Source organism: Arachis hypogaea, chromosome 20 (assembly GCF_003086295.3).
Source record: "Arachis hypogaea cultivar Tifrunner chromosome 20, arahy.Tifrunner.gnm2.J5K5, whole genome shotgun sequence".
NCBI classification, from domain to species: domain Eukaryota; kingdom Viridiplantae; phylum Streptophyta; class Magnoliopsida; order Fabales; family Fabaceae; genus Arachis; species Arachis hypogaea.
In genome coordinates this window covers 135,867,554-135,939,642 of record NC_092055.1, presented here as the reverse complement: position 1 = coordinate 135,939,642, position 72,089 = coordinate 135,867,554, and the positions used below count along the sequence as shown (strand labels likewise).

The 72,089-nt window shown below is 34.3% G+C and overlaps 6 protein-coding genes and 1 long non-coding RNA gene across 7 annotated transcripts in view; all 7 read left to right on the top strand.

Annotated features, from left to right (window-relative positions):
* LOC112784386 (tRNA threonylcarbamoyladenosine dehydratase 2) overlaps positions 1–4,820 on the top strand; it is a 6,108-nt gene extending 1,288 nt beyond the window's left edge. The window contains exons 3-11 of the mRNA XM_025827564.3: positions 1–23; positions 665–812; positions 1,239–1,451; positions 1,826–1,960; positions 2,421–2,555; positions 2,888–3,103; positions 3,508–3,632; positions 4,042–4,099; positions 4,567–4,820. The exon at positions 1–23 is cut by the window's left edge and continues 71 nt beyond it. Coding sequence (XP_025683349.1) covers positions 1–23; positions 665–812; positions 1,239–1,451; positions 1,826–1,960; positions 2,421–2,555; positions 2,888–3,103; positions 3,508–3,632; positions 4,042–4,099; positions 4,567–4,683 — 1,170 coding nt within the window. The 3' untranslated portion in view covers positions 4,684–4,820. The remainder of the gene's footprint in view (positions 24–664; positions 813–1,238; positions 1,452–1,825; positions 1,961–2,420; positions 2,556–2,887; positions 3,104–3,507; positions 3,633–4,041; positions 4,100–4,566) is intronic.
* A 4,043-nt stretch (positions 4,821–8,863) lies between these two features.
* Positions 8,864–9,612, top strand: LOC140182751 (uncharacterized). Its single transcript, XR_011878846.1, has 2 exons — positions 8,864–8,994; positions 9,450–9,612. It is a non-coding gene; the product is annotated as an uncharacterized lncRNA (long non-coding RNA).
* Positions 9,613–19,153: 9,541 nt separating this feature from the next.
* On the top strand, positions 19,154–20,899 carry LOC140183251 (uncharacterized). The gene is made up of 3 exons (XM_072231279.1): positions 19,154–19,259; positions 19,560–19,956; positions 20,194–20,899. Exons 1-3 carry the CDS (start codon positions 19,154–19,156, stop codon positions 20,897–20,899), a joined length of 1,209 nt encoding a protein of 402 aa, XP_072087380.1.
* A 6-nt stretch (positions 20,900–20,905) lies between these two features.
* LOC140183250 (uncharacterized) lies at positions 20,906–22,143 on the top strand. The gene is made up of 2 exons (XM_072231278.1): positions 20,906–21,113; positions 21,350–22,143. The coding sequence occupies exons 1-2, from the start codon at positions 20,906–20,908 to the stop codon at positions 22,141–22,143; spliced, it is 1,002 nt and encodes a 333-aa protein (XP_072087379.1).
* A 491-nt stretch (positions 22,144–22,634) lies between these two features.
* On the top strand, positions 22,635–24,196 carry LOC112786447 (uncharacterized). The gene is made up of 2 exons (XM_025829823.1): positions 22,635–23,489; positions 23,546–24,196. The coding sequence occupies exons 1-2, from the start codon at positions 22,635–22,637 to the stop codon at positions 24,194–24,196; spliced, it is 1,506 nt and encodes a 501-aa protein (XP_025685608.1).
* Positions 24,197–29,928: 5,732 nt separating this feature from the next.
* LOC112786446 (uncharacterized) lies at positions 29,929–32,017 on the top strand. Its single transcript, XM_072231277.1, has 8 exons — positions 29,929–30,078; positions 30,269–30,536; positions 30,640–30,736; positions 30,868–30,989; positions 31,102–31,186; positions 31,296–31,428; positions 31,560–31,714; positions 31,861–32,017. Exons 1-8 carry the CDS (start codon positions 29,929–29,931, stop codon positions 32,015–32,017), a joined length of 1,167 nt encoding a protein of 388 aa, XP_072087378.1.
* Positions 32,018–48,593: 16,576 nt separating this feature from the next.
* On the top strand, positions 48,594–52,585 carry LOC112786445 (protein FAR1-RELATED SEQUENCE 5-like). Its single transcript, XM_025829821.1, has 6 exons — positions 48,594–48,788; positions 49,803–49,862; positions 49,959–50,695; positions 50,792–50,958; positions 51,414–52,375; positions 52,472–52,585. Exons 1-6 carry the CDS (start codon positions 48,594–48,596, stop codon positions 52,583–52,585), a joined length of 2,235 nt encoding a protein of 744 aa, XP_025685606.1.
* Positions 52,586–72,089: the final 19,504 nt, after the last annotated feature.

The window sequence follows — 72,089 nt, the reverse complement described above, 5'->3', positions numbered from 1 at the left end:
ATTGTTTCTGAACATCTAACTAGGTATTTCATGTTATTGGCAATTGCTTTTTTTCTTTCTTTGCTGAATAATTAATTGGTAAGACATGCATGATGCACTTTTTTTAAGACTATTTAGTTTGAGACACATTAGCACTTGTCCATCAATATACTTGGTCTTCATCCTTTCTTACAGCTAATTATGATAGTGTGAATGTCTTGGGCGCTTGGCTGTTAATTCTAGAATGAATGGGGCATGAAATATCCTCCCTGTATATTATGAATGTCTACAATTTAAATGGTGCATCACTAGATTGTATAGTCAATGAAATGTTATCACCTTAATACAATTTAGAAGAATGAACTTTTAGCTTAGGGATCATTGGTTAATGCATATATTTGTGGCATGTTTAGGGAACAAGAAGACAAGGCAAAAATAAACTTTTAACTTTAGGGATCATTGGTTAATGCATATATAATTGGTTAATGTAATTGGTTGTTGGAGCTTTTGCAAAGTTTTCTTGCGAGAACTACCACCAGCACATTACCCACTATGTCTAAAACCATTTTTGTATGATTTATTTTTCATATAAACCTTTTATTAATTGGATGTATAAGGGGAATTCATTTTCTTCAATTTCAACTAATCAGTTTTTATCTGGGGTGGAATTTCGTTCTGTTATTAGGAACATTCAGTTTTTTGGCTTTGAGTCTCAGCAGAAAGTGAGTGCATCATATGTTGTGGTCATTGGTCTTGGAGGGGTTGGCAGTCATGCTGCATCTATGCTCTTGAGATCAGGGGTCGGCAAGCTTCTTCTTGTGGACTTTGATCAGGTATTTTCTGTGATTGATTCTCCGCTTGCCCATGTTTGATTGTTAAGTCTGAGTTGTGTTCTCTACTTCTTTTTGTGATTCCTTCTTTCTTGGTCTGATTGGTACTGCCGTACTGTACTATCACGTCTTAACCTACCTATTCTTGTCCAAAATTCTCCCAAATTCCCAATGGTTATCACAATTTAAAAATGGAACTCCTAAATATGAATCATTGAAGATTTTGACATCTGTAACTAGCAGCAAGATTCCAAATGTGTTACATTGTGAATGCTATTATCGTTGCAATATTAATAAGCAGGGTTTGGTTTAAAACAAAGTAATAAGAAGATAAAGTGGTTATGCAATCAATGTTAAAAGTTTGCCTGGTTTTAGAACTTCATAGATTTTCCATACAATATTTATACTTATTTATTTATTAATGAGAAGGTTTCTCTTTCATCATTAAATCGACACGCTGTTGCAACAAGAGCAGATGTTGGCATCCCAAAAGCGCAGTGCCTTAAGGAGCATTTCTCATCTATCTTTCCTGAGTGCCAAGTAGATGCAAAAGTACTGCTATATGATTCATCTACCGAAGAAGAAATTTTGTCAGGCCACCCTGACTTTGTCTTGGATTGTATTGATAACATTGATACTAAGGTATCTCCTAAAGATTACTCCCTGTTAAATTTTATTGATGTAGGTTCATACTGCCTCTTATTATTTCTTTCCCATGTATGTACATACCGCACAGACCCTAGATACGAGGCCTGGTTTGCTATACTGCTCGACGTTCTTAGTCATCAGTTTCCTGTTACTTATGTTGCAACTCTTTTAGATTCTAAGCTGCAAAAGTTAATAAAATTTGAGATGTATTTATTAATTTCACTTGCTCAGTCATTTATATCTGTATTTTTGTTGATACAAAAAATTATGTATTTTGCCTAAGCTGTTATCATTGGAAATCTTTCCTTTTAAGATATCTTGGTTTTGAATTTTACCTTTCAGTTGCCTAATTTGTTCAAGTGTAATAGGTGGCACTTCTTGCTGCTTGTGTACGGAGGGGCCTGAAGGTGTTATCTGCCACTGGGGCTGGTGCTAGAGCCGATCCAACTAGAATACGCATTGCTGATTTAAGAGAGTCAACTAATGATCCATTGTCTCGATCTGTAATGTTCCCATTTATGTTTCTTTTCAATGTTTTTCCTAGAAATTCAGAATATAGACTTATATATGTTAATTTTTGTTACAATTGAACATTATTTTTCACTCTGTCTAGTAGATTACACCCTAAAATCCCAATTATCATAAAAGTAAACTAATTATTGCCCTTCCATTTCATATGCTAGTTACTACTTACGATTATGAAAAATATATGTACATTGCTTATGAAAAGGTGCACTTGTGTGCTTAAAGATTGACAAATATGATTTTTATGTCCATCAATTCCAGCTAGATGTCAATTGTCCAAAACAGATTTCATTTGTCTGTTAGTCTTGATTTTCTTTGTTTGTAATTCCTTTTTGTTTTTCTTTTGGGGTAAAAAAACAGGTATACTGTAATTAATTATTATTATTATTATTATTATTAGCACAAGTTATACAACTCACTCATGGAAATTTTATATAGGTGAGACACCGTTTGAGGAAAGATCATGGCATTGAAGGTGGCATCCCTGTTGTATTTTCTTTAGAAAAACCCAAAGCTAAGTTGCTTCCATTTAAGGGTCCAAATGGTGAAGAGGAAAATCCTTCAGACTACCAGGTGAGGTTATTTATTTAATCAGTTTTAGTCACTAGTAGATTCTGCCACTGTCCAACTTGTGATTCTTTAATAGCATGGTTAATAAACATTCTTTCATGGTTATCATATTTAGATCAACATCAGCTCATCTCGGTGGCTTCTTTGTATGCTTGCTGTAGTAAGATGCCTGATGTGACTTTGCAATAAACTATGTATTTTTAACATATAGAATATTTTACCTTTTAGTTATCATATTCATAAAGGTTCATTGTTTTGTAGGTACTTCTCATTGATTGTCACAATATTTAGTGGCATTGGCCATATCCATTCTAATTTGTTGGTCCTCTTGTCAGATAGTACCAGGCTTCAGGGTCCGTATCATACCGGTGTTAGGCACAATCCCTGCAATATTTGGACAAGTTATGGCATCCTATGTTGTGACGGAATTAGCAGGATTTCAAGTTCAAACAGAACCGATAGTCAATTTTGATACCGATCATTACCATACTCTCCATCAACGCCTTATTGAGCATGAGGAGTTAGTATATGGAACATCACAGCAAGTGCAGGTAAAACTCTACCCCTTTAACCTTTTGTTTCATTTCAACTTCCTTATCCATAAACTGTGATATCTTGACTTTTCAAGAGCCTGAGACTCTAATGCTCAGAAACTTGTTTCTTTCATTTTCTACATTTCCTACGCTGTTTTCTCCTTTTTCAATGCTTGATTTCGCACTGATGTTAGTCTTGGGAGAATTTTGGGCTGTGGCCTTGCTTTATTCACCAATATCCCAATTCTTCCTTTATCTTCTCTATTTTCTGTCGTTTCCCACATCATAATTTAAAGGACCATACAAAGGCATGCCTGTAAGAAAAATTTTATGAAGAAGTTTTCTGTGATATTTTGACATATATATGAAATATTGAAAATGCATATTTTCTTCTACTTATTGTGTTTATTTCTCTTCTACAGGTAGATATTGAAGAAGTGATGTATATTGTAAAAGAATTATGGCATGGAAGAAGTGCTAGAGACCAGCTTGTGAAAGAAGTTGGACGAGGAATGTGGCGATCAGTTAATGAATTAATGCTTGTAAGGTATACAGTTAGCTTTTTTGTCTCCATTATCATTTACTTAGTTCTCATTATCAAGCTATTTCTTGGTTACATTCGACCATTTAAATTTAACATTTGATTGTTCCAATGTATATTGGTGCGCCCCTCCTCAAGTTCTTCAAATTTTATTTATTTGTTAATAATAATTTGAAACTGGCTTTTGTTGCCCTGTGCTTAATTCAGTAGTAGAAGTTTCACAAAACTAGAGAGGTTCACAAAACTGGCACTTAGGACTAAAGAGAGTTTTACTGAAATGTGTTTTCATCTGATGTTGCTTTTTTTTCTTTCTCTAATGAATTAAATGACATTGATTAGAATATGTCAACATAATCTTTCTTTCTCTCATTGAAAAATTTCTCACTTGGTTCTTCTATGCATTTCTTTTGTTTAGGTGGGATTGCGAAAAGCCGGCTTCTATATCAAATTTAATTCTTTTGAAATTCAAAGAGGTAAGCTAGCTTCTCCATTATATTAGACAAAAGCTTTTTGTCTCAAGAATTCTATTTATTTTATGTATATCGATAACTAATGACACAAGACTAACAAAAGGCATAAAAAGAAACATCCATAACCAGATAATTCTTTAATTTTTTTTTTAAATGTTTTATTTTTCAGTCAGCATATTTTCTACTTTTGTTTTTGCCTGTAAAATCATTGATGACAGTAACCTGTGAAATCATAAGTTTTCCTAACTCTCCTTTTAATCAAGACAACTCAATACCTTAACAACTAATAAAAATCAGCAACATGTAACTTTGATATGGTAATTGAATGAGAATAATTCCCTTACTCTCAGATTCATTGGTATTGGAATGAATATAATTCGTTTGTCCTTGTTATGCTCCACTACTATAAAATTTTAGTTTATTTTAGTAAAGTTTCCATTGTAAGATAATATAATTCTTTGTTAATTCAGGTTGATGAGCATGAATCTAGAACATTGGATGATATAAAGGAAAAGGAACCTGAATTCTACAACAGTGTAAATGCAGTGTTAAAACGAGCTGAAATTGACTTTGGCTACGCACATTAATACTGCTTTTCTTGTTACTTTAATTTAATCAAGAGAGGGAACTTGTTACATGTTGCTCTAAGAATAGAAGTATGTAACAAGATCAACAATGTAATATTAAAAATCTTGTAATTGTTATTTCTCCTTTACTTTATCAACCTTATTATGGCTTCTTTTTCTGTTCGTTTTAGTTAGAATACACATTTAGGACAAAAAATACATTTGATATCTATCAAACAATAGATAGCCGTGGTTTCATCTCCGAGCTGGAGACCACTCCGCGTTTCACGCCGGTTCCAGTCCCAGGTGGAGCCTCTCCTCCACGGTGGCTTCTCCTCCAGCGTGGCTTCTCATCTTAATGTCTGCATGTGCTCCTCTGTCACTCTGCCGTCACCCATCCCTTTCATCTCCTCGCTTACGCAACCTAACTTCCCTTTCATTGAATCGTTCACGCAACCTGTATTCTTCATGTTTTTGTTTGAACAGGTAATGATTAGTTGGAACCCTAGGAGCTTTGCTTTCTTCTCCTTACTTTCTCGTCCTCGGCCCTACCAAACTCTGTGCACGAGTCTTTCTTGGGAGTTTGCTTCGTCGCCGTTCATCCAGGTTAGCGTTTTTTCAATGGAGACTCAAATCCAGGATCTCCGATCAATCAATCAGGTGCATCCAAACCTATTTTACTCTTCATCGTTTTTCTTTTCCTTCATTGTGTACATCCTTGTGATCAATCTTGGTTATTGTTCCAGGGTTAACCCAGATTTAATTGTCTAGGGTTTGTAAAATTCCTAATTGTGCAAATTGCGATCATTTTTTGTATCTGTTCCATGGTTAAGCGAGATTCTATTGTCTAGGGTTTGTGAAATTTCTAATTGTTCAATTGTGATAATGTTTGGTATCTGTTTCATGGTTAGGGGAGATTTTATTGTTTAGGTTTTGTGAAATTCCTAATTTTTGCATATTGTGATCGTTTTTGGTATCTGTTCCATGGTTATCCCTGGTCTTATTGTGTATGGTTTGTGACATTTGTAATTTGAAAATTGTCTATGTGATTTGATTTGTTTGTGGGTTCATGTTCTTCGTTAGATTCTTTTCAAGTTGCTGTTAATTTTGAGTATGGTCTATGAATCTGTTTCATCTTCTTGATTTCGTTATTTAGAATTTGATGTGATTGTCATTTCTTCTTTTGCTATCTCTTAAATTGTTTGTTGCATGTGGTTTGTCTATTTCATCAATTTTTGGGATTTTATAATCATTATAAAGATTGTCTTCTTAATTACCTTTTCTTATATTTATGAATGATGGGTTTGTTTTTGTGAACGATTGTCTAGGTATGGGGTTTTTACTTAATCTACTTTCTCCATGATGATGTGATTGACAGGGTTCTTTCAGGAAATACAGAGTATAGACCCAGCTTCTCCTATTCAACTTTTGGATTTCCAATTTCATTCTCTCCTATTCAACTTTTGCATTCCGATTTCCATTTTGATTCAGTAATCTCTTTGGATTGTTTGGGCTGAATCTAGCAATTTTTAATTTTATTCTGCATTCAGAATCAAAATTTATAGACCCAGCTTCTCCTATTCAACTTTTGGATTCCCAATTTGATGTTACTAGGGAATTCTCTTCTAGGTAGTCTATTTGATGAGTGGTGATGTGATTGATAGGAATTGATTGATAGCTTCTTGGTGATTTATTTGCATTTTGATGAAAGCTTTTGTTAATCAACTCACTTGCATTTGAATTCTTTATTGGTTATGCAAAGAGTGCTGTATATTTCGCCTGTTGCATAGAAGTAGAGCTGATTGTCATAAATTTTTGTGCTTCTTTGATAAAGGAATATGCTTTTGCCACTTCCAATTCCATTCTCTCTTGTTTAAGTCTTGCATTCCCATTTCAATTCTGATTCAATGATCCCATTGATGGATCTTTCCCCTTTTTTTTTATGCTATGTCCATCAAATCCATTAAGTTTACCTAAAATGAATTGCTGGTTGCATGTGGGTTGTGAGAATCATTATCAAAGAATTGGTTTTGTAGCTAATGTATTCTATCGGTGGTTATGTGATTGACAAATTTTTATTAATGTTTCTGTATACTTTTTTTTCCTCATTCATTTGCTGTTTCCAATGTATGCCTACTTAAGACATTTACCAACTCTCATTGCCATGAGTACAATGATTGTTTGAGGTAGTTGATGACTACCTTCCCTATGGTGTAATGACATGTAGGTGCACTGAAGCAGGTATAGTTTGATATCTCATTTTTTGGTTCCTATTTCTTGATTTCTTGAAAGTTTTACTTGTTTTTGCTGTTTTTGTGTTGGTTCAGGTTTTGCCCCTCTCATTAGTTGTCTCTATGGCATTGAATGGAGATGGATTTGGACTCATATTTTGTTTTTCCTCCATTTTCATATTCAATTTGAATTAAAAAAGGTGAGCCTCTTTCATACAAGTAGAGCTAATTGTGATGCATTTGTGTGCTTCATTTAATTATATCCAAAGTAGAGTCATTAAATTCTATATATCAACTGATGAATCTATTTTTAATTTTTTACTTTGTATATATTCAACAAATTCATTTATGTTTGATTTCAAATTTTATGAAGCACTCTCATAATTATATTGAGAGTAGACCCATTGAATGCAATATTAAAATTTTATGAATCTATTTTTATTTTTTTATTTTCTGTATATTCAACAAATCCATAAAGTTTAGATCAAGTGAATTGGTGGTTGCATGTGAGTTATGTGAATCATGATGAGGGAATGGGTTTTGTACCTAATCTGTTCTATTGGTAGTGATGTGATTGACAGAAATTGATGTATAGCTTGCTGGTTGTTTATTTATATGTTTTGATTTTAGGTCAATTTCATTCCATTTTTTTATTCTTTATATAAAAGTACTTTTTGTCTAATTAGGAATTCCCTCCTCCAAAAACATATATCTTCCGTTGAAGATCTCTTCTGCACCGATAATGATGTTCTGCCATACATTCTTCATTGAAAATGTGGGCATCCCTATCAAGGTATGGGGTTTCTATCTATTTAGTCAGTGGTGATGTGATTGATAGGAATGAAGTGGCTTTCTCACAATCAGATGGCATCACTCCACTGTTTGTGTTACTAGAAAATTCTCTTCTAGATAGTCTATTTGATGAGTGGTGATGTGATTGATAGGAATTGGTTGATAGCTTCTTGGTGATTTATTTGCATTTTGATGAAACATTTTCTTAGTCAACTCACTTGCATTTGAATTCTTTATTGGTTATGCAAAGAGTGCTCTAGATTTCGCCTGTTGCATAGAAGTAGAGCTGATTGTCATGAATTTTTGTGCTTCTTTGATAAAGGAATATGCTTTTGCCACTCCCATTCAAGTTTTTCCCTCCCAATTCCATTCTCTCATGTTCAAGTCTTGTATTCCCATTTCAATTTTGATTCAATAATCCCATTGATGAATCTTTTTTTTTTTTAAGCTATGTCCATCAAATCCATTAAGTTTACCTAAAATGAATTGCTGGTTGCATGTGGGTTGTGAGAATCATTATCAAAAAATTGGTTTTGTAGCTAATGTATTCTATCGGTGGTTATGTGATTGACAGAAATTGATGTATAGCCTGGTCATTTATTTATTTTTTAAGTTCAACTGAATTTCATTACATTTTTTTGTCCTTTGTGTAAAAATTATTTTATATATCAGCTGTTGGATGGACATATAGCTCTTTGGCCTGAACTTAAGAGGTTCATTGAGAAAAGAATGGCCTTCTGCACGTAAAATGGCTTCATGGTATTGTTTATCTAACTAGCACATCTCTTTATTGAAAGAAAAATCTATTCAGCAGCTGCTCTTCCCATGAAAATGTCTTCTGCACACATAATAAGGTTGTGCTATATATTCTTCATTGGAAATTTGGCAATCATTATCAAGGTATGAGGTTTCAATCTCACCCATTTCCTGAATGTTGATGTGATTGACAGATTTTTATTGATGTTTTTGTATACTTTTTTTTCCCATTCATTTGTTGTTTCCAATGTATCCCTACCTAAGACATTTACCAACTCTCATTGCCATGAGTACAATGATTGTTTGGGGTAGTTCATGACTGCCTTCCCTATGGTGTAATGACATCTAGGTGCACTGTAGCAGGTATGGTGTGATATCTCATTTTTTGGTCCCTATTTCTTGATTTTTTGAAAGTTTCACTTGTTTTTGCTATTTTTGTGTTGGTTCAGGTTTTGCCCCTCTCATTAGTTGTCTCTATGGCATTGAATGGAGATGCATATGAACTCATGTTTTGTTTTCCCTCCTTTTCCATATTCAATTTGAATTCAAAAAGGTGAGCCTAAAGCCCTTGATTTTTTCTATAAAAGGATGGTTGGTGATCTACATTCAATGCACAAACATTCTGCTGTGTTCTATTTCCTCCTAAGCTCTGTCAACATCAGAATTTTTCTGTTTACATTTGATCTATTTCATCAACTCTATTTACCTCCTTTGTTTCTTTCTTTTTTTTTTTTTTTTTCTGCAATGCCTCCTTCATTTGATATGATTTCTAAGATGCATCCTCCTAGAGAGGCTTGGAGGCTGAAAGTTAGGGTTCTAAGGCTTTGGGTTGTACCCTCTTTTGGGAATCATGATGTTCCTAATTCAATGGAGATGATTCTCTTTGATGAGCATGTTAGCCCTTATTAGCTTCTCTTTTAAATATGGTGTTACTTGTTGTTTTTTAAGTTTTCAATTTTAAATGATGTGTTTCACTAATCTGATTTTGTTCTTTTGTTGGATTTTCAGTGTGGAAAAATTCAAGCTACAGTTAAGAAACCACTCCTTAATAGGTTTAGGGATCATATAGTTGAAGGTCAAGTTTATAGAATGGCATACTTTACTGTTGTGTCAAATCATGGTAGTTATAGAGCAACTTCTCATGAATTCAAATTGGTTTTCCTTCACCGAACCACTTGAAGTGTCTGAATATTATGTATATTCAAATGTACAGGAAATCATCTCTTTATAAAGGAATTACAGAAATAGAAATAACTAGAAAATGAGAAATATACTAGCCTAAAATTAGGAAAGATTTCTAATAATAAAATCCCTAAAAATAAGCTAAACTAAAACTGGAAAGGATATTATAATTAATTCTATTTACAGAAAAGATTCATGAAATAAATTAGGGATCTGATTTTGATTTGATCTAGTCAATACTCCCCCTCAAGCTGGCTTGAAGATATCCTTCATTGACAGCTTACTTATTATGCTATCAAAGGTCTTCTTGGGTAATCCTTTAGTTAGAACATCTGCCAATTGTTTCGTGGTCAGAACATATGGGATACAAATCTGTCCTCTCTCAATCTTTTCCTTTATAAAATGCTTGTCAACTTCAACATGTTTAGTTCTATCATGCAGAACTGGATTATGGGCAATAGAAATTGCAGATTTGTTGTCACAATACAATCTTATTGGTGGAGAAATGGGAACCTTTAGTTCTTGTAGGATTTTCTCTACCCATAGTGCTTCACATATTCCATGAGCCACTGCTCTAAACTCAGCTTCTGCACTATTTCGTGCCACAACACTCTGCTTTTTACTCCTCCAACTAACTAGGTTTCCTCCAACAAAGGTGCAATACCCAGATGTTGACCTTATATCCATGACATTTCCAGCCCAATCTGCATCTGTATAGGTTTCTACTTGAAGATGTCCATAGTTTTTGTAGAGTAACCCTTTCCCAGGCGACCCCTTCAAGTACCTTAGGATTCTAAAGACAGCATCCATGTGTTCTCGGCCAGGTGAATGCATAAACTGGCTTACCATGCTCACAGTAAAGGCTATATCCGGGCGTGTATGAGATAAATAGATTAGCCTCCCCACTAAGCGCTGATATCTCCCTTTGTCCATTACATTTTCTGGTTCAGCTGGCTTCAATTTTAAGTTAGGCTCTATAGGTGTTTCAGCAGCTTTACAACCAAGTAATCCTGTCTCTTTTAAAAGATCTAGGATGTATTTTCGTTGGTTCATAAAAATGCCTTCCTTAGACCTTGCAAATTTAATTCCAAGGAAGTATTTTAATGAGCCAAGTTCTTTGATTTCAAAAGCTTTGGCAAGCTTTACTTTCAAGTCTTTTAGCTCCAAGCTATCATCACCTGTTAGAATAATGTCATCCACATATACAATTAAGATGGCAATTTTATTAACTGCTGAATGTTTATAGAAAAGTCTATGGTCAGCTTGGCTTTGAGTATAACCAAGTCCCTTCACCACCATTCCAAGTCGTTCAAACCAAGCTCTTGGAGATTGTTTCAATCCATAGAGAGATTTCTTTAGTTTGCACATTTTATTCCTCCCTAGTTCAGCCTCAAATCCAGGTGGAAGTTTCATGAACACCTCTTCCTCTAGCTCCCCATTCAAGAAAGCATTCTTTACATCCAATTGATGTAAAGGCCAATTGTAATTCGCAACAAGAGATAAGAGAATCCGCACAGAGTTGAGTTTAGCAACTGGGGCAAATGTCTCTCGATAATCTACTCCATAGGTTTGTGTAAATACCCTAGCTACTAACCTAGCCTTATACCTCTCTATGCTTCCATCAGCATTGCACTTGATGTTGAAAACCCACCTGTAGCCAACCAATTTTGTATTCTGTGGAAGATCTACAATCTCCCAAGTTTCATTCTTCTTGAGTGCATGCCACTCTTCCATCACTGCTAATTTCTAATTGGGATCATCTAGTGCTTCCTCTATATTCCTAGGCTCAAACAGATTTGTAATTTTAGAAGTAAAAGCTCGATGTTTTTGAGAGAGATTTTGGTAAGAGACATAATTGGAAATAGGATGGTTGGTGCTGGTTTTGAGTACCTTTTTGGTGCAGGTTCTGGTTTCTTTCCTAAGGGCTATTGGCAAATTATTATTAGCAGTAGCAATATCAGATTTACCTGGAAGATCCCTAGGTACTATAGTTGGACCGTCTTCTGGGTTTTCAGATTGGGTTGGTGCAGAGATGATGGACTGGTCTCTATTCTTCTTGGGATATTTTCGAACATAACATCGAAGCTCCTTTTCTGATTGTGGTATTTCTTTTTCTGTTTGTGTTCCAACTAATTCTGGCAAAATTTCAGAATTGATTTTCACATCTTTTTTGGTAATTATTTTAGAATTTGTTTGATCAGTGAAAGTTGTATCCTCAATATGTAAGATAGGAGTGGGTAAAGGTTCATGCAAAAAATTTCCTTCACTTAAACTCTCCCCCTGAAGAAATTTTTTCTGAAAAAATGTTTCATGTTCCAAAAAAGTAACATCCATGCTTACATGACATTTCTTTGTGTGTGGATTGAAACATTTATAACCCTTTTGACTTGGGGAATAGCCAATAAAAATGCATTTTTCTGCCCTTGGATCAAGTTTACTTCAAGGGAAGGTGTATGCAAAAATACAGTACAACTAAATACTTTTAAAGGTAAATCAGAATGCAATCTACATGCTGAAAAAATCTTTTTGAAAATATCCAACGGTGTGCAGTAATTTAACACACGCGTAGGCATTCGATTTATGAGATAGGCTGCTGTTAGGACAGCATCTCCCCATAAATACTTTGGAACATTACCCTCAAACATAATGGCACGTGCTACTTCAAGAAGATGTTTATTCTTCCTTTCAGCAATGCCATTTTGTTGGGGTGTATTGGGGCATGTAGATTGATGTTGAATACCTTTTTTTTTAAGAAATTCACCAAGATTTTTGTTAAAGAATTCAGTACCATTATCACTTCTTAATATTGAAATTTTTGTGTCAAATTGAGTTTCTACCATTTTTGAAAAATACTGAAAAATTTTAGAAACCTCAGATTTTTCATGCATGAGATAGATCCAACATAGTCGTGTGTGGTCATCGATAAAAGTCACAAACCATTTCTTTCCAAATTGAGTTGTTATTTTCGATGGACCCCATACATCACTATGAATCAATTGGAAAGGTTTAGATGCATGATAAGGTTGAGAGTAATAAAGAACTCTATGACTCTTTGCACGAATACAACTTTCACATTTAAGTAAGGAAGAATCAATATTCTTAAACAAACTTGGAAACAAATGTTTGAGATATGGAAAATTAGGGTGTCCTAGTCTATTGTGCCAGAGCATTATTTGGTCCTTTATATGCATAGAACTAATACCACTAAATCCTTGAGCTACTTTATCTTCCGAAATATCCTCAAAATGATAGAGCCCGTCCATCATTTTAGCACTGCCAATCATCTTCCCCAAGGTCCGGTCCTGAAAAATACCATGAGTGTCAAAGAATGTCACAGCACAATTAGAATCCTTGCAGATTTTACTAATAGAGAGAAGATTACAGGAAAGCTTTGGTACATGTAGGACATTTCTTAGGTCAATGTTTTTGGACAACTTAATGGTACCTTTTCCAGCAATGGATGAAAAACTACCATCAGCAACTCTAATTTTCTCATTTTCAAAAGAAGGAGAATAAGTTTTAAATAAAGGAGAGAGGTTGGTCATATGGTCAGATGCACCTGAATCGACAATCCATGGTGCATTCAAGTTTGAGGTGCAGTTAAGGGACATAGGAATACTAAAATTACCTATTTGAGCCAAAGAACCACTAGGAGTACTAGATAAAGAACTGGAATTTAACAGCCTTATGAGCTGCTCAACCTGTTCCTTACTCAAGGATGATTTTTCAGCCTCATGAGCAGTTGGGGTAGCACGTAATTTGGGACCAGATTTGCTGCCTTTAAAATGTGCTGGTTTCCCATGAATCTTCCAGCAGGTTTCTCGGGTGTGACGAGATTTATTGCAGTGGTCACACCAAAGATTGGAGGGATGCTTCTGATTTGATGAACTTTTAAGTGCAGCAGGTGCCACTAAGAGTGCATTAGACTCCAAAGTCTGTTCAGTCTTGCCTTTTCTCATCATCACAGCTCTACGAGTTTCCTCTCTTCTAACCTCAGCAAAAACTTCTCCAATTGAGGGTAGGATTGCTCTTCCAATAATTCTGTCACGAACTTCATCTAACTCCACATTGAGGCCTGCAAGAAATTGAAATATCCTCCCTTCTTTCACTGTTTGTTGGTGGTGTTTGGCATCAGCGGCTGAAATCCACTTGTAGTTATTGAAGTGGTCAAGGTCCTGCCACACCCGCTTCAATGTGTGGAAATATTTGGTGACGTTGTCACTCCCAAGATCAGAGTACATCTCCTTGACACTATCCCACAATTCTTTGGTAGTGGTATAGTACATATAGTTACTACTGATATCCTCCTCCATTGAGTTCACCAGCCATGTCATCACCATGGAATTTTCGGTATCCCACACATTATATTGTGTGTCAGTGACGTTAGGCTGGCTTCGCTCACCGGTGAGATATCCAATTTTCCCTCTTCCACGAATGTACATCTGAACTGATTGAGACCACCTAAGGTAGTTTGACCCATTGAGTCGAAATATGGTGATTTGAACTGAATGGGAGTCACCACTAACTAGTACCCGCTGCTCAGATTTTAAATATGATGGAGTAGGAGTGGTGTTCTCCTTTTGTTCATGATTAATGACTGAGGAACTGTCAGCCATATCTATAAATCAGAGGCACAGTGTAGAGATTCTGCTCTGATACCAACTTGAAGTGTCTGAATATTATGTATATTCAAATGTACAGGAAATCATCTCTTTATAGAGGAATTACAGAAATAGAAATAACTAGAAAATGGAAAATATACTAGCCTAAAATTAGGAAAGATTTCTAATCATAAAATCCCTAAAAATAAGCTAAACTAAAACTGGAAAGGATATTATAATTAATTCTATTTACAGAAAAGATTCATGAAATAAATTAGGGATCTGATTTTGATTTGATCTAGTCAACAGAACCACTGTTGTAGCTGTTGATGAAGATGTTATCCCTAAGACTTGTTTCAACATGTTTCCTTTTTCTGAGCTGCTGAACATGACTCAAGATTATGATTTTTTAGTTAGTGTGTCTATCTTCTTGGTTTGCTGTTATTCAAGTTTTTTTAACAAATGCTTTCAATATTTAATAGGTTGTGTTTATTTGGAATAGATGTCATTGGCCTTTTAACTTCAGTGGGGGAAGAGAAAGAATATGCAAAAGAGGAGAAAATTGTGAAAATGATTGTGCTTGAATTAACTTCAAAAGAGTATGTTGATTGAGTCATTTCTCTTGGTTTCTCTTTATGTTCTAATCATCTTTTTTCCTTGTTTTCTGTTTGATCCTTTGTCATGTTTTGAGTTTCAGTCTTACAGTGCGATGTGCATTGTTTGGGGACTATGTTAATCAAGTAAATCATTTCCTTGCCTTTGGCTATGTGGAACAGCCTGTTATGGTGATTCAACTTGCTAAAGTCAAGTTCTTTAGGGGTAAATTGTTTGTTTTCTGTACATCTCATTGCTACTCTAGGTGTTGTCTCCAATAAACTTTGCTATACTATTTCTGTGTTGCTGTGTAGGTCAAGTAGGCCTTCAAAATGTGATGTATGCCACTTAAATGTTATTTAATCCTGATCTTCTTGAAGTTGTTGAATTCAGACAGAGGTTAGGATGTTTTATTTTGTTGATTTTTATTGTATTCTTTATTTACAACCAATCTGGAATAACAAGTACAAGTATTTGCATAATTTTTTTTTTAGTATGGTTGAGCAAGATGTCAATGGTACCCAACCACTGTTTATTGCAAATGAGGGTAAAGTTGTCTCCTTGGGAGATGATTTCATGCGTTTAACTAGAAAATACACTATTGAAGAGCTTCAAGATAACAATGAGGTTGTCTTCTTTTGAGTTAGTTGTGTTTATGTTTATTTTATACACAAATGAATTGAAAAGGAAAATGAAAGAACAATTTCCAGATCTGTTTTTTCATTTATATTGTTAACAAATGTTGAAATGCCGATTGCATAGGAGGGTTCTTTTATCATTTTTGGTACAATCCAAGGTATTGTTGAGGATGGAGGTTGGTGGTATTCTGCTTGTGTGTGTGGAAAGGGTATCTATCCTCAAAATGGTGTATATTACTGTGATTTTTGTTTGAAGCACATAACTAATGTGACTCCAAGGTCAGAAATTTTGTTCAAAATGTCTTTTCATTTTGTCTTGTGGATTGTTTATAAAAATAATGTTTCTTGGTATTATTTATTCCGAATCATTGTGTTCCTTTTTTTTCTCCGCAGATTTAAAATTAAAATAACAGTTGAAGATCATAGTGGGGAGGGTATTTTCCTTCTCTTTGATCATGAGGCATCTTATTTGCTTAAGAAATCATGTGCTGACTTGTTTACCGAGGTTCAAAGAGATGCAAGTGTATGTTCTTAATTTTTTTTTGTGTATTGTTCACTTTATGGGATGTGATATGTGTTATTTAAACTCTGTATTTCTTATGTATTATTTTCAAAATAGCTTGTATGTGGGGATACTTATCCTCCCATATTCCAAGGGCTCATTGGAAAGAAGTTACTGCTGAAGGTTGATACCAAAGGTGTGCCACATGATACATTTTATGGCACTTTCTGAGTTAGGAGAATATATGATGATCCCACCATTATTTCCATGTTTGAGCTTCCCGATTATGATGCTGATGATGAGTCTACTCCAAAAAAGGTTAGATATACATATAATTATTTTTACATTGTGTAAATTCATGTTTTGTTCCTTTTTTTTATTGTGCTGTGGTGAATTTTTCTTACGGTCTTATGTATTTTTAAACTCTTGTGGCATATGAATAGGAGCCTGATTTACAAATATCTGTTCCCTGTGGAGAAGGGGATATTGGTATTAAGAAGGAGTCATCAAAGACTTTTATCAAAAGTGAGAAAGTTGTTGGTGAGTCTTCTGGGATTTTATCTAAATCCCCAGTTCTTATAGATTTTCTGGCTGGAAAACAGTCTGCTGTTTTCGGAGGGACTGAGTTTGCTTCCTTAATTAATGGTGAACATAGAAAAGATGAGAAAACACCCAGCAATGATACTGTTAGTGATACTGTTAGTGATGATCTTTCTGCTGAACTGGATATATTGCTTAGCTCACCGGAAAAAGAAACTCAAGTGCTATTATATAATATTTTTTTCCTTCTTCCTATGTGTGTTGTTTCTAAATGGATTTTGCATTTCTTGAGTGACTTTCATAGCTTTTGTTAATTTCTTTGTGATAGGAGGTGTTGTCCCACGTTATTGATGCACCTTCCCAATATGGAGAAGCTTATTCATAAAAATCATGTTGTCACCTCCAAGGGCAAGAGGAATCTAAATCCCCAATTTGAAGAGGCGGCTGCTGATGCAGATGGGCGTGGGTTCAAGATTGCCAAGGTTAATGGAGTTTGATTTAAGGTGTGGAATTGAGCTGCTGTGTCTAGGTGTAGGTAGTTTATATAGTATATCTCCAAGTGTTTAAGAAGGCTTGTGATTCCAAATACATCGAAATGTAATCATGCTGGCTGGATGGTATTTTGATTTGACCTTTTTGGATTGTGTCGAACAAATAGGATTGTCAGATATAGGGGTTTTCTTTTTGTGTTGGCTCGGGTCATCTGTCAACTAGGTCTATTCTCAACTCCTTCTTTTGTAATAGTGACTTTGCTAGGGATTGGACACATTTTCAATGTTGTACCCTCTTTAGGTTACATACTAGGATATGTAATCATATGTTGGGATCCTCCTTATCATAGGAGAGATGGCCATATGTAATTGTGTATATCACTATCAGTATTTTAATGAAATGCGGCAGTTCTTATTTTTATTTCTTTATTGTTGTACAACTTTATCTTTTCATGTCAATTAGTTATTGGTGTTGATTATAATACTTTATTTTTTTTTATGTTTTGCGTTATCAAAGGTGTGCATGGTTATATAAGTTCTTTGTTGGTGTGTTTCACAAGTTCTCTTCACAGCCACCTCCCCTTTTTTTTACCTCTTGCTTATAGGAACTTAACAATGTGGATGTCTTTTGGGCAATGAATTAGGGGTAGTTCTTGCGATTTATGTTTCAACCTCTTGTTTTCTTTAGTATGAGTAACAAAAATGTCTCATAATTCTGTTCATGCTAGAGAATATACGCGAAATTCTTTGAAAAGAAAACGAACACAAAGTCACCATCGAAATGCAAGAGGTCAGTATTGAATTGACCTTCGTGATATTTTTAGTGTTTTATGTTCCATTTTTCCGTGATTTCATGTCTATGGGAGTCTTTTGTAATTTATTTTCGTTTTTTAATGTTTTTGAGGTCCTCGATTCCTCGATGCTTGCTCTCTTTGAATGATTATATGTGTAATTTTTATTGCTCTACCTATATTTTTTTAGTTAATCTTTGTGTTTCTAAAAATTTATCTGTTTATTTTATATGTTTTCAATGTTTTTGTTTATTTTTATTTTTTAGAAAATTTAGTTGAAGTGTCCCAGAATGTTAATCAGAGTTCAAATCTTATCTTGTCATGTATAATAATATCTTTAAGTATTTTATTCCTGTCCAATTTTATTTTTGTTAAATTATATTTTAAGTTCTTTGGATTTATATCTAATAATAGATTGGTTTGTTAATTTATTATTGTTTTTTTACATTGTTATAAAATTCTTTATGGAATCATTTAGATCAGTATATAGGTTTAATTTATATTGTTGTTTCAAACATACACAAGTACTAGAGGTTAATAAATTGTTTAATTAGTGTTTATTCTTGTCTTAGACAATATGAAAAGTTTTTTTGTTATGTGATTGGATTCACGTAATTAGTTAATTAATTAACTTTTCTAGCTAAATAATAGACGAGGGGTATTTCTTGAAACTTTCTTAATTTGATGTCATAATCAATAGTTGTATATTAAAGAAAAGTTTAATTATTCTGTCGGTTCCTCTAATTTTTTGAAATCTTTTGTTAGTTCCATATAAATATTTTTTCTTTTAGTTCTGTCTGTGAAATTTTTTTTTTTTTTAGTTTTTTCAATTATGCCTCTATTGATAGTGATTAGGTCAATTGTATAATGAGATGTTTACAACAAAGAATATGGTGCATGGATTCAATTAAAAGAAAAAGGAAGCCTTTGCAGCCAATTAAGAAAAAAATTTGTGCAATGACTCAGTTAAAGTTAAAAAAAATATATGCACTTGGTTAAAAATTTTACAAGATTCTATGGACCAATAGAGTCATTAAAGTCTAAAAAAATACAAAATGATTCTCATAGTGATTTAGCTTATTTAATTGCAACCTAGACAATTAGTATGAGTGATTAAAATAATGAAACAAAGTCTATTCTAACGTTAAAAAAAATCAAACTGTTCTTGAATGTGCATTAAGCTTTATTTATATTTAGTTATTTAATAAATCAATGTTAATTCAAATTGGTTTTCGTAGTTTATTACATTTTTAATGTTCAATTTGTACGCTGATTATTAAATAATTAATTGATTTCTTATTTCATCATTATTTTTTTTTTATGTTTGGTTGTCAAATATATATTTACATAAATTTGTGTTATTTTAAATTAAAATGGATGATATAGACCAATCAGAAATATATGATCCTTCGATAAATTCATTCAGTCAAGTTGGTTCTCTTATTGATCATCCTCTGTTCTTGCAAAGTGAGATACAAGGTACGCTCTCTTTCTTAAATCATCAATTATTCAAGAATAGTAAAATAGAAATCTTATTTACTTAGTTCTAAAAGATTCTATTGTGCTTCTGTGATGAGATATTATTCAGGCAGTATAAAATAGAAGTAATGTTTTGTGATATATTTTTTTGACAAAATTTAAATGAGTCAAGTATTTGTTATATATTATATCTGTAAGCTAATGGTTTATTCATTTTATGTTGAATCTATTTCATGCCATATAATTGAGATAAAAAAAATTTATTGTTATGCATGTTTTTTTCCGCTTTATCTTTACCAGGTTGTCTTGATGTTGGTGATCCTAACTATGAATGTTCAATCTGTGGGGCGTGTTTCTGGTTATCAGAACGTGTTGAAAGAGACTCTACAGTTAATCGTCCTGTTTTTACTGTTTGTTGCTCAAAAGGAAAAATTCAGTTACCTTATCTCCGAAAGCCCCCAGATCTGCTATATAATTTGATTAACGGACATGATAGTATCTTTGCCTTCACGTCTCTTGGTGGTAAGGTTCTGGATTCAGTGAATGATGGGAGTGGTCCACCGCAGTTTATAATAACTGGTCAAAATTATCATCGGATTGGAAGTTTGCTCCCGGATCCTGGTCAGAAGCCTAAATTTGCTCAATTATATATATACGACACTCAGCATGAGATAATGCATAGGCAGGGAATCTTTCGGTATGTGTGTTTGAAGTTTTGTTGTTAAGTTTTTTTATTTTATTTCCCTGATGTTTTAATGTTATTTGCACTGAAAAATAGGTTTATATCTGTCATTGCATAGTTATATTGTGTTTTATTCCTGTTATAATGCGTTATTAATCATTTCTGACTAATAATGATGTATTAAAACATATGATAATTGTATTCTGTGTAGTTTTTAAATATATTTTTGTGGTTAATGTATATTTGTTTTAGGCAAACATCTGAGATAGATAAAGAATTGATAACTGAGTTGTTGCAAATGATCGATACTCATAATGTGATAGCACAGTTATTTCGAAGAGTCAGAGAATTCTATCAGTGTCATCCATCCGAGATCTTCTCTTTGAAGTTGTATTCGCATAGGAAGGTTGATCGAAGAACTTACAATACTCCCTCTTGTGACGAAGTTGCTGCTCTGATTGTTGGAGATTTTGATTCGTCGGATCATGGTCGTGACATTATTGTTCGATCTACTACTGGTCAGTTGCAACGTATCTATAAAACTCATGCTCTGTATTGGCCTTTACAGTATTCGTTGTTGTTTCCATATGGCGAGGATGGTTACCAGTTGAATATTCCTTATCGAGGTCAACAGGAGGGATATGTCCCTGGAAGGAGAACAAGGGTTTCTCTCAGGGAATTCATATGTTTTCGTCTGCAGATTAGGGAGCAAGAAGATGGAATTATTCACAAGTGTAGGCGATTATTTCAACAATTTGTTGTTGACTGTTTCACCATGATTGAGTCCCAGAGGTTGTATGAGATTAGAATGAAGCAAAGTGCAATTAGAGGAGAAGTGCTTCAAGGAATAGAAGAGGCTATGTGTCGTGGTGATGACGAAGCTTCTTCAATTGGGACACGAGTCATCTTGCCTTCTTCTTTCACTGGTGGTAGACGTTATATGTTTAATCGTTGTTAGGATGCGATGGCAATCTGTAAACATTTTGGCTATCCAGATTTATTCCTTACTATTACGTGTAATCCAAATTGGCCTGAATTTCAGCGATTCACAGAGCGAGAGCGAATTTCCATCGCCGATCGTCCTGATATCTCTTGCCGTGTCTTTCATGCTAAGTTGAAATGCCTTCTAAGCGATCTCAAGGAAGGTGTGTTTTTTGGTCCACTTAGTGCAGGTATGTTATTTCTCGCTTGGCATTTCAATTTTTGTCTGTTGTCCTCGGACATGTAGTTGTCTGGCTTCTTAATGATATTTTTGTATTTTTTAGGTATCATACTATTGAGTTCCAAAAAAGAGGTCTACCATATGCACACATGTTACTATGGCTTAACGGGGAAATCAACTTACAAAGTTTTGAAATTGTTGATGAATTCATCTGTGCCGAGCTACCCAATCCCCTCAAATTTCCAGCTCTTTATAATGTCCTCACCAAGTACATGATCCATGGTCCCTGCGGTCGACTTAGACCGAGTTCTCCTTGCATGAAAGATGGTAAATGCTCAAAATTTTATCCGAAAAGATTCGTTGACCAAACGAGCTTTGATGAAGATGGCTATCCGATATATAGACGTCGTAATATGGGTGTGGCAGTGAAGATCAACGACGTTGATATTGACAACAGATTTGTTGTGCCTTATAATCCACTGCTGCTAATGAAATATCAAGCTCACATAAATCTTGAGTTCTGTAACAAGTCAAACGTCATCAAGTATCTTTTTAAGTATATCAATAAGGATCCGGATCGGGTGACTGCAACTGTTGGAGAAACATATCATGTTAGTGAATCTTCTCAGGTGGTTGATGAGATCAAGCAGTATTACGATTGTCGTTATTTATCACCGTCTGAATCCATGTGGAGAATTTTTGCTTATGATATTCATCATAGATGGCCGTCAGTACAGAGGTTGACTTTTCACTTGCCGAACCAACAACATGTTGTATTCGATGATGCTGATATCACTACTCATGTTTATTTGCGCAACAAAGATTTGCTGACGATATTTACGGGTTGGATGATAGCCAACAGGCGGTTCCTGGATGGGCGGTCTTTAACATATGTTGAATATCCAGGCAAATTTGTCTATTGTTCGAACAGTAGGGAGTGGAAGCCGAGACAGAGGGGATTCTCAATTGGAAGATTGAGTTTTGCTCATCCTTCGTCTGGTGAACTTTTTTATATGCGGATGCTTTTGAACGTGCAGTGATGTTGTACCCGTTTTCAAAGTATAAGAACCGTGAATGGTGTTACTTATGATACATTTCAGGAGGCATGTTCTGCCATGGGATTCTTGATAGATGATAAGGAGTATGTTTCTGCTATTAAGGAAGTCGCCGAGGTAGCATCCGCTGCACAGCTAAGGAGGCTTTTTGTGATGTTGTTGCTATCTGGTTCCATGGGAAGGCCTCTGTCAGTTTGGGAACAAACTTGGACTTATTTGTCTGATGATATTCTTTATCGCAGAAGGCATGAGCTGCAATATCCCGGTAAGAATTTTGTTCATGATGAATTTATTATATGACAAGCAGGCACACACGGACACAGACAATGTAGAAATGATATTATCGTGCTAATATTTATTAATTATCGTTAAACGTAGATCTAACGATGAGTCAGGACGAGTTGCAAACATTTTGTTTGTTGGAAATTGAGAAACTATTGCAGAGTAATGGAAAATAATTGAGAAATTATGCTGGCATGCCGGTTCCTAATAACTCTTTAGTCTCTCAATTTAGCAACTTGATGTTGTTGCGTGAGTTGCAGTATGATACTATTTCTTTGACTCGTGAGCATGATGCAAATGTCTTAAAGTTAAATGAAGAACAGAGGGTGGTCTATGATAAAATTATTGATTGCGTTTCGAATAAGAGGCACGGATTCTTTTTTGTGTACGGGTTTGGTGGTACTGGAAAAACTTTTTTATACAGGGTTTTGTCGGCTAGATTGCGATCTGAGAAAAAGATTGTTATAAACGTTGCTTCTAGTGGTATTACCTCTCTGTTGTTACCTGGTGGTAAGACGGCGTATTCTATGTTCAATATTCCTATTGAGCTGACTAAAGATACTGTTTGTCGGATTAAGAAGGATAGTGCAAAAGCTGAGGTAGTCCGATTGGCCGATTTGATTATTTGGGATGAGGCACCGATGACTAACAAATTAGCATTTGAAGCGCTCGATAGGACGTTACGTGATATAATGGTTTCGGTCTCTGATAGGAATAAAGATTTACCTTTTGGTGGGAAGGTGGTCGTTCTTGGTGGTGATTTCAGGCAGGTCTTGCCAGTTATTCCGAAAGGTTCTCGTGCTGAGATTGTCATGGCTTCGATAAATTCTTCTATCCTCTGGAAATATTGCAAAGTTTTGCGTCTGACAAAAAATATGAGGTTAACAATGGGATTGGAACAATCAACTCCTCAGGAGTTAAGGTCATTTTCAGATTGGATACTTCAAATCGGTGAAGGTCGATGTGGAACAGTGGTCAGTGATAAAATTTTTGTTGATATTCCTTCTGATCTAATCATTCCTGTCTTGGAAAATCCAGTGGAAGATATTGTAAATACAATCTATCTGAATTTGGTTCAGAATTTTCGTGATCCAAGTTTTTTCAGGATAGGGCGATTCTGGCTCCGACTGTCGACAATGTTGAAGAGATAAACAATTATATAGTTGACTTGTTGCCCGGTGAGGAGAAAAATTATCTCAGTACTGATTCGATATGTGGTAGTGATGTCTATTATGATGTTGATGTTGATTGGATAAATGTTGAATTCTTGAATCAGATTAGGTGTTCTGGTCTACCTAATCATTCGTTGAAGTTGAAAATAGGCGTGCCTATTATTTTGTTGAGGAATATTGATCCACCTGGGGGTTTGTGTAATGGGACCCGACTTGTTGTGCGAGATCTAGGGAGAAATGTGATCAGTGCGGATATTGTTTCTGGTAGCAATGTTGGGGATAAAGTTTTTATCACCAGAATGAATATGATTCCCAGTGATACGGTTATACCGTTTAAATTCCAATGCCGTCAGTTCCCGATTTCTCTGTCGTTTGCGATGACAATAAACAAAAGCCAGGGTCAGACATTATCAACAGTCGGTTTGTTCTTGCATCGTCCTATGTTTTGTCACGGTCAACTTTATGTAGCTCTTTCCCGAGTTAGGAATAGAAATGGTCTTAAGATTTTACTTTGTGATGATGGATTAGTTGATCCTATCAGGACTGAAAACGTTGTATTTACAGAAGTTTTTGATAAGATATAATGTAGTTTCTTCTTATACCTTCCAATCTTATCTGTGTAATTTATAGTTTTGTTTTGGTGTATGTTTTCTTTAGAGAGGGACAGTTTCTTTGGGGTATGTCTAAAATCATCTCAACCATTTTGTGTGCACTAGATGCACCATTTTTTATGAACCGTTAGATTCTATTAAATGAAAATCAAAGGATGGTATGAAAGAAGAGTATTCATACGATTTATAAATATAGAATATATTAGTATATATTAGCATACGCGTGGTTTCATCTCTGATGTGGAGAGCTATCCGCGTTTCAGGCCTGCAAACATCCAAGCTGGATGTTCTTCTCCAGCATGGCTTCTCCTCAGGAATGGTCCATGTGCTCCACTCTGCTTTCGTCGTCAGCTGTCTTTTGTCGCGATTCCTTCACGCAAGCTCCCTTTTTCGCGGATTTAGTTGATCAGGTAATCATCAAATTGAACCCTAGCCCCTTTGTTTTCATCTCCTGATCTGCTTTCCTCTGCCCTACCAAACGTTGTCTACAGCCTCTGTTTCTTGGGACTTTGGTTCCCTGTCATTCATTGCAGGTTAGAGATTTTTCCATAGAGTCTCAAATTGAAGATCTACAATCAATCAATCAGGTACACTCTTCTGGTCCCTTTACTTCCAAACCTGTTTTCCTGTTCATCGTTTTTCTTTTTCTTCATTGTGTATATCCTTGTGATCAAATTTCGTATCTCTTACACTGTTAATCCAGGTTTTACTGTCTAGGGTTTGTGAATCTGCTAATTTACAAATTGTCTATCTGGCTTCGTATGTTTCTGGGTTCATGTTCTTTTTTACATTCTTTGGAAGTTGCTGTTAATTTGAATATGGTCTATCAATTGGATTCATCTTCTTCATTTCATTGTTTGCAATTTAGTGTTAATTTGATTATCATTTCTCCTTTTGTCAGCTGTTGAATTTTTTTTGTATGTGGTTTGTCTATTTTATCAATTTTTTGGTTTTTATAATGATTAGAAAGATGAAATTTCTACTTATGTTTTCTTATATTTATGGATCATGGTTTGGTTTTGTGAATCATTGTCTAGGTATGGGGTTTCTACCTAATCTACTTCCTCAGTGGTGATGTGATTGGCAGAGTTTTTTCAACAAAGTGAGTTTATAGATCCACCCTCTCTTATTCGAGTTTTGCATTCCAATTTTTGTTCTTATTCAATAATCCATTTGAATTATTTGTTATATTATTTAATTTTATTTTTGTATTTTTTTAATAAAAACTATTTTATATTTCATCTCTTGCATTTCATAGACATAAAGTTGTTTGCGCTGAATTTAATAGCTTCATTGAGAAAGGAATGGGTGTTGTGACACCAAGTTGGCATCACGGTCCTGTGTTATCTTTCCTTAAAAATGTCTTCTGCACATATAATGATGTTCTACCATATATTATGTATCTTTTTGAATAACATAATGTAAGAAATTAAATTATTTTATATTACTTGAAAATAATTAAATTATTTTATTTTATTAGAAAATGTTTATCAATAGTTAACTTTGTAAAAAATATGTTATTGTATAATGTAATTTTTTATTTAAATATTTGTAAACATACATTTTATTCAAAATAGTATATATAATATTAATTTAATAAAATTAATTATTATACAATATTTGAAAAAACGTATAATATTTTGTTGTGCAATTAAAGATAACTGCTTGAAGGAGTAACGTTTAAAACCAAGCAATTTTGTTTGGTTAGCCATGTTTTATATTATGGAAGGAGAATTTTATTTTAATCATGAAATACATAAAAAGAATCTTATTTACGATAATTTAATAAGAATATCACTTGTCACTCATTTGCCATAATATAAATAAATAAAAAATAAATATTTATCTTTTTATAAAAAAGAAAGTTAGATGATACTAATGCAAATTTACTTTTAATCTGTCATAAAAAAATTTTATTTTAATCTGAATTAGACTCTATCCATACAATTTTATTTTATTTTATGTTCTTTCTAAAAAATTTGTTTAAGTAATATATATTATTAGTAGTAACTTTTTTATAATGTCATAGATCAATTTTCCTTGGCACTTGTTTGCATAATTTGTAAGAAATAAGGAAATAGAAGTTAGAATATACCTTTTTACTTTAATTTTTAATAGTTGAACACGTAAAAATTTATTAAAAAATACTTTAATAATTACCCGTTAAAAAAATATCATCAATCATAATTATTTTAAAATGATCATCCAGGTTTTATGTATCAATTTTTCTTGGTGCCTTCCCGTCTTTTATTTTTTATTATTATTTTGGTTTTAATATTTAGGCCAAATTCTAATTTTATGTCTAATATTTTAAATATTTTATTTTAGTTCAAAATAATTTTAGACGAGTTTAATATTATTTCACTATTAAATTTGATACAAATTCTTTGTATTAGAAAAGCATAATAACCAAAAATTTTTTGCAATGAATTTTTTTACAAATATCTCAAACAACTAACAATCAATCATCAGTACTCCAAAATCAACTAAATTGTGAGTACTCTGGACAACTTGATTGTTCATGGAATATGATGTGGTTTCATATTCGGTGTGGAGAGCTCTCCGCGTTTTAGGTCCGCATACATCCAAGGTGGATGTTATCCTCCAGCATGGCTTCTCCTCAGGAGGGGTGCAAGTCGTTCGGAGAAATCATCATCTCTGACATCAAATCCGTGAAAAAAGGGAGCTTGCATGACCGAATTGCGAGAAGAGACAGCTGAGCGGCGGAGTCAGAGGGAAGCACATGCGCCGTTGAAGTGGGCTTGCCACGTTGGAGGAGAGCCTCCACCTGGAAATTGAAGCCTGCCTGAAATGCAGGGAGGTCAAAATTGATGGTTTATATTTTTATATTTTTATATTTTGTTTTAATTTCTTTTTTTCGTTTAAAAAGCCATTTTTTAAATACAGCTATTTTATCTAATATCAAAAAATTACTTGACTATGTCTTTTTGAAAATGTTAAATTTTATTAAAAAATTTATTTATTTTTTTAAATTTGATATTGTTTTTTCCAAAAGAAAAGAACGAAAATATATCGTTAATATATTAATAAAAATAAAATATGACTATTTTATTAATAAAAAATAATTATTTATCTTTTTATAGAAAGAAAAGTCAGATGATACCAATACAAATTTGATTTTAATCTGTCAAAAAAAATTAATTTTAATCTGGATTAGACTCTATCGATACAATTTTATTTTATTTTTATTATTTCTAAAATATATATTTAAGTAATACATATTATTAGTACTAACTTTTTTATAATGTCATATATCAATTCTCCTTGGCACCTGTTTACATAATTTGTAAGAAATAAGAAAATACAAGTTAGAATATACCTTTTTCATTTAATTTTTAATAGTTGAACACGTAAAAATTTATTCAAAAATAATTTAATAATTTCCCATTAAGAAAAATATCATCAATCATAATTATTTTAAAATGATCATCCAGGTTGTATGTATCAATTTTTCTTGGTGCCTTCCGTCTTCTATTTTTTTATTATTTTGGTTTTAATATTTAGGCCAAATTTTAATTTGATGTCTAATATTTTAAATATTTTATTTTAGTCTAAAATAATTTTGGACGAGTTTAATATTATTTCACTTTTAAATTTGATACAAATTCTTTGTATTAGAAAAGTATAATAACCAAAAGCTTTTTGTAATGCTTTTTTTTCTCTATACAAGATATCTCAAACAACTAACCATTAATCATTAGTACTCCAAAATCAACTAAATTTTGAGTACTCTGGGCAACCTGATAGTTCTTGGAATATGATGTGGTTTCATATTCGGTATAGAGAGCTCTCTGCATTTCAGGCCTGCACACATCCAAGGTGTACATTCTCCTCGAGCGTGACTTCTCCTCAGGAAGGGTGCAGCTGCTCCTCTCTGCTTTCGCCGTCAGCTGTGTTTTCTTGCTATTCGTTCATGCAAGCTCTCTTTTTCATATATTTTGTTTTTATGTATTTCATATTTAATTGTTTCAAAATAAAAGATTCTATTACTATTTAAATTTTTTGTATTATAGTATTGTTATTTAAAGTACTTAATTATGCACTAAAATATTATGTATTTATTAGAGTCTATCAATGTTCTTATTTTATATTAACCTTTGATTTCTATGTAATATAATCTAATGGTCTACACAAATATGGCATACTCTATAAGTACATAATTATTGTTCTCATTTAAGATATACCTTCTTCTTTAATGAATAGAATTGATTGTTCATATTTTACTTTGATTTCTTTTTTTCGTTTAAAAAAGTCAATTTTTAAATACAGTTATTTTATCGAGTATCAAAAAGTTAATTGACTATATCTTTTTGAAAATATTAAATTTTATTAAAAAATTTGATTATTTACTTTTTTAATCTGATATTATTTTTTTCAAATAAAATATATTGTTACTATTTTATATTTTATTTTTGTGAATTTATCCAGATCTCAATTTATTTTGTTTTTTTTTTGTTAGTTAAAATGTATCTCTTTTAACAGATGAACCAGATTTTTATTTAAAAAAAATCAATTTAAATTATTTTTTTTAATACATTGAATTTGCATAAAATTAAAAAATTAAATATCTAAAATTATTGATATTTTTTTTACTACGAGTCTAAACACACTTGGTTGCAGGAATTTGTTTTTATTAATATAATCATCTCAATTAAACCATAAACTTAATTAAAGTGAGGTTATTCTAATTTTTTTTCACCAAATTCATCACTTTTAGTTGATTAGGGATCCTAAAAGACGTTACTACCTCACCCCATCTCCTCTATCCCTAACCCAATCTCCATCCGTCGCACCATATCCGTACCCTCATCCTCGACTGAGGTTTCGGCTTCTCTTCTCGGTTCTGGCCACATGCAGAGAAGCTATGGGTATCTCTGCGATTCCATTCGATCCCACCATGAGGGTGTTGTTCTCTTCGTTGCGTCTGTTCCTTCTCCCTAGGGTTCCTCTGTCTCTCTCTGTCGAGCATACCTCATTCTCCATCTCGATTTTTCGGTTTTGGATAGCAGACGTTGCCACCGCGGTTCAAGAGGTATATGTGGGCTATGGTTCCATTCTCCTCCTTTTCAATCTCTTTCTGGATTCCTTCTCCAGTTTCAATTTCTTTTTGTGTTAATTGTTACTGTTTTCTAGATCTATCGTTTAATGTTGAGTTGTTTGGTTTCTGATTTAATCATGGTGATTGTTACTTGTTTTTGTAAATCAATGGTTCTCTCCTATGTATGTGCTCTTGGTGTTTCTATGAAATAATTTTCTTCTTGGGGGGTTTGCTCATTATAAATTATATAATTTTCTTTCTGCTATTGGACTGAAGTTAACTGTAGTGTTAGGTATAGTTGACTGATAAAATTCTGTTTTTGCTTTATTGTGAATTGTCAAATCAACTATATGTGGTAGGTATTTGGTAATTTGTAACAGGCCTCTTCTCATATTGTTTTTGCTCTTTTTCCATGAGTATTTGGTTACTTGTGATATCTTCCTAAATGATGTGTGTAGCCATATCAATCTATATATGCCTATTAGTCTATCTCTATCCCATATGTGAAGCTTACATTGTAAGCTTTAGTGTTTCTTAACTTTGGGAGTTTATAACTCCAACTCATGTGTTTATCTTCTCATCTTAGTTCTGAATTTTTCTCTGTATATTTTCTCCTTTTGGTGTTCTTATCCTACATATGTTGGGAATGAATAACCGTGTTGATCTGGTGGAGAAAATCACTCTGTGGAGAGAATCATGGAAAGTGCATGTTAAAATTGTGAAGTTGTGGTACCACAAGAATCCTACTTTGGATCCTTCTCAAAATCTGTTGCATATGGTCTTAATGGATGAGAAGGTCAGTTTTATTTTATGTTAGCATTTCCTTAGGTTGTTGCAAGTTTTCATCTTTTTTTAATATGCAGAAGGGAAGGTTGGAAACTGATATGTTTTTGTTGTTTTATTTTTTTAATCAAGTGTTTTTATGCTGTTTGGATACCTAAATAAGTTAATAAATTCAAAATATGAAGCATTTTTTTCAATTGCAGTTACACAAGATCCAGGCAACCATTAGAGATCAGCTTACATCAAATTTTGCGGTGTCTCTAAATGAAGGGAATGTGTACTTGATGACCCATTTTACAGTTGTATCGAATACTGGTTTGAACAAAGTGACAAAACATCGGTTCAGACTTTTGTTCCAATACAAGATCTCTGTTGTTTCTGTGGTATCTCCAAGGATACCTCATTCGGGTTTGTGTTTTGTATCAATAGATGAAATTGATCAAATGACAAAGGATGATAATTTTCTCATTGGTTCGTACAAGTTTCTTGCTCTTCCCTTTTGGAATCATAGTATTATGTTTTAAAAAGTGTGGTTTCTGATTCAAATTTGTATATGTTTCAATCTAATTATTAGACTTTGTTGGGATCATTACTGGTGTTCGAAAAGAAAGAGATGTAGCATCATATGGGAAGCTTATCAAAGCAGTGGTGCTAGAAGTCTTTACTGATGGGTAATATCTCTCTGACTTTCTCCCATATCAGTAGTTATCTTCTATTAATTCTATTTTTTTTCCAGTCTTTATGTTTATAACAATAAATATATAGTTAGATCCTTTTGATCTTTTGAAACTTATCTGTTCAGCAAAAGGGTACAATGCAATGTGTTTGGAAATGCTTGTGATCTGTTGGAATATGATAACTTACAAAAATATCCAAGATCTCTGCTGATTGTCCTCGAGTCTTTTAAAATCAAAGCAATTGAAGGTTAGTTTCAGGCATATTCAATGAATTTTTACTCTAATATTTACTTTTCTATTTTTTGACCTTTTAATTTAAATATGGTTTGAGACTAATAGAATAGGATTCTTGCATGCAGGTGGGGTAATCCTACAGAATGTGATAAATGTCTCTAGGTTATTCATTAATCCTAACATTTCTGAGTTTGTTGAGTTCCTAAGCAGGTTAGTTGTGATAAAAATATTGAAAACCTACAACCTGATATGCTTATTTTGTTGGTATTCATGTATATGTTTTGTGTTATGAAGATTAGTTATTGTATCTTGTGTGTAGATTTAGTGTAGCCAGTTATGGATTCTCAAGACTTGTGACCAATGACCCTGGATACTTAGTTTCTAAAGTTGATGGTGATTATTTCAATCCCAAAGATATCAGTAATATTCAAGATCTTCATTCAGATAATGGGGTACTATTTTATATTGGCAAACTCTCCATTTAATACTTAAAGTTGAATTTATTAAACATGTGTCTTGGGTTTTGTAATCTGGTTTGTTAATCATTATTGTATAGTATATCATTATTTTTAAAATTTTACAGGATTCTCATTACTTTGTTATTGGGACAATTAAGGAAGTTATGGATGAACCAGATTGGTGGTACTACTCATGTGTGTGTGGTCATGCCGTTGTTGAGCATGAGGATCTCTACCTTTGTGATGCTTGTGGTTCATGTGTTGAACATGTTATGGTCAAGTGAGCTTCATATGTAACTTTATTATGGAATAGATTAATTAATAATCTTTTGGATTTTTTGTTAGTTCTTTGTTATGCGCCACTGTATGTGTTGTTAAGCAGATTTCTTGGTTTTAGTTATCATTCTTGGTTGTTAATTGTGTTAGATATGGGATTCGGGTAAAGATTCAGCATGGTGGGTGTGCTGTTTTGTTTGTTCTGCTTGATAATGCAGCAACAAAACTATTTGGAAAAATCTGTTCTGAAGCATTTCTCAGGATAGAAGAAGAATTTCCTGTTGATCCTAGTGTGCTTGCAGTATGAACTCTTTCATAGCGAATCTCATTTAATCTTTATTATTTATTTTTTGTGTTCAAGTTTATTGATTCTTTTATAGGGGTGTAATCGGTTCGGTTTGGTTTGGTTTTGGACCGAAAACCAACCGAACCGACCTGATCGGTTGTACGTTGATACCAACCATTCGGTTGGCTACTTTCTGGACAACCGAACCGAACCGAACCGAACCAACAACGATTTGGTTCGGTCAGTTTTTTCGGTTTTTTTATACCTAATAAACAGAATTTAAAATATCATAAAATGAAGTTTAAAACCTTCAATAAAATAGAATAACAAGAGTATCACATCCAAATCCAATACAAATTCAACTTAATTAAATATAAAATAAAGGCAATTAAAAATGTCTAGCAAAACAATAAAAATAAATACACTTTAAACCGCAACAGTCACTTTAAAACAAATAAAAACCAAACAGCCAGTCAACCACCATGCTTAATCTGAATCCACACCAGACTCATCCTCATCTTCTCCGGTTGGTGCAATTTCTACAAAAATAAAACAAGAAAATCAATATAGATTATAAATTATAAACATAAAGTGACATATCAGTTTATTTTCTATTTTGTTGAGTGTTTCTGATATATGCAATGAAAAAATCCAACTGCATTGCAATTACTTGTTTTGACATGCCAAATGATAATGGAATAAATTCCAATCCTAGTGTACTCTAGTTCCATATTATGCTTTATGACTGAACTTGTTGAGATAGGAATCTGTTGGACAATTTGTTGGTCTATCTACCCATATTATGTGTTCTCCAAAGAGAATAGTAATCATATTAGCATCCATAACTGCTTGTTCAGAATCTTTAGTTACAAATTTTCCCTGTTCTTTCAGAGAGATAATACACCATGGTTGAGCTTAGGAATGGAAGTGCCCAAGCTGCCAATGGAAAATCTAGCGCTGCTGGATCTACTTTTCATCCAAGAAAAAAATGAAAATAAAAAAAATAAAGCGATGCATTATCCAGCCAATTCTATTTTATATATGCCTTGTTAGTTGTTATGTATATGACATTATTATTACAGAAAATTACTCTACACAAATTATTCTGATGATTCAGCCATTGCACAAAATCTTCACATTAAAGGATCTTGGTTCCTTATCATATTTTCTTGGAATTGAAGTTCATACTTCATAGAACAGATTCTGTGCAGTTTGTCCCAAACAAAATATATAATAGACCTTCTATCAAAATTGGGAATGAGTGAAGCTAGTCCAATGCCTATCTCAATGATTTCATCCCTAAAATTACTATCAACTGAAAGCGATGCATGATCCTATGAGTTCTTGATGCAGCCAATACAAACAGAATTTCTAAAAACAGAATTTCTAAAAAACATAACCACAAAGGCACAAACAGAATTTCTAAAAAACATAACCACAAACAATTGTTCAGGTTAAATCAAGCACAAATGCACAATATCACATTATCACTAAACAAAATCTCTAAAAACAATTGTTCAGAATTTCTAACCTCCGAAGAAGACATTGTGGAGTTGCTTTTTGCAGAAGATGGCTTGGTGACAGACTGACAGGAGTGCTTTATGCTTATCGTCGCTCGAGTTGGACTGCGACGGCCACTGGAGTCTTGTTGGCGACTGGACTGCTGCTCCGTGACAGGACTGCTGCTCGGTGAATGGAATGCTCCTCGGCGACGGCGACCCAGCGACGGCTACCCTGCGGCGGCGATGACTGAACGCCTTCGAGCAAGGAGTGGCGACTTCCTTCACGGTGGACACCGGACAGCACTCTCTGGCTCCCTCATGGTCTCCTTCTCTCGAGCATGGAGGAATCACCGAATCGGAAGTGGAACCGTGGAAGAGAAGAAGAGAGCTCGGGACTAGGGTTAACAGAATCGCCGTTCGCGTAAAAGGGAAGAAGAAAGCTAGGGTTCTGTGTGATAGGGCTCTTTTATACCTAGGTTAAAGGGCAATTTTGTAAAACCACACCATTGAACCCTCATTCTTCGGTTCGGTTCGGTTCGATTTCTGCCGAGCCAACCGAAAACCGAACCGAACCGATCGGTTTACTTCGAAAAAAACAAAAAAAAAACCAATTTTTTCGGTTTTCTAATCGGTTGTTGTAAGATTCGGTTCGGTTCTGCGATAATTTTCGGTCCGGTTCGGTAACTACACCCGGTATTTTAATTACTAGGTTGGTCATATTCTCCAATGTTGATGATGTTGGAGAGAAACTTTCAAGGTTGAAATTCATTCTGCAGTTGATCTAGATTACTCCAGGTGCTTTAAAATTGTAAATGTCTTTAGTCATAATCCGGAACCAGCTGCAACCGATGATTATATCAATGTATGATTCCTCACTCTATGTTACAACATGTTCATGCAATTTGTTTTTCTCAATCAATGCATTCGATACTTATTCTAACCAAATTATCCCAGGCAATGCTTCACGGTCCCATTTTTCCACCAATCTATGACACCTACTTGCAGTATGCAACTGGAGAAGATTACAAGACTCAAGTAGTGTGTGATAATTCTATTCAATCAGAAACTATTGAAGATATTATTACTGATCTTATTTCACCCAATCGCTGCTATTCTGATGCTGAGAACGTATATTTTTTTCCTCATTTGCAATAAAATCTCTTAGATCATTCATTTTTGTTATTCTTGTTATATCATACCCTGAAAAGTTAATAAATGATAGTTTTGTAAATTATTTGAAATTTGAAATGCTGTAATCATTTTTTCTTTGCTGGTAAGGTGGTTTCGTTTTTATTCTGGAAACTATATCATCTATTTTGAAGAATCATAAGTGGTGGTTCTCAACTTATTTATGTGGTTCTCTTGTGTCAACTAATAAAAATATTTTATCATGTGATTTATGTCAGCTTCAATGCATTGATGCTGTCCCAAGGTGTTTTGTTCTTTAATTTTATTCTGTTTTGGTAACTAATTATTATTTCAATGTTAACTCAAATTTTCCTTGTTTTCTCATGGTTTGGAAGGTTCTGCTTGAAGGTTGTAGTGTCTCATTCAAATGGGAACAATATATTTGTTCTTAAAGATCGTGAAGTCGTCCAAATAATAAAGACAAGATGCTTGTGCTTTTTGGATAATCACCCAGAGTTGAATCAGGTTGTCATCCAATTGTGGTTTTAATTAGTATATAGATATAGATATAGTTAGTTTGTTTCTTTTGAAATTCCTAGAGAAAACATAAATTATTATTATGCTATTTGTTAAGTATTTTGTTTTGTTTTGTTTTGTTTTTTTTAGGGATCTTATTGCAAAGTTGTTCCATTGAAACTCATTTCAATTCTTTTGCACAAAAAAGTTGTATTCATGGTTGATGCTAGGCCTGTGGGTTATGAGATGAATCGATCTGTGTATATTGTTCAACAAATCTGGGATGATGCCTCTGTTATTAATGTTTTTGAGGCTGCTGCTGAGATGATTGAGCATAAGGTCTGCTGTATATTTTTTATAATTTGTTCAATTATTAGTGTTTAAAAATATCAATAACTGAGAGGATTTCAATTTTCTCCAGATTCATGTTCTGGTTGATTCTATACCTGAAGTTGAAGATGCTTTCAGCCAATGTGGAAGCGATCATGAGGCTGTAGAGATCTGCATGCTTTTTAGCTTAATGTGTTCACATACTACTTTAAATTGTTGTTTGATTTGTGATACTTAGTGTCTTTTGAATTCTAATATGGATATAATTGTGATCTTTATGTATTTAATGAAATTTCTTTTTAATTACAACAAAAGAAAATATTCATTTATTTGATCAGTTTCAAATGAACTGATTCAATAAAACAATAGATTATTACTCTGTTGATAAAAACAACAAAAAATGATAATCGGCCAAAAAGATATAGATGCTGGTTAATAAAATGGTTTACATTTACATTTTTAAATGTATTTAAGCTAAGGTTAAATTTAATTGTTATTAAAAAATATATATCTTGTCTTCATTTAAAAATTTATAACATTTGAAATTGAAATATAAATATGAAAGCCGTTGCTGGTTGGCTAACTCCAAATACAGAATTGATTCTGTAGAAGAATTCCGGTCTTCATGAAAGCGCCATAATTCTTAGATGACAACACAGTCAAAACACAAAATATATCGTAGTTACAACAAGTCTATTATCTTTTATTTCAAATTATCCTCAACGTGTACGTAATAACATGAAAAATTAAAATACAATTATATTTAAAGAATTATTTGTATTACTTTTTTGTTAATTTATTAAAAAAATAATTAAACTTTAAACTTATTGGCATATTATTTTCATGCTCACCTAAAAGATCTTATATAATATTTATTGAATTGTGGCGTAAAATTTTTTTTCATAGTATTTGAACAAAAAAAAAAATCTTATTTTAAGAAAAAATTGATAATATATCTTTAAAACAAAATAATAAATTTTAAATATTCTTTAATAATAATATATAAATCTAATTAATATAAATATATATACAATTTTAGTTAGCTTGCTTAGCGAGGTGAACGTCGTATCATTATCATAAGGTGGCGGTGGCGGTGGCGTGGTGGTGACGGTAGGGTGTTGTACCGTCAGCCGTCTCATCAATCACTAAAACTATAATACAAAATAATATATATTTTTAATATTTTTTTATATAACACAAAAGCTTCTATTATTGTATTTATATTTAGTATTATAATTTTGTTTTAAAAAACAAAATTTATTTAAATTTTCATATTATATATGTAATATATATTTAATATTAATTTTTTTTAAGATTCTAATATATCTTTTTTTCGTAATTTAGTACATAGATTTTCAATTTTTTTCATGTATTATTTATTTTAGTTTTAAAGGCCAGTAATTTCTTTTGTTGTACAGATATATTGCTTTTAATATTTATAGACTATTTTATTTTTGTTTTGGACTTCAAGCTAATATCTGAAACTTATAAAAGAATCTAAAATTTATAAAAAAAAATAGTTAACTTGATTAACAGGTTAGGTTTTTAAATCCAGACCATTTAAATAAAATATAATAAATAAGGAGTTCAGATTTAACGAATTAACAAAATGTGCAGCACTCCATACTTAACAAGAAGTTTTTAAGGATGAGCTTTCATTGTTGCTGGTTTTATTTGCTTTTAATTACAATAGTATTGGATTAATCTTATCCATTATAATAATCTTGGAATGTTTAGTATTGGTTTATTTTGGTTTCATTACTTTGTTCGGTGCTCAATGGGTTGAAACATCAGAAGTCATCTTCCTCATAACTTTCTCCTTCTTTACCGAGACCTCAGCCCTATCTTTCTCTTTTCTCCTTTTGCTAGCTGTTGCCACTCTCGCGTTCCTGCCTCGATCTTCTCTGTGGTTGTTGTGACCCCGATTCGTCCGTCACCATCGTCAACCTAGTTTTCTTTATCCCCACGCAGTTTGTGTTTCTGGATCGTTTCTTGGATTATCCAAGTTTTCTCTCTGTCGGAAAATTGTGCATCAAGGTTACCCACTTCGATCGATGTTTTCGGTCTCAAATGACCCCTCAGAACACTATTGGTATCAGCATCATGTTTTCTATGATTTGTTTGCTTTTGTTTCAAATAGAATTCTAATTTACTAATCTTTATACTGTAATCTGTTGGTAGATGAAGATGTATAGGAGATCAATTGAGAATGCAGCTGATTTTGGATCTGAAATTGCAACCGAGTTCTACTGAAAATCGAGATGGGGTCGGAAAATTTGCAAGAAAGTTAAGTTAAATAATTTTTCTTCTGAGCTATTTGTGTAGAAACTATGTTTATTTGTGATCGGTTTTTTCATCTTTCTCATCAGTTGTTTTGGGTGATTTGGTTTCTTTGTGAGTGTGTTCAGGTAGTGAAGGAGACAAGGGATTCAAGTGGGAAGCATGCAAGAGACTATACCGTTTACACAGGGGCTCTTGAGACAGTATACTTGTTTTCCTTTGTAGGTTTTTTTTCCTGTTTGGTCTCAGGAAAATGGTGTCCTTAAAATCTATGCTGATAAGAATCAAACTAGGATGTCAACATTTCTTGAATTGAAATATCTCCAAAGCCTGTTGTTATTGGGAGCTCTACTATATTTAAAACCGAAGAATTTGAAAAAGAGATACCGTTTTTTATGTTCATTTCTGTTTCAGGTTAAAAACAAAATTATCGACGACAAAAAAAAGTGATTTGTTGATTTTGAATTAGTGTGGGTTGGTTTCAATTTTATCTTTTTTTTGGTGTAGTTTTTACTTTGTTTTTCAGCTCTCTTGGAGTTTCAGCTAAGCTCTTAGGCATGAGATGTACCTGATCACCGTAGGCATGCCAAGGAGGTGCGACCAAACACTCGGAGACCTGTCTGGAGGGAGAGGGGTGAGAGGGACCCCGGAGGAGCTGCAGTGCCTCAACGAGAATGTGCCAGACCCCGCAGGGAGAGGTTGGATGTTGAGTCCGAGGAGGAGATAGAGTATGCCTGGCAGGAGGATGCCGGCAACATACCCGAGGATGCGGACGACTCCCCCCACTGTGAATACCGATTACCTGCTGCCATTTGAGCCTGAGCCTCCCTACCCTTCCAGATGAACAACTACTACAATCTCTTGTACGTGCATCTAATAATAGTTGAAAATGGGTAGATATCTTGTACCCTTCAGAACTGCGTTGATGCACTCGGATAGGTTAGTTGTCATGTGTCCAAACCGACATCCACCATCACAATGTTGCAACCATATTTTCTTATTAAATCTACAAGCCTAATCAGCCATTTCACGTGATAACGTCCTCAGAGCATCCATGTACCACTCGTACCCAGAATTGCTAGGATTGTATGCAACATTAATGAGATACTGTTTGCCCTCGACTGACTTGAACTTAGACATGAAGTTCGCAGCTATGTGCCTGATACAATACGCATGAAACGTCCTAGGAGGCTTCCAGAGGCTGTCAACAGCTCTAAGTGTAGACTTGATTGCTTGGGATCTATCAGATATAATCACTAGCCTTTCTTGCGTGTCACATGGCATCTCAGATTGGTAAGGAAAAAGGACCATGATTCTGTACTCTCAGACTCAATAATGGCGAAGGCCACATGGAGAATGTTACTGTTACAATCATGTGCAACTGCAATTAACAACACTCTACCATATATGCCATACAAGTGCGTGCCATCTACGGAGACGAATGACTTACAATGCTTGAAAGCTTCAATGCAAGGAGGGTATGACTAGAACACCTTGTTGAACTAACTGCAGTCGCGCACTATCAAGTGTCCATCATAATATGGCACCGCACTGATGTCACATACCATGCTAGGGAGACAAGTTTGCAACACTTGGAGCAACCGTGGCACCTTGTTATATGACTCCTTCCAATCACCATATATCTGCGCAATTGCCTTTTACTTTGCCATCCAAATCTTCCTGTACGATGGCTTGAAGTGATAGCTCTATCTCACTGTACTCTGTAGAATAAGAATGGTCACTGATGGACTGGACTGTATGAGTGGCAAGATGATTCTGCATATGAGGTCGCTGTCCAGCTGTCGGCGATCCTATGACATGGTAGGGGCCAGACACACGTGTGGTCTGCCGAATTTACGCACCTCTCTAACCATTTTAAATATAGTCGAATTAAAATATAACCAAAATAAGAACGACGAATAAGACAACGAATTAAAATACAATAACACTCGCCAATATCCCAAATTCTATCGGAGGGCGACACAGAGACTCCAAGGACAACCTTCCGTAAATTGCCGGCAATGTACGTGGTACTTTAACCAATCCAACTCGACTACTCGATACTTGGTACTTCTCCAAATGTTGTAATTCTTCATACTGTGCAGCAATGCCTCTCTGCTCTTGAATCTGTGACCAACCCAAAACTCCACACCACTGTTAGTGTTGTAATCGTTGGCCCCCATATTCGAATATGAAGTTTTTTCGTGTATCGCATCCAAATCTAATATATGATAGTCGTTGGATACAAATGATCACTCTGGAATTGGACGCGGAGCAGGCAAAAGGTATCGAACTGATCCACCAACAGGAGTCTCAAGTATGAACTCATCATCGTTGTCATTGTCAGAAGAACCACTTTCGTGGATATCGATAACGTACTCTTCGTCGAAATCCTTATCCTTAACGTTCGTGTCCTGCACTGGACTAGTATAGTGCAATGGTCATGGTGCGAGCAGAGGGTCATCCGGTATAAAATTTGAGCCGCCAGCACCACCATCAATAACATCACGAACCTCCGCAGAAGATCCATCACTTGTTCAACCATAATTCTGCTGTGCGCGTCAAACATTAGGTGCACATGCTCATCGCCATCGAGTCAGAATAGACAAAACTGAGATATACCATTCCGCATCGGTGCTAGCATCCTATACCTAACTCTACCAACCTCTTTTCTCTCACCATCGCCGACGTGCGTCAATACCGTACCATACTCTTTAACTCGGACAACGAATTTGCTCTTCGAGTTTTGAATAACGCAGGACTCTCACGCTCAAATATAATCCCGCTGTCACTATTTTTCATCTGACAGTGGGGATACACCATCACAACAAAGAAACCACTGCCACTAGACATTTTTGCTAAGTTTTTCGAAGAAAAATGGAAGAGAAAGAAGAATTGAGAGATTCTGAGGAATACCAACAGTTTTCTAATCCTTTTATAAGAGGTTGATTTTTGTTCTATTCTATCTCGTTTATTGTGTAAACATTTTTTACTCTCACGTATCTCGTTTACACTGTAAACAAGATAAGTTTGGTCATATCTTATTTACAGTGTAAACGAGATATGACTAAACAGCTATTTCCCACGTATTACGTTTGTAAACATAATATGTTGCCATGTGTTCATGCTTTATCTCGTTTACAGTGTAAATTATAAACGAGATATGACTAAACTTATCTTGTTTACACTATAAACAAGATAAGTCACTTAATAAAAATCTGTAAATACTCACAAATTAATATATATTCGTAATTAAAATATTTATTTTATTTATTTAAAAAAATCCCTCATAAAGGTGGAATAGTTTATTTATATATTTGTTGATATATTAACCACTTATTAAAACTGGAATTATATAAATACATAGATCATAAAAATTATAACTATATATAAAAAATGTATTAATTCAAAATAATAAAAATTTAAGTTATGATTATATTGTTATTCTCTCTATGTTTTTAACATAGTTAAATATAAATTTTAGATTTAATTATTTTATTAATCTTTATAGTTTTATTAAATTTTAAATTTGATCTATATTTTAAAAGTTTATAATTAAATCTCTAAACTAGATTAAAATTTCATTTAGGTCCTTTCTAACTATTTTTTGGTAAGAAATACAAACTTTTTTTTTAAAGTAGTATGAATTATAGAATATTCTAAAAGTAAATATTTTAAAATTATTGCATTTTTTAAAAAAAATAACAACTAATAAGTATCTAATTATAAATTTTTATCTAATATAATTAAGATTCAGTTATAAATTTTTAAATTATAAAGACTTAATTAAAAAATTAATAAAATAATAAAGACTAATAAAATAATTATTTTTTTTAGAAAAGAATTTTGCTAACAAGTATTATAAATGCATATAAAATTTCATCTATTTAATTGTTTTCATAAAATTCCCTTTTATTAAACACTTTAACAAGTGTTCTAGTTAGCAAGATTTTCTTTTCTTTTATAAAACTACTTTACTTAAAAGTTTAAACTGAAAAAAAAAAGATACATAAATGGTTATATTTTTAATACATCCTTTCAAGTAAAATTGTAAAAACATCTTTTTGGTTATAATTTTATTTTGTATTATGCTTAAATTCTTTCAAAGATTAAATTCCAGATTTTTTGATTATAGAAACGCTAATACCATGTTATGAAATCACTTATTTTAAAATTTTAAACTGATAAAAAAAGGCACATAAATGATTATATTTCTAACACGCCTCCTCAAACAAAACTCTCAACCTTTCGATCATAAAAACTTTGATACTATGTCATCATAAAATTATATTTTTTTTAAAATTTAAATTAATAGAAGACATACATAAATAGTTATATCGTCTCTAATATTTTTAGTATATATTCTGGTACAATCATTTAATTATTTATTATCTTATACTTAATTGCAGTCTATTTGTTACAATCTATTTTGTGAACTGAATGAATATCTTGTGTTAAATTGTAAATGATGCATGAGTAATGAAGAGAGTGTGTGACGCTGGGACGTCGCTTGGATTACCAATCTTAGTGAGGTTAACAACCCCACTATGGTGACATAGTTTAGATTCATCAATCTTGGTGAGGTTAGTAACTCCACTATGGTGAAAATAATCATAAACCCACTTTGGTTGGCCAAGCCAAGGAGGCACCTCTTACTCTCAAAGAGTCTAGAGAAAAATAAGCACACAGCTTATTTCATATTCAAATAAACTTTAACTCTACTTGCTCCTGCGTTATTCTCTCTGGGTTGAAAGAACTCTCACATGAAAAGACTTGTGACAGCAGATGATCGATCTCATTGATGAATCCACACCAAAAAATTGATCGACCTCATTGATGAATCCACACCAAAAGATCATATTAGTGACTCCACACCAAAGACCCGCACTCACAAATCAGATAAAATTTTACAAGACTCGTGGCAGCAGACGATCTCATTAACGAATCCACAATTCTACTAAAGCAAAGTGAAAACCACGAGGACCGACCTTGTTCTGATACCAAACTGACGCCGGGACGTCGCTTGGATCATCAATCTTGGCGAGGTTAACAACTCCACTATGGTGACATAGTTTAGATTCACCAATGTTGGCGAGGTTAGTAACCCCACTATGGTGAAAATAGCCATAAACTCACCTTAGTTGGCCAAGCTAAAGATGCACCTCTTACTCTCAAAGAGTCTTAAAAAAATAAACACGTAGCTTATTTCATATTCAAATAAACTTTAACTCTACTTACTCTGCGTCATTGTGTATGGATTGAATACATAGATGAGCATATCGGAGGCAAGGGAAGTGATTTGTCAACACTGGTGGAAGCTCTAGAGAGGCTAGTAAATCGCCTTACGGCTCGTAATAATAATAAACTTGCTCCTACCTTATCATGATTGCAAATCCTGACTTGTAATCGGTAATTATTAATTAGCTACCTGCTTTTATCGCTACTACCATACCAACAACAACAACAATGGATTATGTATGTATGGACTTGGTATAAAATGTTGCAATTATTACAATAAATAATTAATATATATCACATATTGTTGAAGTTGACAATTCCATTATTCTTTGCTTTCAATTAAAAATTTTGAAATTCACTGCATGTGTACCATATAAGACTTGCGAAAATCTATTATTATATATTTAATCATAACAAACGAATAAAAGAATGATTTGGATTTATTTACATTAATTAAAGCAATAGAATTGGTCATCAATTTTTGCATTGCATGGGCAATGACATGTCTTTGAGACAATCAAATGGTGCATACTGCATCTATCATTGGAGGTTTCAAGAAGTTAAGTGTTTCTATACGATTAGGTTTAAGATTTAATATCTCCTACAGGTACCAACCAAAGAAATGCATTAAAAAGAAAGAAAGTAAAAAATAAAACATAAGTATCAAAAGGAAACAAGTCAAAGAAGATAATATCGGTTCAAATTATATCATCAAGTATTTTTCTTAGATTTTACTGAATTCTAAAGTAAGACAAACGTTTATGGAATTTAAAAGTGTTAAGGATTTAATTTGTTTATTTTTGCAGAAATTAAGAAAATTATAGAATTGACTTAGGCAAAAATTTGAATATTGAAAGAAATTTGAATATAAAATAGAACTAAAATGTTGAGAATAACAAAAATTTACCTGTGACAGATAATTTATAAACTGTTTATGTATCTAAGTCGAATAAGTTTGTAAGTATATATATTCTGTGAGTAAAGTTTTAACTATTTTGCGATTTACTTAGAGAAACTCTCTATAATCTATATTTACATTTCTAATTGTGTTAATTGCTTAGTGTGTCAACTGAGTCCCTCAATAATTTTGAATCTCTTTGTATGTGAAATCCATCTTCTAGCATCGCCATTTTACAATTTCTTTAAAGTATATATTTCTCCAACTCATAGTCTTCACAATTTTGTCATTGGTGTTCTTACACTGACTTCTTCTCAAAATATATATCTCTCTTTTTTTTTTAGGAATTTGTTGCAAATCTGAGCTTCATTTATGAATTGTCACTAGTCAATAGATTATTGCATATATAAGATGGGATTCAAAATCCCAACACTTACTAAAGCAGACTAATAAACTAACTATTAGACCAATCTACATTAATTAAATTAAAATATCTCCTTTACCCATGTCGAAAATTATCCTACGAATAATAACAATATTTTCTAGCTAAAAATTAGATACAATTATATTATTTTAGAGTAAAGTGATAATTAGGTAGTTGAACATTTTGACTTTGGATTAATTAGTTTTTTTAAAAAAAAAAAACATCAATTTGATCTTTTACGATAATAAACGATAGACACATTATGTTTATTCTATCAAATTCATCACGTCAAACTTAACAGTAATGCTTATATATATAGTTAACTACTATAACATATCTATTTATGAAAAATTGTCACGTAGATAACTCTTTGAGCAAACCTTTACGTACCTGTTTTGATAGAAATCGTGGTAAATAAAGAGTAGTTGATAAAACTACATCGTTCACATAGTCAAGTGGCAGCAACAGAATATGCGGTATTGTAGAAAACGAAATACATAGACAATTTTATTTCGTTTCGCACTATTTATTAATAGAAAGACGTACATGTCAACCATTTGCTATCATAAAAAACTTAAGAAAATGTTATTTGTACACCAAAATTAGCCACTAAAATCAGCCACCAATGTATTTGTGTGTAAATATATGTGCGGTTTAATTTTATTTTCAATGTATTTTTGTATTCCAACATGTATTTACTATTTTATACTGGTGGCTGACTTTGGTGACTGATTTTAGTGTACGCGTAGTATAATCCAAAAATTTATTAATACTATTTTTTCAAGAACTAATTAATCTAAATTCAAAATTCTTATTTTGTTTTTTTTTTTTTTTTTGACAAAAAATTCTTGAAGATTTAATTCTCATTTTACTTTATATTTTATGTTATACTTGTTGCGTACAAAATAAAATGAGATTTTTTTCAAGAAAAAAAAAATGCTATTTTAACAAGAGGAGACAGCCCATATGACAAAAAGAAAAGGAAGTATAGCCCAAGCCAGTTATGCAAGAGAGGATCATCTAAAAAACTAATAACTGGCCCGTCTAAAAGAAAATCAATTGTTGCGTCCTTGTGGGCTTGGAAATCTAACGATAATCGGAGTTCATTTTCATTGACAAAAGAAAGAATATACTTTATGACCAAAAACGAGAATATACTTCAATACCAAAAACAAAAGAATATGCATTTTTCTAATAATTTAATTTTAATGCATTGCCTATTACCAAAGAAAAAAAATTTAATGCACAGACAGTGCAATCGGTATAAAACGGTACACAGGCATACAATTACATATTGTCATATTACAAAACTAATTATTTTTTATACAAAATACGTAAATAATTATTCAAAAAATAAAAATAATTGGATGACTGTTAAAATATTTTATAATATCATTACATTAAGAATATTGATAATGGTTAACATAAACCTAATTAAAATTTTTTATTTATTACAAGGAATGAATTACAAATTTTAGGTTTAAAAAATTAGTTAAAATTTAGTTAAATTATAGACATTATCAAAAATAGGAATAAATGACATTATCAAAAATAAATGTCGCATCATTATTTTTCTAATAATTAAACCTTATTGAATTACACAAAAAGCTATTTATTTCTTATTTTCTGAACAATAAATATTTACTTTAATCAATTATATTGGGTTTCAATATTTTATATATTCTTCCAAAATATTGGTGTATAGTTGGTAGTGAATGTAACATCATCAAGATATGATTCATGAAGCTAGCGTATTAGAGAATAGAGAGAGTATAGTATTTAATTTAAAGAAAAGTATAAGAAACCAGGTGTCTAACTAGCCAAAAAGTAAATAATTCAATTAATTATAATTATTGATAATTAATTTTAAATTTTTTAAATTTAAAATTTAAAACTGATTAAGTAAATTTAATTAAAATTTATAAAAATCTTCCTCTTCTCTCACGTCTTAACCTACCCACCTCCAATAACCACACACACACACCTTTTCTCTCACCATCAAGCACTCTTCGCCTCTGTTTTCACCCAAGACTCTGCAACTTCTCAGGTTGAAAGTGACACAGTAACGCCACGTGAAGGGACTGTCACTGCAGCGTCGACGCGGTCAATTTCCATCGTTGGAACCACGTGAACGCGCGGCCTTTCATGGCAAACATTGTCACTGCGACCCACTCCTCTTCTGGCACCGCTTTGAGCAAGAACTGCTCCAGACGCTCAATCCAAGTCATCGCATCCTCGCCGCGAAAAATCAGAGTTTCAGTTTTCTCTACTGCTCCGGGCCGGTTCTACTCCCCTGCAAGCCAATGGCGGCCTGGTGCGACGCCGGAGAACTCCATTTGTGACGGATCCGAGTGCCCTGCTCCATGGAATCCACTCGTGCATTGATCCTATGTAGCATCTCCTGCAGCAAGCGGCACAGGTCTTCGAATCGGTCAAATCGCGATTCCATCACATCCAATCGTCTCTGCCTTGCACTTGGTTCAACTTCAAGAATTGTTTAAGGAAGAAGTGGTGAAGCACAAATTATTCTTGAACAATTACAGAAATATAAAAAAAATATTCATTTAATATGAAAAAAAAACATCCTAATGCTTAACAAAAGAAATATCTAATTATATTTTGGCAAAAATAATTAGATATCTATAAAATTTAAAAATAAATTATAAAATTTTTAAAAAAATAGAAACATTCACATTTACAATACAAAAAATTCGAAAAATATATAAAAAAAACATTCATTTAGTATGAAAAAGAAACATTCTGATACTTAGCAGAAGAAACATCCATGTATATTAATTTATTTTTATTAAGATGAGTTTCGAGATCCAGCGTATTAAAAAGTTGGCAGGAGTTGGCTGAACCCCCTCTTGGTTCCCTAACAGAATTGTTAATTTAAAGAAGGGTTAGGTATGATTTTAGTTCTTAATGTATAAGTCGAAATTTTTTTTTGTTTTTAACTTTTTTGGCATATAAAATTGTCTCTAAGGTTTAAAACCAAGTTTTAAAATTATTTTTTATTTAATTCTTAAAATTTTGAACCAAATTATTTATAACAAAAAAATATTATAAAATAAAAAAATAAGAAAAATAGAGTATTTCTACTTCTACGAAGAGGAAAAAAACGAAGAAGAAAAGGGAAGGGAAGAAGAAGAAGTTGTCTACGATCCATTTTTGCCTCTGTTTCTGCCGCCACCTCCGTAAAATTTTGGTCTCTAAGATAAAGCCGATTTTAAAACCAAATTAAATTTTAGGGAGGATTTTGTATGCAAAAAAAAATTAAGAACGACAAAAATTTTTGACCTATACCTTAAGAACCAAAATCGTACTTAACCCTTAAAAGAATTATGCCATAGTTACTCCTAAGTAAAGTAAGAATTTAGTTACAAATTTAGTTATACTAACTAGATGGATTTTAAAATATGCAACTAGAAAATTTTTAATATATTTGTTAAAAATGCTATTTCTACATCAAAATTAGCCACTAAAATTAGTCACAAATATATTTATGTATAAATACATGTGTGATTTAATTTATTTTTAATATATTTATATTTCAACATATATTTTATATTGATGACTAATTTTAGTGGCTAATTTTAATGTGCACGTAGCATACTCGTATTTTTTTAGAGATATTTATAGATTGCTATAGTATTAATGGAGCCGTGATTACTATTACAAGTTTCATATTTACCAAGGATACAGTATCTAAAAAATTTATACATGTGAAATATCTCTCAATTGAATTAGACTCATTTGTAAATATTTACACTCCAAATGATTATTCTCGAGCATAAAAAAAAATGTATTAGAAGTTCAACTCCATATCTCTAGAGACTACCTACAATCGTTATGGTTACAGTAATTTTCCACTTTGTGAATAAGGATAATATATATATACGAAGGGAAAGTATAAAGAAACAATAGATTATTGTACAATGCATACAATGAGGGTTTAATTGAAATTAAGAATAGATCATGGATTATTAATTAATTTTGTATTATTTTTAATTTAAAATTTGAAATTTATAGAATCACTCTTAATTATAGTATCAAAATAGCTAATTAGGTTAAAACGAGAATCTCTTACGTCATATCTTCTTCGATCAAACGGCTGCCCCATGCATATCTTTCTACCTCCCAGTCCACTACCCACCACTGCGTCCTCTTGATCGGCTTCCTCCTTCATATACGATCGAACAGTCCACCGACAATAACAGCTAACCAACCAGCGCCGCCATCTCCTCCGCACAGAACGCAGCCGGTTTTGACTCAGTTAGAATGGCAGAATCGCAAGAAGAACGTGTTTTAAGCGAGGGTCCTCCTTTATGCACATCACTTTGCCGAAATTCATTAATGGAGGTCAATATAGTTGAACCGTTAGTTTTTGTAGCATCTGGTATTTCAGAAAATTTACCATACGATAGAGAAAACTTAGCCGGCGATGTCGCAGGCCACGATCAGCAGTCGAACAAGGTGAGCAATTATGATCCTCAAATTGTGCCATGGATGTTTATTTTGAGTTTAATTTTTATGTTTAGTCACAATGTAAATGAGTTCTTTAATTTTTATGTTTGTTTTATATTTAATGGTATCATTACATGCATTGAGGATTAGCTGGAATTAATTAATCATTTCATGTTTATATGATTATATACAGGAAGCATATTTTTGTACGTGTTTTTGTATATGAATGTATGCTGTCTTCATGTTAAATGGCATCTTCATTTGCTAATCATCCTATTATGGACTTATGTGCTTATATGAATGATGGGATAGCATAATTTAATTTTTTGGTATGCTTATATGAATGCATTTTTATCTATGGTGTGCACATGTTATCCCTACATGATAATCATGCAAGTATGTAAAATAGATAACCATAGGGTGATGCAGTGGCTGAAGTTGTTTACTGAATTGAAGTGAATGCTACTTATAGTTGTAACATGCTAACTATGGAATGCTTATATGAGTGTTGTAATCATGTGATGGTATGTTTATATGCTCAGTGCATATTTTTTAGATACATGCTCCTAGGCTTCCTGCATGTTATTTTAATATTTTTCATGCTCATGGGATTATATGGTTATGTGTATCCTACATTTGCATAGATTAACCAATTATGAAGTTATTTGAGTGATTTATAATGAATGAGGTGCTTATGTTCTTCCTGCATCTGAAAAAAAGAGTGTGTGTATGTAAATAAACATGAAAAAAATTTTGTTCATGGAGTGAAAAAAGAAGCCACTAAAAGATGATACAGGCCCTTAAATAATAGTTAAAATGGAATAAATAATTGTAGTACCATCCTTGTTATTTCCATGCAGTTGTTTTTAAGCTAAAATGTGTATGATGATTAGCATGATTTCTAGCTGCTGTGGTGTTTTTACTGCATCTGTTTCAGGTTTTATTTACATAATATTTAATAATTTTATTATTACATAATAATTTTATTTCCTTTCATATATTGTGTTTCTGTCTAAATTATAGGCCCTGCAACCGTCGGATATTAGTGAGGTTGGAAGTGAAGAGATGGAGCTTGGTGACGAGGTTTTAAAATCTACTTTAATTTTTTCTAGTCACAATTCGCATGTTTCATTTGGTCCGTAATGGTAACTAATTTTTCTAAAATAATCTAAATTATAGTTACCAGATCATGGTTGCCTTCAAGAAGATGAGATACCAAGAGTTGGCATACGGTTTGCGCAGCTAGAGATGGCTAATGACTTTTATGTTACCTACGCCAAGAAAATAGGATTTGCAACTAAGATACGGACGACAACATATGACAAGATCACAAAGATACCCGTTAACCAAGCTATCCACTGTAATCGCGACGGAATTTGTGGGTCTCGTGTCAAAGCACCAATACGGAAGAATACAATTTTTGCTGCTGGGTGCAAGGCAAGGATATATGTCAAGTTTGACAAAGACATGCAAGATTGGATTTTGTTCAAGGTTGACTTGAGGCACTCGCATCCTTGTTCAGCGAGAAAGGCTGTTCACTACCATGAGTATAGGAAGCTGAGCATGCATGCGAAGTGCGTGATCGAGAATAACGATGAGGCTGGGATTCGACCAAATAAGACCTTCCTAGCTTTGGCAAATGAGGCTGGAGGGCCGTCTAACCTGGGATTCTCAGAAAAATATTTAAGAAACTATATAACAGCGAGGCTCCGAACTAGCAACGTGGATGCTGATGTCAGGGAGATGATGAGCTACTTTATGAGGATGAAGGAGATCAATCCGAACTTCTTTTACGCGGTGAAGCTGGATGAAGATTGTAAATTTAGGAGTGCAGTATGGGTGGATGCAAGGTGTAGGGCGTCATATGAATACTACAGAGATGTCGTGTCTTTTGATAGCACCTACAGTACAAACAGGTATGTAGTAGTTAAGTTGGTGTTTGGTCCTTTAGTTGGTAAAACTCTATTCGATCGTGATTAACATTTCTTATATCCGGTTGGTTCTTCTTGTAGGCATGGATTACCGTTTGTGTCGTTCGTTGGGGTCAAACATCATGGTAGGTCGACCCTCCTCGGTTGTGCTTTGCTGGGAAATGAGGAAATTGCAAGTTATGAGTGGGTTTTCAGCCAATGGGTGAAGTGCGTTGGTACTGTTCCACAGCGTATCATAACCGATCAATGTAAGTCCATTTACCGTGCGATAAAAAATACTTTACCTGACACACGCCACCGTTGGTGCATCTAGCATATTACGAAGAAGTTACCTTTCAAGTTTGGGGGTTACCGCCGGTACAGATCTTTGTATGATGACCTAAACGACATTGTGTGGAACTCTCTGACTGAGGAGTCATTCGAAGATAACTGGGCTGATTTTATAGATGAGTACAACTTACATAACAACACATGGCTGTCAGGTTTGTTACTCTACGACTACTCCACACGCTTTAATTGCAATTATTCGGCATCTGGATGTTTAGTTTATCAGTTACTGTTGATGACAATTATATGGATGTTCATTATAGTATACATTTGGATGTTTAATTTATTAGTGATTGTGGATGGTCATTTCTCAGTTGTAGTAATATGTTTGGTGTAAGGTTTCTATGCTTAAATTGGGATTCTTTATTTCTTGTAGATCTGTATGATGACCGGCGCATGTGGGTCCCGATATGCTTCAAGTGTGAATTTTGGGCTGCCATGAGGAGTACGCAAAGAAGTGAGAGCATGCACGCATTCTACGGTGGATACTTACACAGTAAAACTAGCTTGGTTCAATTTGTTCACGAATATGACAATGTGCTTGGAGTGAAGGAGCAGAGGAAATTGGAGGATGATGCGGCAGACTTAAGGGGTGTTATCTCTTGTGCAACGAGCTCGCCTATTGAGAAACAGTTTCAACAAGAGTACACTACCAGCATGTTTAGGGATGTTCAAACGGAGTTCATAAAAAAGGCTAATTGCAGGGTCTCTATCGTTGTTGAAGATGGGCCATCGGTGTCCATCAGGGTAGAAGAGGAGAAATTAGTCAACGATACTATAATTTGCATTTCGTACGATCTACATTTTGACCGGACCACACAGGAGGTTCGGTGTGAGTGCAATCTGTTTGAGAGTTCAGGTGTGTTGTGCTATCACTGTCTTGAAGTTTTTCACTCGTATAAAGTTTACAAAGTACCTCCCTGTTATGTTCTCCCTCGATGGAGCAAGAAAGTAAAGTGCAAGCATACGTATGTCAGGAGTAGCCATGATGTCAGTCGGTCGGATGAGAGTCATGTTGCATTCATGGGACTTTGTGCACAGTTCTATAATGTTGCTCAAGAGTTCGTCGGTGACGATGACGAAACATCATTGCTACATGCTGCTTTGGATGAAACAAGGACCAAGTTGGCAGCACACCGTGCAAAGAAGAGGTCCGAGACCGTGTCCGATGCCCACGCCAGCTTCGGCTCACAGAGTTCAAATGACATTAGTGTTGATGACATCCAAGGCCCATCGAAGGTCGCCACAAAGGGCAGGCCAAAGAGTAAGAGGCTCGGCGCTGCCCTTGAAAATTCTTTCAAGAATTCAGCTCGGAGGAATCACAAGAAATCACCCCCGGTACATGTTTGGCTTTATCTCATCTTTCTATTTTTACTTGGTATAGTACGATGAAAGAGCATAACTGTTTCCATTTTTCTTGTTTTTTATTTGCAGGTGTTTCGTCCTCACGCTTCGCAAGATGTAAACCTTCCTTCTGTTGTTGGTCGGAATGTTCCCTTACAAGTCGGTGGTTTCATGTCTTTGTTAAGCTCCTTCAACAAAAATTAGTCTCATTTGGATAAGGCTGTCATAGTGATTATCTCCTGTTTAAGTAACAAACTGAACTCAAATAAAACCTTAATAAAAATAAGACACAACAACTGTATTCAAACAAGCTTTCTACATAAAAACATGTAAATATCATACACGGTCATTGAATTCAGCTCTCCCAACCGTTCTTTTATAAACACCATATATCAAAACAAGCCATACAGCCACATATTGAAGTTACTTTACAATTTTGTAATTGCAAATTCTATGATAACGATCAACCATCATATCACATAAATAAGGATCCAATTAATTGAGCTCACGAGCTTTCATAAGGAAAGCAAATCACCTTTTCTGCCTTCCTATAACTTGGATGAGGTGTAGTCTTCCCTTTGGTAGACGGTGATTGGTCAGTGTCCTTGCGGGGCTTTTTACACCTTCCTCCCTCGTTAACAAGTTTACTCGAACAATGTTTCTTCTGCTTTCTCTTGTCCTTTGCATTTTTGACTATGCAACCCTGTGTGTTCAACATTGGGGCAAAAAAGAGATTCCAAAAAATCAACTTGAACCACCAATTGCATTTTTTGTTCAACTAGATTTAATAAAATGCATTATTATATATTGAACATGTGAGATAACGTGATCGGCCTTCTTATCAAGTTCATCAGTGGTCCATTTAACAATCCAGGGTTCAGGTACACGGCATGCATGCAACGGACCATGCTTCAAGCGCTGAAAGTACAAAACCTATAGAGAAATGACTTAAATTTTAGGAATTACACCTACGGTGGTCGTACATTGGTTTTAAATTTAAGTAATTTATTGCCATTACCAGCAACACGAACATGCACCCGCCACATGTTTCCCTGTTCTCGTCTTGGAATTTCCTTATCGCATCCCGCAGCCACTTTAATATGTGATACGGCCAATGAAACCTTCTAGGGTTCGACACATCTAATATCGGAGGGAGGTGCCACGGCGAAATAGTTTGCTGGCTTGTGGGGTTCAGAAACATTTTCAAAACAACCATGATAAAGTATCTTCTAAAACTCATCCTCTGTTGCTCAGTATCCATTGGACAAGCAAAGACAAACTCACGCAGTTGGGTTGTTTTCTTCTGAAACTCCCCCTTAATTGCCAAATGCGATGAATTTTTTTTCTGGAATTTTGGGATTGGGTCGCCTGCGAGGAATGGAACAATTTGCCACAAATCAGCAAGTGTCAACAATGGAGAAAGTAAACTAGGCAGAGAAATTTTTACATCCTACATAACTATCACTAACCATGAGAAGGTATGCCGAATACATTGCCAATAAGTTCGGCGCTAATGCGAATGTCCCCTGTGTCCAACATGAGCGTGTTTGTGTCAACGTCATAAGACCTGGCTAGTTGGAGCATGATGCTCTGTTTCACATGCCATTGTGGTACGCGGTGCAGGAAACCGAATCCTATGGCCTCAATCTCGTCCAGCTTAGCTTGCTCATGTTGTCGTTCTAAGTGGGTAAATAAGTTATTAATGTAGCAAGGTGAGCACCGCGTCTCTACTAGTTTCTGTTGAGCAAAACCAAAAAGGATAAGAATAACGTCATAAAAAAATATGTTCATTTATTGATGTAATCTGGTCGATACCTTTTTACCCATCTGAGTTTGAGTTCAGCCGGTATAGAGATTGATTTGTTCGAGCAGCATGGTTATTTATTGGAGCTATATGACACGAGAATATAACACTGATGCATCGAGGCAGATAAGAAAATATTGACATCAAGGATTATAGCCTTGTATTAATATCTTCTATGTTATGGAAGATAAACAAATATCAAAACTAAAAACTTCCCGTTAGTAACCATATATAATTAGGATGAAAAACTAATTCATAAACACATATATCAGCAAATACACAATATAACTGACCATCCACACACTTAACTAATGATCCAAATAACTATAGGGCATGTCTATCAACCACACCAACCTTCCAATTCCCTCTCACAATGACTAACCAAACAGCTTTCAAATATCACTAACAAACGAAGACGAGGAGCACAGTTGTCAACTACATGCATACCAATCATCAAGGAAAACTACCTTCACACAATTCATCAACTAGAGAGCTCCAGATACTGTTTTCTACCTTCACAAGAGGGCATGCGAATAAATGACTCACAAAAAAGCTACTCACTTCATATGTACTCCGACATGAGCATATAAAATTGAAATTTTTATTTAACAATAAAGAACCGTACAAAAATCAAAAGATAAAATAAGCGTGTACATTATAAACTATTTAATGACATAATGAACAAGACCGTTTAGAAATTATAAGATGCACCAAGACACATTTATGGTTTCATTCCTCTTCCTAGCACAAGATTCAGTGATGGCACTTAACTATTAATCAATAGGTTTGAACAAAGATGAAAGATACATGTTTCTGGCGGAATCTAAAAAGTCACCAAACAACCCAACGAATACAAACATATAGAAAGCGAACACCGTGATATCAAGTTGTATAAACCAATATGCATGTTGTGGGAATTAGTATATAAGGAAAACTCAACAAAGGGGATTCACCTACTAGCAGGTTAGCACGCTTGTATTGTAGAAGGCCTTAACCTGAGACAGTGTGGTTGTTTTACCGCTTCCTGAGGCACAAAAAAAAAGGAAAAAATAATTATTGTTATTTGGCTCATGTACCCAAAAGCAGGATTTAAATAGATTAAATAAAAAAAGTCAGTCTTGTTTTGCACAAAACAGCAGGAAACAAAGATGCATTGCAAAGCCACCAACACTTTCCTTTGTCCATATAGCAGACATTACCTTGTTAAAGGGTCTGAGAATAAAATTATTTTATTGTTATTACAAAGCAATATCAGAAAGAGCAAGTAATTATATGGTTACAGTGACAAGAGAAACATATTTGGTATCGAAAATTGTCCAAACTATAGCAAAATTTAAAGACTAACCATCCAATATCATACTAAATTAACCATCCGAGAAAATATCAACGAAGATTCAACAATGGTCAAGAAAGTTAACGTCAAATTAGATGCACATGGTCCACACAGATACAGAAAAAAAAATTAATTTAAACATATATGAAACCAAAACCAAAAAATAAAATAAGCGTGTACATTATAAATTGTTTAATGACATAATGAACAAGATCGTTTAAAAATTATAAGATGCACCAAGACACATTTATGGTTTCATTCCTCTTCCTAGCACAAGATTCAGCGACGACACTTAACTGTTCATCAATAGGTTTGAACAAAGATGAAAGATTCATGTTTCCGGCAGAATCTAAAAAGTCACCAAACAACCCAAATACAAACATATAGAAAGTGAACACCGTGATATCAAGTTGTTTAAACCAATATGCATGTTGTGGGAATTAGTATATAAGGAAAACTCAACAAAGGGGATTCACCTACTAGTAGGTTAGTATGCTTGTATTGTAGAAGGCCTGAACCTGAGACAGTGTGGTTCTTTTACCGCTTCCTGAGACACAAAAAAAAAGAAAAAATAATTATTGTTATTCGGCTCATGTACCCGGAAGCAGGATTTAAATAGATTAAAGAAAAAAAGTCAGTCTTGTTTTGCACAAAACAGCAGGAAACAAAGATGCATCGCAAAGCCACCAACACTTTCCTTTGTCCATATAGCAGACATTACCTTGTTAAAGGGTCTGAGAATAAAATTATTTTATTGTTATTACAAAGCAATATCAGAAAGAGCAAGAAATTATATGGTTACAGTGACAAGAGAAACATATTTGGTATCGAAAATTGTCCAAACTATAGCAAAATTTCAAGACTAACCATCCAATATCATACTAAATTAACCATCCGAGAAAATATCAACGAAGATTCAACAATGGTCAAGAAAGTTAACGTCAAATTAGATGCACATGGTCTACACAGATACAGACAAAAAAAATAATTTAAACAGATATGAAACCAAAACTAACAAACTTTTTCGTCCTTTTCTCGGGCTAAAGTTAAATCACCATGAATTGCAATAACGTAAATGAACTACCTACTCCACAATCTCTGGGATGCTATCATCGCACCAAAGCTTTCTCACAATGGTTAATCACTCATATCATCAACAAAATCTATCTATAATACAACATGCAACAGCGATAACCCCTCGAAAAATGAACAACTCCACCTACTTACCTTAGATGGTTAGGATCTTGCGCTGATGATGTTAGATGTTTTCCCTGTGACGAGCACGCGGTTGGTTTCCTCGGATCGGATGTTCAACAGCTCGGCAATGACGTCGCCCACGCGAGTAGAACGGTTCGAATGCTCCTTTCGGGGGTGACTGCTCATCTGTCTTCAGCTCTGATCGAAGGCGGAGGGCGGACGGACTCTGGGTCAGTGACGGCGGGATGTTCAGCAGCCACTCCCCCTTCAGTTCTGATCAGAGGCGGAGCACGAACGGCCTCGGTGGCGATCACGGCGGGGTCTTCTCGACGGCCACGGTGGGTGCGCTTCCGTTCCCTGTTCGCCTTCCGTGGTTGACGATCGCAGCACTGATGGGTCTTCCTGGTCAAGGTTCTCTGCAACAATTGCAAGGGTTTTGGATAAGGAGTGGAACGGCCTCAATCTACTGTATTTAGGATTTTGGAAAAAAATGTAATTACTTAAAATTGTGTGGTATGGTTAACTGAACAGCTAGAATAGATCAGGGTTATTAATGGGTTAATTTACTCTATTAAACTGAATTGGGCCTTCTAAACAGTCCATTGTAGCCATTGTAGACATATTTCATTGTCTCCCTAGCGTTACCCTTTATATTATTATCTTATTAAATATGTTTATGTTTGTAAAGTTTTTTAGATTAGTATTTAAGCGATTGAGTTCTAATATTTTTTTATGTTAAAATTACAAATTATAATTAAAAAACATTGTTATATGATTAATCAAATTTATTATTTGTAATTAATACTTAATCAACAAAAAATATTTTATATTAAATTCTAAATTTTAAATTAAAATCCTAAATTTTACATTGTTCGAAAAACGGATGAAAAATAATTTAAAACGAAAAAGTTATGTGCGTCAAAAATTCAGAGTTTAAAATACAAATTATGTAGATTTCAGATTTAGCCAAATTTTTGGCCAAATAACCTTGCATGCATACGCATACCCCTTCATATGCATTGGGTAGATTCGGTTTGGTACCTATGTGTACGCATACATGTGCATGCATACGCATAGTACCCAGAAAATGGTTTTTCGCGTACGCATATATGGGCATACGCATGCATTCAATTCTGTCCAGCGTACATGCGTACGCGGACAAGTGCATGCATACGCATCTTGGCCCAAAAGAGGTCAATGCGTACGCATACCCCTATTTTTAACAAACAATTATCTTATTTTTCTAAAGCCAATTTGACTTCCTAAACTTCTGTTTTGACACTGTTAATTCTAAATTTGGATAGTAAGCTTAGTAATAAAATGGAGTTAGGAAATTAAGAAAATTTGGGGATGAAGTAAAGGTTGAAAATGATGAGATTGGAGATGACTGTGTGTGGCCGGAATGGTCGAGATGTGTGTGTGGCCGGAATGGTCGAGATGGCAAGGTTTGGGTGCGATCCTGCTTGCGTGATAACTTGAAAATGTGTTCAAATGGCAAGGTTGGGGATGGAGGATTCCCTCTCTTGTCGTGATGTGGATGTGGAAAAGGTGGAAAGGCATTCTCCTTCGTATTGTTTCTCCCACATTCTTCTCTGGTTGCAAGGTGGAAAGGCACATTCTTTCGATGTGGAAATGCACTCTCCTTCATGAAACCTCCAGGAGAAGGTGGAAAGGCACTCTCCTTCGTTTATGATCCTCTTGGAGATGTGAAACCTAGAGACAAATGTCTGGATTAGCTACCAGATGTTTCAGGTTCTGGCAAAGTAACCGACGCGTGAGCTCACGGCCAGTAGGATAGACATCCATCATATGCATTTGTACGATTTTGTCTGATTGTGCATTAATTGGGTTTGTCTAAATTATTATAATATGCTAACTGTTATACTTGCTATTTGTATTACTTGCATCCTACTTGTGTGTGCTATTGTTTGTTTGTTTGTCCTTGTAACTTCACCGGAGATGGAGGAATGGAGGGAAGGCAGAGAGATTTAGGGTTTTAGCTGAGTTTCAGCTAGATTTATAAGGAAATTGGTTGAGTTTAGAAAGCTAGATTTATGGTTTCTGCTTTATTTCTATAAACTTTATCTGAGTGTCGACGTTCTAGGATTGCCTCTGGCATTCCCAAGACCTTATATATTATGTGTATGGCACCTTTACCATGCTGAGAACCCCCGGTTCTCATTCCATACAATATTATTATTTTTCAGATGCAGGGCGAGAGGCACCTCGCTAGGCGTCTGGACTTCTGAAGCGTAGTGTTTTTCTGGATTTCATTTTGATATATAGTTTATGTATATATGTACTTAACTTTGTCTCCGAATAACTTGTTTATTTTGCTCCTCTTAGAGGCTTATGGAGAGCTAGGGCCTTGTCTATGTATTTTGGGTTTTGGGATATATGTATATATGTATGTAAATATTCTCCGGCCAACTTTGGTTTCGCAGGCTGATTTAGGAGCTTGTTATTTTGTATCATTGACCCTCTACTCCTACTTTCTGTTTTTTTTTATACTTATAAAATCTAGTATTCTTCGCACGCACGTTATCTCGATTCTGAGTGTTGCGTTTTTTTTTTAAATTTTATTTTTTGCGATTTTTGTGTCATCCATTTTTCAAGGCTCCTCAAATATTATATTCTTTCTGCTATTATCTATATATATTTTATTTTAGAGGTTGTAATACCATACCACCTCTGTTTTACAGCTTAAGCGTAAAGCTCTGTGTGGTAGGGTGTTATAATATGAATAATAACTACTAACTAAAACATACAAACAAGTAAATATAATACGATATATATATATATATATATATATATATATATATATATATATATATATATATATATATATATATATTATTTTTGTCCCTAACGTTTGGAGCAAGTCCTATTTGTATCCCTAACATTTAAATCGTCCTATTTGTATCCCTAACATTTATAAAAGTGATTCAACATTATCCTGCCGTCAATTACACATCATGAGCTTTAGTTGGAGTTCTAAAAAGCTCTTCTTGAAGTTAGAATACAAATGTCTGGGTCAGAACCGATTGATCCACTCCGGATAATAACTCATTAAAAGTTGAAACTAATCCCTGCAACATTTACATAATTCACTTTTTTTAGGGACATAATTGAACTTAAACACAAATTTTGGGTATAATATTATAATCGAACACATCCAAGTGAAGCCTAATTGAGAATGAATACATCCAAATGAGAATAACTAAAAAATATAATCTGATCTATTAGTATAATTGACAGTAGGATAACATTAAATCACTTTTATAAACGTTTGGGATACAAATAGGACGATTTGAACATTAGAGACACAAATAGGATTTACCCAAATGTTGGGGACAAAAATGATACTTTACTCATATATATACTTTTTTAATTATTATTGTGCGGATCTACGGATCGAATACGCGGATGCATAATTGATATCCGCAATCTGATCCGCAAAGAGTGTAGATCGGACCGGATCGGAAACGATCCGATCCGATCTGATCAGACTGCGGATCAGATCATATCTGCAATTTATGGATCAGATGCGGATATTTACCTCAAATTTGCAAATACGATCCGATCCATGAACACCTCTAGTGGTGGAGGATGGTGTGAAGGTTGTAGTAGGCTTAGAGAAGGGGGGTTGAATCTATGCCTTTCTTTTGAGTTACTAAAATGACCCTTTAAAGCAAACTTTCAATTCTGATTCTGTTTGAACTCATCAGCAGAAATTTTATGAGTCAATTTATTTTTGTCTCATAAATATCAGAAAACAGAACATAGCAGTGAAGAGAGAAGCTAACACCAGCATGTATCCTGGTTCGGTTGCCATGTGCTATGCAACCTACGTCCAGTCTCCTCCACAACAATAGATAAATTTCCACTATAGTTAAAAGTATTACATACACCAATTCCACAGGATTGACACAATCCTTTCACACTCAAGTTCTAACCTAACTTGACATTGGCTATGCTAATACCTAACTCTTCACTCTTAGTGCTAACCCAACTAAGAAAGGGGTACCTCACTAGTATAGGATACAAGACACAAACTTACCTAAAGAAATCTGAAAATAACTCTAGTCTTTTCTCTCAAGTGTATCACTCTGCCTTTTTCCACTCATGGCTTTTTCTTGAGCTCTCTCAATATGCCTTTTCACTTAAGAAATTACAAAAAGATAAACATCGAAAAGTACATTACAATCTGTAAAACATGAAGGAGATTGACTTCATTAACAGCCTCTTTGCTATGTGATAAACCAGACTTGCACGTCTCTAATTTTGTTCTTCAATATTGGCCGAATGCTTCTTTGAAAGAAAGCATTATCCAAGTAAATGAACTTCTTCAGGGAACTCTTCACAGAACAAAACCTCAATAACACTGGTTATCTCTCCTTGCTTTCTGAATGAACAGCAAACCTCTTTTATCTCCTTGCATATTGCTGGGTTCTTCTTCCTAGGTCAACTTCTTGAGCAATGTGCTTCACCAACCCAGCCGTTCATTTTCTCCCATTTTTACTCAAATTAGGGACTTTGCTTCTGACCTTCTCTTGTTGACCGAAAGCCACAAGAAAGCATAAAACAGAGATTCTCAATGGTAAACTCAGATCTTGGCCATTGGGAAGCTACTTGGTCCCCAAGACTCACTTGTGACTGTAGATACACAGTAGTGGAAGCAGAAATCAACTTTTCCATGATTCCCATTTTCGGACTAGCAGAGAGTTAGGAAGAGAAGAAGAAACTGAGGTGCATGTATAAGAAAATGGTTTACCTTTAACCTTTGCTTAAGCTTGATATGGTTTGATTTTGCTGATTTGACCTCAACCTCTCTTTTCTAACCTTCTCTTTCTTTCTTCTTTTGTGAGTAGCTTAGGGAATAAGCTCTCTCTCTCACTTCTGTGATTTCTGACCAAAAGGGAACAGATGAACGTTGCTTTTGGGTGAGAGAAATTTGGAGATGTTTGAATGAGAGAGGCAATCGGGCTTGGATCGGATTTTTTTCATTCAGCCTGTTGCTTTCTATGCTTTGTTTCTTTTGGGCTTCACTTGCATTTTAGCCCACCAGATTTGTTTCTTATGTTCATCCTCTTGGGCTACTACAATAATAAGTTTTGGCCTCCAACATTTTATAAATAATTATCAACATATAATTATTAACAATCAGCACTAATTATTTACTTTGCCCAATAAAATAATATTTGTCATCATCAATTATATTAGTTAATTTCTTCACTCAACAATCTCCCCCTTGATGACAAACATACTTTAAATAATAATCAAAAGGAAATTAATTTGAGTAAGGTTTAGGAACTCCCTTTAATTTTTGTCATTTGCTTTTATGTTGCTCCCCCTTTCCTTTTCAAGAGTAGCTCCCCCTGGATTTATGCTCTTCTTTTCTCTCCTGTTTGTATTTACTTATTTAGAACCAAATAAATGCTAAATACTTAGACAAAGATGCAGCAAACTCTTACAGGTTTAAGTATTTTTACAATCTCATCAAACAGAGCATTAAGATATTAGGAACAGTAACAAAATAGCAACATCTCATAAAAGTAAGTTTCAAAACTCATGCCAAAAAATTTACAGCAGTAGAAAACCATTGTGGCATCATCAATCAAAAAGCACAGCAATTTAGTAGCAGCAGTTAAATTAAAAAAAATTACAACATTCACTAAATTCATTGCATGCACTGCTCATGCTAAATATCATGCCATATATACTCCCCCTTTTGTCATCAAGGGTGGACAATAAGCAAGATCAATGAAAACATCACCTTAAACCCTGCAAGAAAGTGTCAGAGCACAATCTAAAATATCAAATAAATTAAACTGAAAGCAGCAGTAGTTATGGTTATACAGTGATAAACCACTATTTTATGGTTTATATTGTGTTTAATTGTGTGGTTTTATCATGATCCTCACCCATTTATTCATTAAATTAGCATGCATTTAGATTTCCTTCCTGAATTTATTACATGTTTGAAAACTGTTTCCTAGAGACTTTAATTATTTATTTTTAATTCTCCTTTATTCCATTCGATGCCGTGATTTGTGTGTTGAGTGTTTCAGACTTTACAGGGCATAAATGAGTTGGAGATTGGAAAGGAAGCTAGCAAAAATGGAAGGAACACAAGAATTTGAGGAGATAACCAGCGAGAAGTGACGCGGTCGCATGGCTCACGCGACCGCGCGAAGGAGCGCAAATCGCAGTGACGCGGCCGCATGGCACACGCGGCCGCGCGGATTGGAAAAGCTAAAGTGACGCGGTAGTGTGGACGACGCGAATGCGTGGCAAGGAAAAACGTGAATGACGCGTTCGCATGGATGACGCGATCGCGTGACATGTGCGATCTGCATAATCTGCAGAATTTGTTGGGGGCAATTTTGGACCTTATTTCAACCCAGTTTTCGGCCCGGAACAGCAGACTAGAGCCAGAGAATATGCAGAAACAAAAGAACAGCATTCATTCTATACAGTTGACAGTTTTAGATCTAGTTTTACTCCCTTAGGTTTTTCTCTCTATGTTTTGAGAATTTTAATTTTCAATTGGTCTTAGCATTGGAACATTGAGAAGAGTTATTTCCTCATCAAGACTTCGCATCCTAGTTCGTTCTCTTAACTTGGTTTTATTCTTCCATGTTCTTTGCTTTGTTCAATTTTGTCATTTGGATATTTTCATGATTATTTAATACAAGGGTTATTTCTTCCATTTAAATTTATTTTCCATTCCAATAATCATGTCTTCTTTTAATTCCCTTTCATGTGTTATGGATTTATTATTTACAATGAGTGAGTAGTTCCCTCACTTGATGGGGAGTTGATTGAAAGGAACTCTTGAGTTGGAAGGATTGAAAGAAAAATTGTAATTGGGTTAACTATTGGATTGTTATCTAATCACTAACATCAATCCCTTTGAACTGAGTGGGTTGCAACTTGTGAACAGATCTAGCATTCCAACTTGTTTGACTTTCCTTTACCTAGTAAAGGATAACCAAACAGAACAACCATTAATTATAAATTAATCTTAAAATCACTCCATCAATAGCAGAAATTCCAACTAATCAACTCCCAGTCAAGGCTTTTATTCATATTAATTAAATTTCCTCAATTTAATTTCCAATTTACTTAACTCAACTTCTTGGAACATCTGATTAATAAAATAGCACACTTTCTGCAACTCGTTGGGAGACGACCTGGGACTTAAAACTCCCAGTAATTTTTAATTTAAACTCTCTGTGACATATTTCTAAATTGATAGGCAGATTTTCGGTGAGTTAAGAACTATACTTGCAACGTAACCATTTTAATAATTTTTAATTCACCAACTTTCGTACCTCATCATACAGTTATGCAAAAATAACAAACATAAGTCCCAAAGTATCAAAAGAGACAGTTTTTATGAGACAAAAACAGGAGTAGTCAGCAGCAGCTTGATGAGACAATCCTAGGCATTAGAACCATTTTTTTCTGAGTCAACTTTTTCATCAGCATCAGTGGCAGGGTCTTCATCCTTTTGTAGGTTGTCAATGAATGTAATGAACACAGCCACTCTATCTCTTGACTTCCGGAGGAAATTCTCATATTTGCTTGCTAGTCTCCTTTGTTCCTTGCTCAAGGCAATCATGTGATTTGATTGTGAGACAAACTCCTGGACTACATCTTTGACAACATTCAGCAGAGCGAATTTTTGTCCAGTGGAGATGGAAGTACCCTCGGTGGAAGAAGGAGGAGATTCCTCAGGAATAAAGTCATCATCATCATCATCTAAGACCACTCTCTCTGAACGAGTAGGTCCTTTTTGCTGTTTCACTAAACCACCCCCTTTTAGATATGAATGTTTGTTTTCATATTCCTTATTGGACAAGTCAACACCAAAGAGCTCCAAAACACAAGTTAGAAATATGTCATAGGGTAGAGCTTTGTCTTTCTCACTTCTAACAGAATCAAACATGTATCTAACCATCAAATAAGCAAAAGAAATCTCTGTTTTTGTGATCAGGGCATACAAAACAAGTGTATCAGTGAAAGAAACCCTTTGATATGAACCTCTTTGAGGAAATATTATGTGGTTGACAATTCGGTGTAACTGAACACGTTCATATCCTAGGGCTTTGTGAGTGGATGTGATTCCATCAATTAAAGAAACGTGTTCACAAATGTGAGCCAATGCATCATTGTAAGAAATACCAACACCTTCATCCCACTTAACTGAAGTATAAGCACAAGGCCCAACATCAGTATACTTCAATGCACCACTGATTGTTTCATTATTCAAGACAATGTCTCGGCCTTTAACATAAGAGTGAACAGTCCCTTCATGATATGTCAGATTTGCATAAAACTCTTGAACCAACAGAGGATAAACAGGCTTTTTGATTTTAAAGAGATGATTCCAATCCAAAAATTTCAGATTTTCAACAAAAGGAAAACCTTTCTTTTTCAAAGTTGGTAAGTCAGCAAGAAAAGAGGGACACAGGGTACAGTACTTAATAACTCCTTCAAAGAAATCATTGTTCATGGCAGACCTAAATCTATATGGATTATAGTTTGAGTGTGATGTCATGAAGTGGGATTTATGAGCAAAAGGATCAATGTCTGGCTCTCTAACAGATTTGAGAGGAGGATAAGGTTTACCTCTTTGAGAATGCACAGGAACCGACCTAGAATTAGGCTGAGTTGGCTCGGGAACTGGTTCCTCAACCGCCGGACGTTTGCCTTTGGATGAGCTTGGTTTTGAAGAATCAAGTATTGAGGGAGGAGCCTTTGGAGGTGGCGTCGACTTGGAAGAGGCAGGATATCTGGGTGTGGTCTTGGTCCGTGCCATGGGGTTTGTGCGAGGAGGAGAGGTAGGAGGAGAAGGTGAGGGAGTGAAAGTTTGGACCTGAGAGCGTGTTGAGGGTCTTGGATTTGCAGGAAGCTTATGAATCTTTTCACGCTGTAGTCTTTTTGCAATGACTTTCTTCCTCATTTGATTTGTTTCTAGTTTTTAAGGGAAGAGAAGCAATAAAGATAGTGGAAGAAACCGAGGGGTTGAGGAGAAGTTAATGGAGGGAAGAGAGGGAGTATTGGTAACCGTACCAAAAAAAACTTTCACAAACCATGCAACTGCATCACCTTTTGATATGACTTGAAAAGACTTGACATCACAAAAGAGAAAGATTTTATTTTATTTTAAAAATTAAAAAGGAAATCAATTCAAGATTTGAAAAACCCTTTATTGGACTTAAAGTTAAAATAAAATAAAACAAAAAGACCTTCTAAAAAAAATCTGAAACAAACAAGCCAACAAAAACAAATATAAAAAAATGTAACATTCATATTGGGCCCAAAGGTAGTTAGAATTAAGGAAACATATTGGACAACCCATGATCTGATTTTTTAGGCTAGCCTAGGAAAATCTGCAAGTGCAACAAGTCCAGAACACGCTGATTGAGAGAAACGCTCTTCACTTGCCCAGAATTGTCTCATACCTGTTTACGAGACAAAAACTCTAACAAACATATCAGCAATTTTCAAACAAAGAATCATGGCTTAAAATTCCTAGACTAGTCCTAAGCATACAGAATCTGTCCTCAGCTAGTGATTTTGTGAAGATATCTGCAAATTGCTCTTCTGATTTAACAAATTGAATACTAATATCCCTTTTTTGAACATGTTCTCTTATTGAGTGAAATTTCACTTCAATATGTTTAGTCCTAGAGTGCAAAACTGGATTTTTAGAAATATTAATGGCACTCATATTATCACATAGCAAGGAAATATTTTCAGCATTTAACTTGTAATCAACAAGCTGTGTTTTTAACCACATAAGCTGAGAACAACAAGAAGAAGCAGCTATATACTCAGCCTCTGCAGTGGATAAAGCCACTGTTGGCTGCTTCTTACTTTACCAAACATTCAAGGACTTTCCAAGGAAGCAACATAAGCCTGAAGTGCTTCTTCTATCAACTCTATCACCAGTAAAATCTACATCACAATAACCGACTACAGAAAAATCATCAATCTTAGGATACCAAAGGCCAAAATTGGATGTGCCATGAACATATCTAATGATCCTCTTAACTGCAGAAAGATGAGACTCTTTTGGTTTAGATTAAAATCTTGAACACATTCCAACACTTTGCACAATATCGGGTCTAGAGGAAGTTAAGTACATAAGAGAACCAATTATTCCTCTATACCTAGTCTCATGCACATCTTTCTCAGTTTCTCCCTTGTCTAATTTTGAATTATGCTGCACGGGAGTTCCCATAGGTTTGGCATTTTCCATACCAAATTTCTTAACTAGTTCCTTGGCATACTTCTCTTGATGAATAAAAATACCATTTTCAGTTTGTTTAATTTGCAACCCAAGGAAAAAAATTAAGTCCGCCCATCATACTCATGTCAAATTCACTTGTCATGAGTTTTCCAAATTCAGAACAAAGGGATTCATTGGCTGATCCAAAAATAATGTCATCAACATATATTTGGATTAGAATGAAAGAATCATTAGAATTCTTGATAAATAGAGTTGTGCCTGTGGTGCCTCTTTGAAAACCATTTTTCAAAAAAAAAGAGCTAAGTCTCTCATACCAAGCTCTAGGAGCTTGTCTTAGACCATAGAGAGCTTTTGATAATTTGAAAACATGGTTAGAAAGTTCTTTATTTTCAAAACCAGGTGGCTGCTCCACATACACTTCTCTATCTATCATACCATTCAAAACGGAACATTTCACATCCATTTGATATGATTTAAAACCACAAAATGCAGCATAAGCTAAGAGAAGTCTTATGGCTTCCATTCGAGCAACAGGGGCAAATGATTCATCAAAGTCAATTCCTTCTTCTTGGTCATATCTTTGTGCCGCTAGCCTTGCCTTGTTTCTTGCAATGCTGCCATCTTCTCCTAACTTGTTCCGAAATATCCACTTGGTTCCAGTCACTTTCTTTCCACTTGGCCTTGAAACCAAGGTCCACACTTGGTTCTTCTCAAACTCAAGAAGCTCATCATCCATTGCTTTTACCCAAGAAGGGTCACTGAGGGCTTCTTTGACATTTTGAGGCTCCATTTGAGAGAGAAGGACAATATTTGTCCCTTTATTTGCCTTTTCTAGTTGAAGACCGAGTTTTAACCCCATGAGAGACATCCCCAATGACAAATTTCTCAGGATAATTCTTCAGGAATCTCCATTCATGAGATCTGCTGGACTTGGAGGCAGATTCAGATACCAAGGGATTCTGGATACTGTTGGTTTTAGGATCTTCTTCAGATTCATGAGACAAAATGGAATTGTCTCTTGAATTTTCAGCAGCTGCAGTTTCTGGTTCAGCTTGTCCAGAATTTTCATTTTCATGGTTTTGAGCAGTTTCATTGTCCTTTTGAGCTTGATTCCCTGCATCACAATCTTCCAAAATACTTTGAACCAAGTTAGTATCACAAAATGTAACATGTATAGACTCCTCAATAATCCTAGCATCTTGATGATAAACTCTATATACTTTACTAGTTGTGGAATATCCTACAAACAAACACTCATATGCCTTTGGATCAAATTTACCCAAATTATCCTTGTTATTCAAAACAAAATATTTGCATCCAAAGATGTGCAAGTAGTCCAAGTTTGGTGGGTAACCTTTCCAAAGTTCATAAGGGTTTTCTTCAGAAATTTCCTTATGATTGTTCTATTCAAAATGTGGCAAGCTGTGTTAACCGCTTCAGTCCAAAGGAATTTTGGAACATTGCTCTCACAAAGCATAGCTCTTGTCATTTCTTGTATGCTTCTATTTCTTCTTTCCATAACACCATTTTGTTGTGATGTCCTTGGACAAGAGAAGATGTGAGATATTCCAAATTTCTCACAAAAGGATTCAAATAAATTGTTTTCAAATTCGGTTCTATGATCACTTCTTATTGAAGAAATCTTTAAATCCTTTTCATTTTGAATTTTATTGCAAAAGATTTCAAAGGCCGAAAAGGCTTCATTTTGTGTGCAAGAAATAAAACCCAACCAAACCTAGAATAGTCATCCACAATTACTAAACTATAATGTTTACCACCTAAGCTTTGAGTTCTTGTTGGACCAAACAAATCAATATGTAGTAATTCAAGTGGCCTTTTAGTAGAGATGTCTTCCTTTGGTTTAAATGAATTTTTTGTTTGTTTTCCCATTTGGCAAGCATCACAAGTGATGTCTTTGTCAAACCTTATCAAGGGAAGACCTCTTACTAAGCCTTTCTTTACAAGTTTGTTTATTTGAAACATACTTGCATGACCCAATCTCTTGTGCCATAGCCACTTTTCAGATTCTTTAGAATGAAAACAAGCTACATTTTGATCCTTTAGTTCATCAAAAGTAAGTCCATACACATTATTAAAACGCTTGGCCACAAATAGCACTTCATTTGTCTTTTCATTTACAACACATCATTCAAGTCTTTTGAAAGTCACTAAATAACCTAAATCACACAGCTGGCTTATACTCAAAAGATTGTTCTTCAGCCCACATACCAAAAATACATCATCAATGAAAGTAGAGTGTTCATTACCTACTTTTCTAACAGCAATTATTTTACCTTTACCATCATCTCCAAAGATCACAAAACCTCCATCATACTTGTTTAGTTTGATGAAGTAAGTTGACCTCCCAGTCATGTGCCTTGAGCATCCACTGTGTAAGTACCACATATCCTTTTTGTTCTTGGATGCTAGGCAAATCTGCATGAGAGACTTCAAGTAACCTTAGGTATCCAAATTAATTTGGATCCTTTGAAGTTAATCCATCTTGGTTGCACAAGTGCATTGAAATCACAAACAACATTGTAAATTTGGTTTCCCACAATTCTCTTTTCAATGAAGTATTGTGAATGTGAATGACCGAATTTCTTGCAATTAAAATAATGATTTTCAGGTGCATATTTCTGAAAATGATTAAAGTGCTGAAATTTTCTGGTTTTTGGAAGAGGTGCTTTCCTTTTGACAAACTGATTTTTGTTGAAATTATTCCTCTTTGCAAAAGTGTTCCAACCAGAATTTTTTGGAACATTAGGGCTTTTCGAATATGAGGTTTTGTTGTAAAATATAGTGTTTTTGGAAGCTACCTCATTTTTTGAATTGAACCCAAAACCTGGCCTAATTGAAGTAGATTCGGTTCTTGGTGAAGGCTCAGTTTCATTTGTGTAAACTTCATCAAATTTTTCTTCAAATATGGGAACATGTCCAATACCATATTTGTTGAATGTGAATTTAGTATTTGATGAAGAAGCCACAAATTTCATAGAAGAATCATTAAAAATTGCACTTTCCTTGGTTACATAACCTAAACCAGATTTTTCAAATAATAGTCTTTGACTTGCAAGTAATTTGTCCAAGTTACTAGAACTTTGAGCAAATTTTGCTAAGTCACCATTCAGCCTTTTAATCATATCATTTAATCTTTCATTTTCAGCAATCAACTCTTGAGAAGGATCCACAATGTGCTTTCCTTTTAATTTTTCAAGTTTAGATTTTAAAAATCTATTTTCTTCAACAATATCCAAAGAACATTCAGTTTTCTTCACTTTTTCTTTTAAAAAATCATTTTCAACTTTTAACACATCTTTTTCAGATATGCATTTATTGTACTTATTAAGCAGTTTTGAGGTATTCAGAGTGAGATCATCAATAATGGCATGTAAATCATCTATAGATAAGTCATAGTAATTTACCTCATCAAGATTATTGTTTCCAACCATGAAGCAGTCTTTATCTTCACCTTCAGAATCTTCTTCTTCATTGGAGTCGTTCTCAAGATCCTCCCAAGCTGCCATGAGCACTCTTTTCCTTTCTTTCTTTGCCTTGTCCTCCTTCTTGAGCTTTGGACAGTTTAGCTTGAAATGTCCAACCTCATTGCAATGATGACACATCACTTTACTTAAGTCCATCTTGTGTTCCTTTGAGTTTGAACCCTTGTACTTGCCCTTGTTCTTCATCATCCTTCTAAATCTCCTAACAAAAAATATAAGCTCATCATCTGAAATACCATTACTAGACTCACTTTCTTTTGGTTCTATTTTTGATTTGAGGGCTATTCCCTTTTTCTTTGAGTCTGGGTTTATGTGTGTGGTTTTATAAGCAAGAAGTTTTCCTCTCATCTCATCATAGGTTATAGTGCTTAGGTTGTTGCTCTCGGTTAGGACAGTGGCAGTGGTTTCCCATTCTTTTGTGAGGCTTCTAAGGAGTTTTCTTACTAGGGTTTGTTCTGTGTAGTTTGTACCCATAGCATCAAGGTTGTTGATTATGATTGAGAATCTCTCAAACACTTCATCAATGCTTTCTCCATCCTTCATGTTAAACATTTCGTACTCTTTTCGTAGCATATCAATTCTCGTTTCTTTGACCTGTTTAGTGTCTTTGTGTGTAAGCTAGAGTTTTTCCCATATTTCTTTGGCTGTCTTACATCTAGACACATTTCGGTACTCTTCAAAGCTGATAGCACAGTGAAGAAGGTTAATTGCTTTATCATTCAGCTCCATCTTCTTCTTATCATCTTCATTCCATTCAGCTTCTTCTTTTGGAGTCACCACACCATCAGCACTTGTTTTTGTTGGGATCTTGGGACCGCTCACAACAATCTTCCATATGTTGTAGTCAATGAATTGGATGAAGATCCCCATCCTCTCTTTCTAGTAGGCATAGTTCTTCTCGTTGAAGAAAGGTGGCCGGTTGTTTGACTGGCCTTTAGTGAGGGTGTAGGCAACTGTGGTTGTGCCCAAGTTGTTCGCCATTGAATCTTTGCTCCAAGAGGTGAAGCTTGATTCTTGAGACCTTAGCTCCTGATACCAATTGAAGGTTGTAGTAGGCTTAGAGAAGGGGGGTTGAATCTATGCCTTTCTTTTGAGTTACTAAAATGACCCTTTAAAGCAAACTTTCAATTCTGATTCTGTTTGAACTCAGCAGCGAAAATCTTATGAGACAATTTATTTTTGTCTCATGAATATCAGAAAACAGAACATAGCAGTGAAGAGAGAAGCTAACACCAGCATGTATCCTAGTTCGGTTGCCATGTGCTATGCAACCAACATCCAGTCTCCTCCACAACAATGGAAGAATTTCCACTATAGTTAAAAGTATTACATACACCAATTCCACAGGATTGATACAATCATTTCACACTCAAGTTCTAACCTAACTTAACATTGGCTATGCTAATACCTAACTCTTCACTCTTAGTGCTAACCTAACTAAGAAAGGGGTACCTCACTGGTACAGGATACAAGACACAAACTTACCTAAAGAAATCTGAAAATAACTCTAGGCTTTTCTCTCAAGTGTATCACTCTGCCTTTTTTCACTCATGGCTTTTTCTTGAGCTCTCTCAATATGCCTTTTCACTCAAGAAATTACAGAAAGA

Coding starts and splice junctions, on each gene's coding strand:
- LOC112786446 (XM_072231277.1), top strand. CDS start 29,929: ATGAATAACCGTGTTGATCTGGTGGAGAAAATCACTCTGTGGAGAGAA. Junction 30,079..30,268: donor TGGTCTTAATGGATGAGAAG/GTCAGTTTTATT, acceptor TTTCAATTGCAG/TTACACAAGATCCAGGCAAC. Junction 30,990..31,101: donor TAAAATCAAAGCAATTGAAG/GTTAGTTTCAGG, acceptor TCTTGCATGCAG/GTGGGGTAATCCTACAGAAT.
- LOC140183251 (XM_072231279.1), top strand. CDS start 19,154: ATGGATGATATAGACCAATCAGAAATATATGATCCTTCGATAAATTCA. Junction 19,260..19,559: donor CTTGCAAAGTGAGATACAAG/GTACGCTCTCTT, acceptor TATCTTTACCAG/GTTGTCTTGATGTTGGTGAT. Junction 19,957..20,193: donor CATAGGCAGGGAATCTTTCG/GTATGTGTGTTT, acceptor TATTTGTTTTAG/GCAAACATCTGAGATAGATA.
- LOC112786445 (XM_025829821.1), top strand. CDS start 48,594: ATGGCAGAATCGCAAGAAGAACGTGTTTTAAGCGAGGGTCCTCCTTTA. Junction 49,863..49,958: donor AGATGGAGCTTGGTGACGAG/GTTTTAAAATCT, acceptor TCTAAATTATAG/TTACCAGATCATGGTTGCCT. Junction 52,376..52,471: donor ATCACAAGAAATCACCCCCG/GTACATGTTTGG, acceptor TTTTATTTGCAG/GTGTTTCGTCCTCACGCTTC.
- LOC140183250 (XM_072231278.1), top strand. CDS start 20,906: ATGGCAATCTGTAAACATTTTGGCTATCCAGATTTATTCCTTACTATT. Junction 21,114..21,349: donor TTTTGGTCCACTTAGTGCAG/GTATGTTATTTC, acceptor TCAAATTTCCAG/CTCTTTATAATGTCCTCACC.
- LOC112786447 (XM_025829823.1), top strand. CDS start 22,635: ATGCCGGTTCCTAATAACTCTTTAGTCTCTCAATTTAGCAACTTGATG. Junction 23,490..23,545: donor AAAATCCAGTGGAAGATATT/GTAAATACAATC, acceptor AAGTTTTTTCAG/GATAGGGCGATTCTGGCTCC.